The following is a 72,089-nucleotide window of genomic DNA, read 5'->3' as shown; positions in this document are numbered from 1 at the left end:
GGGGTGTTGAAAACAAAGCTTTTCCTCAAATATGGAAAAAATTCAAATTCATGGTGTATACATATTCTTTCCTCGAATTCACTGTACTCTTGAAACTGCGCGCCCTATCATGCATTTCGTAGTTTTCATCATGTAGGTATGTACCAGGATAAAGAACGTTCGAATTGCTACATAATAGTATCTGTAATCGATATTTGAATTCAAGGCTCTTTCTACCTTTACGCATGTTCAGACGGAAATAGACTGTGTACTATTTGTCACATACCGGTGCCAGTTCAATGAGTCGACAGAGGATGTAATTACGTTTCGCTTGATGTGTAACAAGTGGAGATTTTGGAAAAAAGCTTTCCTCAAATATGGAAAAATCGCTAAGCTCAGGGTGTATTCACATTCTTTTCCTCGAACTCTCTCTACTCTTAAAAATACGTTTCCTAGCATGCATTTTGTATTTTTCATTTTGTAGATAGGTACCAGGATAAAGAACGTTCGATTTGCTGAATAATAGCACCTGTAATCGATATTTGAATTCAGGGCTCTTTCTACCTCTGCCCATGTTAAGTCGGAAATAGTCTGTGTACTACTTATCACATTGAGGTGCCAGTTCCATGAATTGACAAAGGATGTAATGGCGTTTCGCTTGATATGTAACAAGAGGAGTTTTTGGAAACAGCTATTCCTAAAATATGGAAAAATCGCAAAGCCCTGAGTATATTCAAATTTTCTCCTCGCATTCAATGTTCTCTTAAAACTGCGTTTCCTAGTATGCATATTGTAGTTTTCATCATGTAGATATGTACCAGGATAATGAACGTTCGACTTGTTGAATAATAGTACCTGTAATCAAAATTTTGAATGCAGGTCTCTTCCTACCATTGCGCATGTTCAGATGGAAATAGACTGTGTACTATTTGTCACATAGAGGTGCCAGTTCAATGACTCGACACAGGATGTAATGACGTTTCGCTTGATGTGTAACAAGTGGGGTTTTTGGAAAAAAGCTTTTCCTCAAATATCGAAACATCGCAAAGCCCAGCATCTTTTCCTCGAATTCACTGTACGCTTAAAACGGCGTTTCCTAGCATGCATTTTGAGGTTTTCATCATGTAGATAGGTACCAGGATACAGAACATTGGATTTGCTGAACAATAGTACCTGCAATCGATATGTGAATGCAAGTCTCTTTGTACCTTTGCGCATGTTCAGACAGAAGTAGACTGCGTACTATTTGTCAAATGGAGGTGCCAGTTCCATGAATCGACATGATGTGTAATGAAGTTTCGCTTGATGTGAAAATGTGGGGTGCTTGGAAACAAAGCTTTTTTTCAAATATGGGAAAATTTAAAATTCCTGGTGTATTTACATTCTTTCCTCAAATTCATTGTACTCTTAAAACTGCATGCTCTATCATGCATTTCTTAGTTATCATCATGAAGATATGTACCAGGATAAAGAACGTTCGGTTTGCTATATAATAGTATCGATATTTTAATTCAGGGCTCTTTCTACCTTTGCGCATGTTCAGACGGAAATACACTGTGTACTATTTGCACACAGAGGTGCTAGTTCCATGAATCGACAGAGGATGTAATGATGTTTCGCTAGATGTGTAACAAGTGGGGTTTTTGGAAACAAAACTTTTCCAAAAATATGGAAAAATCGCAAAGCCGCGGGTGTATTCACATTTTTTCAGCAAATTCACTGTACTCTTAGAACTGCGTTTCCTAGCATACATTTTGTAGTTTTCATCATGTATATATGTACCAGAATAAGAACTTTCCATTTGCTGAATAATAATACCTCTAATCGATATTTGAATTCAGGACTATTTGTACCTCTGCGCATGTTCAGATGGAAGTAGACTGTGTACTATTTGTCTCATTGATGTGCCTGTTCCATGAATCGACAGAGGATGCAATAAGGTTTCGCTTGATGTGTAACAAGTGGGGTTTTTGGAACAATGCTTTTCCAAAAATATGGAAAAATCGCAATGCTCTGGTTGTATTCACATTTTTTCCTCGAATTCACTATTCTCTTAAAACTGCGTTTCGTAGCATGCATTTTGTAGTTTTCATTATGTAGATATGAATCGGGATAAAGAATGTTCGATTTCCTGAATAATAGTACCTGTAATCGATATTTGAATTCAGAAATCTTTGTAGCTTTGCGCATGTTCAGACGGAAGTAGACCGCGCACTATTTGTCAAATAGAGGTGCCAGTTCCATGAATCGACAAAAGATGCAATGACGTTTGGCTTGATGTGCAACAAGTGGGTTTTTTGGAAACAACGCTTTTCCAAAAATATGGAAAAATTGCAATGCTCTGGGTGTATTCACATTTTTTCCTCGAATTTACTATACTCTAAAAACTGCGATTCCTAGCATTCGTTTTGTAGTTGTAGATATGTACCAGGATGAAGAACGTTCGATTTGCTGAATAATACACTCCTGGAAATGGAAAAAAGCACACATTGACACCGGTCTGTCAGACCCACCATACTTGCTCCGGACACTGCGAGAGGGCTGTACAAGCAATGATAACACACACGGCACAGCGGACACACCAGGAAACGCGGTGTTGGCCGTCGAATGGCGCTAGCTGCGCAGCATTTGTGCACCGCCGCTGTCAGTGTCAATCACTTTGCCGTGGCATACGGAGCTCCATCGCAGTCTTTGGTAGCATGCCGCGACAGCGTGGAGGTGAACCGTATGTGCAGTTGACGGACTTTGAGCGAGGGCGTATAGTGGGCATGCGGGAGGCCGGGTGGACGTACCGCCGAATTGCTCAACACGTGGGGCGTGAGGTCTCCACAGTACATCGATGTTGTCGCCAGTAGTTGGCGAAAGGTGCACGTGCCCGTCGACCTGGGACTGGACCGCAGCGACGCACGGATGCACGCCAAGACCGTAGGATCCTAAGCAGTGCCGTAGGGGACCGCACCGCCACTTCCCAGCAAGTTACGGACACTGTTGCTCCTGGAGTATCGGCGAGGACCATTCGCAACCGTCTCCATGAAGTTGGGCTACGGTCCCGCACACCGTTAGGCCGTCTTCGGCTCACGCCCCAACATCGTGCAGCCCGCCTCCAGTGGTGTCGCGACAGGCGTGAATGGAGGGACGAATGGAGACGTGTCGTCTTCAGCGATGAGAGTCGCTTCTGCCTTGGTGCCAATGATGGTCGTATGCGTGTTTGGCGCCGTGCAGGTGAGCGCCACAATCAGGACTGCATACGACCGAGGCACACAGGACCAACACCCGGCATCATGGTGTGGGGAGCGATCTCCTACACTGGCCGTACACCTCTGGTGATCGTCGAGGGGACACTGAATAGTGCACGGTACATCCAAACCGTCATCGAACCCATCGTTCTACCATTCCTAGACCGGCAAGGGAACTTGCTGTTCCAACAGGACAATGCACGTCCGCATGTATCCCGTGCCACCCAACGTGCTCTAGAAGGTGTAAGTCAACTACCCTGGCCAGCAAGATCTCCGGATCTGTCTCCCATTGAGCATGTTTGGGACTGGATGAAGCGTCGTCTCACGCGGTCTGCACGTCCAGCACGAACGCTGGTCCAACTGAGGCGCCAGGTGGAAATGGCATGGCAAGCCGTTCCTCAGGACTACATCCAGCATCTCTACGATCGTCTCCATGGGAGAATAGCAGCCTGCATTGCTGCGAAAGGTGGATATACACTGTACTAGTGCCGACATTGTGCATGCTCTGTTGCCTGTGTCTATGTGCCTGTGGTTCTGTCAGTGTGATCATGTGATGTATCTGACGCCGGGAATGTGTCAATAATGTTTCCCCTTCCTAGGACTATGAATTCACGGTGTTCTTATTTCAATTTCCAGGAGTGTAGTTCTGTGATCGGTATTTGAATTCAGGACTCTTTCGACCTTGCGCTTGTTCAGACATCTGTTTGCGGGGCTACAAGTAGATGAAGACATGTTATGTAGAGACGGTCAGTAAATCAGCCGCTCTCTATATTTATTGTGTACCATGGATGAACTGTCGCTAAGTTATTAAGTTATTACTGTTACCATAACTTCCTTCCTATTTAACAGTTTCATGGAAGTGGCAGACAAATCATTGATCTTTTAAAGAAAATGAAGCATTGTACTTCATCGGTACGTTACCTCGTACAAATATTTCGAGACTAGCGTCGGCGCCATTCGGCACCACAATGGATGTCCGCGGACGGCAGCGAGGAACTGCCGTGCAGACCGCGTGTGGCTGAAGTCCTGCTCACTGCACGCACACCGCTTGCCTGAGGCCGCGACACAGGGCAACAGGCGCAGCACCGTCTCAGCGCCGCCGTACCGCTTGTCATGCCATGCGTTTGCTGCTCCTTTCTGTCGGCATTGTTAATAAAATAGTACTGATTGTTTTCTCGGTTTTCTGCAATAGCGCAATATTTCCTACCAGTTCCAGTTTCCCAATTAATTTTTTTTTTAAAGGTTTGTTTAAAACCGAAACAACTGTTTCACTGCTGCTAAGGGTAATTGATAATTCATTTATTTTGTTCGGCCATTAACAAAAAATAAAAAAACTCCTGTGATTACCGAGACCAAACATATACCAAAAAATACTGGCTATTCAGGTCTCAAATAACGGCATCGGCTTAAACTGATCGGTTTTTCCCATCCCTAAAAGTAAGCCTCAAAACAGGATGGTTAAAATCATGACGGCCTTGTCTCAGAAAAGGATTAAAAATCAGGAATTAAAATACTCAGGCGCTGCTACATAGAATATACCCTCATGGAATAATAAAGGGGAGGAAATTGTTGTGGAAATGGAACAACATAAAATAAGCGTGTGCGCACTGACCCAGATGAAAAGAAAAGGGAAAGGCTCAACCGTAAGAGGAAGTCACCCACACTAGTCTACTCTGGTGCTGATAAACATCTAGCAGCACATGCGGGAGTGGGAATTCTAATTCAGAAGAAATTTAATGATAACTTTACTGCCGTCAGCCGTGTCAATAAAAGGATAACAAAGATGACAATAAAGGAAAATAAATCTGTATGTGCAGTTGATGTGAGAAGACTTAAACAAGAGACAATGAGCTATGATAATCTTCAAGATGTAATTGACAGCCGGCCGGTGTGGCTGAGCGGTTCTAGGCGCTTCAGTCTGGAACCGCGACCGCTACGGTCGCAGGTTCGAATCTTTCCTCGGGCATGGATGTGTGTGATGTCTTCATGTTAGTTAGGTTTAAGTAGTTCTAAGTTCTAGGGGACTGATGACCTCACAAGTTGCTCCATAGTGCTCAGAGCCATTTGAACTTTTCTCGCCGAATGTATCAGGATGATCAAAATGGTGATTCGATTACCCAAGCCTCAAGTAAAGATTTAACAAAGCAGAAATAAATAAAAGTGGGAGGAGAGCTGATTAAATTTTGATCATCGAACTAACTGTGTATTAATATAGTAGAATGTAAATGATGTAGTAGAAAGCTTCGTGTGCCGTTTACGTCGCTTCCCTGCCAACATTTACGAATTACATTTTTGTTGCTACGTTTTATTGCAAGGTATAGGAGGATTTTGGTACGGGAGGCTAGCGAGTTGGTAGGATCACCAGACAACGCGTCAGATGGTCAGTTTCAATATACAGCTCCAGCTGATGACGTTACTTGTACTGAACACTTGTTAATAATAATTCCAATATCACTCTGTTCATCAGAAAATGATAATTATAAATTTCAGGAAGAAGCAGACTGTTAAGACGTCTCTCGACTGGTCGACGATCGGTTTCGAAAGCAGCAACACGCGGACTGGTGTGTCAAGTGCAAGTTCGCACAAATATAGAGTAGACTGTTGCAGCTGTCTCGGAAAATATATAGTTCTGCGATTTCACGTTGATTCTAATATCGTCTGGAGCATTTTTGAGTCTTTGTCGGTGTTTGCGAACTAATGAATAATGACCAGGAAGCTAGTGTTAATTATTAACGGTAGACTGGCTCTAGAAATCGTCTTACTAATTTTGCGATTGGTGAAACAAAACATAATTAGTTGGCATCCTAATATTTTACTGTTCTTGTTATGATTAGTATTTCGACCTACTCACTCGTCACATTATTATGCACTGTTTATGATAGAAACGTTACAGATCGCGACCGAAGGAGAAGAAACCTACTGGGGCAACGTCTATGAGACGCCAGGTAAGCAAGCCGACTACAAACCAGTTGCGAAAAGTGTGGGGTGGGCGTAAATCACACGTAGCGTCACAGTGCATTTCCGGGTACGTATTGTGGCGGAAGACATTTCTAATACTCACTCCCCTGTCTGCTGTGCGTGGATGTGTGACCAAAGTGGCAGACTACATTTTGAACAAGCGCTTCTGGAGCCCTCATGTGATAGTGTTACAGCTGGAAGCTCTTTAACACTGTTTGTGGACGATGCGATTGTGTATAAGGAAGTAGCGACGCCAGAAGACAGTGTCGATTTGCTGAAGGATCTGCAGAGGAATGATGAATGGTGCAGGCTGTGCCAGTTGAGCTTGATCGTAAGTAAACGTAACATACTACGAGTACATAGGAAAAGAAATCTACTACTGTACAACTACACTATTGATGACAAATTGCTGGAAACAGTCTGGACCATAAAATATCCAGGACTAACTATCCACAGCGACCTTATGTGGAACTACCATATAATCCAATTAGTAGGAGAACTGGACACGAGACAGATTAATAGGGAGAATGTTAAGGAAATGTAACTCACCCACGCAAGGCGTGGCTTACAAGACGCTCGTGTGACGGATTCTTGAGTATCGTTCATCAGTCTGGGGGACATACCACGTAGGACTGACGAAAGAGACGGAGAAGATTCCACAGAGAGGGGGTTCGTTTATTCCACGCGAGAGCGTTACACAGACGCTCAACAAATGCCAATGGCAGCCGCTGCAAGAGAGGGGTTGTGCATCACTGTGAGGTTTTCTATAGGATTTTAGAGAGAGCACTTTCCATAAGAATCTGACGACATGACAAGGGGAGATCAGTTAGTGGTGCAGTAGCTACCGTCCGCCACACACTCTTACGTGGCTTGCGGAGTGTGATGTAACTCAGTCCGAACAGGCATTGGAAGGCCCAGCGGTACCTACCGGCCGTCGTGTCGTCCTCAACCCGCAGGCGTCACTGTATGCGGACATGGAGGGGCGTGTGGTCAGCACACCGCTCTCCCGGCTGTATGTCAGTTTACGAGACCCGAGCCGCTACTTCTCAGTCGAGTAGCTCCTCAGTTTGCCTCACAAGGGCTGGGTGCACCCCGCTTGCCAACGGCGCCCGGCAGACTGCATGGTCACCCATCGAAATGCTAGCCCAGCCCGACAGCGCTTAACTTCGGTGATCTGACGGGAACCGGTGATACCACTGCAGCAAGGCCGTTGGCGGAGTATGACGTAGATGCAGATTAATTTTATGTGCTCGTTCCAGTTCCTATCGCTCTGTAAGCATACTCCGAGATATTCTACGGTGGCAACTGCCTCCACTGATTGTTCTTTATCTTTGGAATCACTCACTAAAGGTTCTCCCTCTGTCTGTATTCGCAATACGTCACGTTTGTTTGTGTTCAGAGTTAACTGCCACTTACTGCACCTAACGTCGATCTTTTGTTGGCCTTTCTGCATTTCGCTACAATTTTCTAGCGTTTTGACGTCTCTGTCTATATCATCACCTGCAAAAAGCCTCATTGAACTTCCGACTTAATGTGCTAGGGCACGTATACCTGTATTGTGAAAAGTGACGGTCCTGCAACTTTCCCCTGGGTAACACCCGAAGTTTGTTTTACGTGTGAAGATCTCTCCCAGTTCAAACTGATACGTTGTGTTCTTTTTCGTAACAACTCTTCAGTCCAGTCACACAGCTGGACTGATATTCCGTGCTCTCGTTATTTTATTGATTAGGCGGCCATACGAAACAGTATAGAATGATTTTCAGAAGTCAAGGAAAATTTTTTAGTTAAAAGCAGATGCTTTTCTCTCATACTAGGCAATGATTTTGAAAGAAGTAGTACATGTACGAATCGCACCTATATGCCTTAATTTACTGCAAAACTGACATATGCATTGTGATTTGCATTTTTCATACACAATCCTGCTCTTATTTTATAATTTGTATTTCTTATCATGATAATAGTAGAACTATTTTGTTATTTGAATTGTAACTATGCATGTTTATGTGCCAAATATCGATTATTCTGGCAATATTTGATTGGCGCCAACCAGCACACACAGTTTTGATGTCTTCAAATGCTGACAGGCAAGCTTGAGCGTCTTTCAATATTTTTGTATTTTACATTTATAGTATGAAAAGTTACATTTATAGTCAGGATGTAAGGACTTAGGATCACTTCTTAACGAACATAATATGTATCCTTATCTTCTGCACTCACTTATTTATTTATTTATTGTATGATGGAAACAAACATGTGTATACAACATCTGTAAACAAATGTGCACAATCACTGGCTAGCACCATCCTACATCTCCAGGTCTAGTTGTCTCATCTATCAGATTGCTTCATGAGATGCATGGTGAATGTCCATTATGGTCCCTTTGTTGGCTCAGATATAATGGTCAGCAGCAATACGGTGGACTGACTGTATGGAGCTACCACATTCGTAATGTGCACAACTAGCTCATCCCCAACTGTCAGTTAGATAATAGAGCAGAAGTGTTCTTTTAAAGACAATTCAAGGTTCATTTCTAGTTACGCCAGTTGCAGTACTCTCAGTATTGTCATAGCAACAACAATGGCACACGTTGCAACACCTCCTGAGTTGGCTGACCTTCCCCCCCTCCCCCCCTCTGCCGGTGTGTCGCACAATGGCACAACTCTGCTAAGTGGTGAGACCTCTGGATCCTCAGATGTTTTGGTTCGATTACCTGCATGTTTAATTATCAAATTATGTTGTTACCCTCCTACTATGCATGGATCTGGATATATATGCCATCATTTGATCAGGTAATTATGTAAGACATTACACACACCAACGAAAAAAAGTTTTTTGAAAAACTTTTTTTTACTTTGATAGCAGATCTTAATAGATTTTTAAGAATTGAATCCAAATCTAGCCTTAGTTTTTTCGAGCAATATGCTTCTTATTATATAGTACAAAAATCCTATGCTATATGGTAAACAGAGAAAGTAGTGAAATGCTTTGTTACGACATAAGCATGGTTTGTATTTACAGTAAGCTACATAAAACAATGTTATGAGTTAATAGAGGTTTCACTTGTCAGCTGGTATTGGTTTTTATTTTCTTTCTCTTTTTCCTGTGAAGCTTCTTGTGTAGCTTTTTCTACGATGAGTGACTTGCAGAACTTCTCAGTAAAGTGGCCAACAGTAGTCCTCCATCATCTTGGTGTTCCAGCTGCCTTGGTAGCATTCTTCCATCACTTTAAGGTGCTGGTGAAAACTATACTCATTCATGAGACTGGGAATGTCTCAGCAGTACACTAAATCACCATCGTGTTTAAAAAATTTGGAAAGTTGCTGCCCTCTCTTTCTATAGATGTATATCCTGGTTCCAACTGCCAATAAGTTCTTTTCTTTTAATCTGGAGCCAAGCGATTCAGCTTTTCCTTTTGTTACCCCCAGATCCCTAACCAAATCGTTAAGCTGGGTCTGAGTAAATAATTTGGGCTCAAGACTTTCTGTATTAAAATGGAATTCATCATCGTTTGGTTCATCTAAATCAGATTGTACATCAGAAAATACTTCTGTTGGAATAGAGTTTAATTCACCTGGTGGTTCAGGAACTGCTAATTGTACACCATGCCCTGCTGGTCGGATGGCAGACGGAAGGCTAGGGTAGCTTATTACCTTCATTTTTTCGAATTATGACCTGTAATATCAACAGCGCTAAGGTAGCAATTATTGGATTGATTTCTTGACTCCCTCCATATCATAGGAACAGCAAAACTAAATGATTTTCTTTTTCCTTTTTGGACAATTTTCTCAGATCTTCAACACACACATAACTTACCTTATACGGCGCCTAACATTTTTTTGATCACCAAATTTAGATCCAAAGTATGATGGACAAACCTTTTTCACTAAGTCTGTAATGTTTCTTTGTTGTTTTTTAATCACAAATTCACCACAAATATAACAAAAATTGTCAGCAGAGCTTTTACAACCACGATTAGACATTGTACTTAGCACATGTACAGGAAAGGGGAAAGTGAGATTAGGTTGACAGTAAACAAGACACCATCTGTTAACAAAAAACAGAATCGGCCTCTTTTTGAAAGCAAATGTTTTTCGGCAGTTCTATCAACGCCATCTACATTCATTACACCTCCTTTTTAAATTATTTTAGCTATATAAAAGCTATTAAATTACTTAAGAATCGCTCAATTTGATAAATTTTGCTATAAAACGTGAAGAAATGGTGGGTAATACAGTTTTTTAAGTATCATAATTGGATTTCCCTCCCTAAAACATAAGAATGAGGTATTTTCAGCATAAGAGTTATTCCATCGTTGGCCTGTGAATTATCAAACAATCATGTTGCTCCTTGGGTGCTGGGATTGCATCCTGAGACGTATGTCATAAGTTTGTCAGATAATTATGCTGTCCATAATGTGATATTTACAGTTATACTCTTTGAAAATGAAATGCATTTTTCAGATTCTTGGCTATAACATTAACCGAATAATCAGGCAAACGTAATTCACTCAAGTGTTCAGTGAGGAAATGAACATGTTATCTGCTCAAATTGTATGTGCCAGGGAAGTTTATAACTCAAATTACGCAAATTGTGTGTTGCACCACACAATTTAATAATTAAATAACAGTGATCTCTAATAACTTTTCCAGTTGTTTTATCTTACAGTTGACTGCAAACGCATTCTCATATAATGAATGACTTTCAGGTGTCTCGAGTATATGAACAAAGGTATTATAAAGCTCATCAGTCTCACTGCCAGTTCTTCCAGCTCAGAGAGCAACCGTCTTGCAGGACCTGTACCAGTGTACAATTCGATATGGTGAAAGGATGGATCGTATGAACATATGGCTTTCTATGCCACTGCAAAGAGTACATGTTGTTCTATGATAGCGGTTTGTAAAATATTGGGATCTTCTTCAGATTGCACTACTGATGTGAGTACAAATTCCAAGTCTGAGAAGACAGTGAATGGTAGTCGCTGTTTGAGGATAAAATTTTTTAATTCTGTGTATTTATCATCACCTGTCTACACAATGGGGAGCTTTTATAGAACTGTTTTGCTACTGCTCAGAAACATTATCACTCTTGTCAAATGTACTGAAATATCTACTGTAGATGGTCTGTACACCATGACGTTTATTCACCTGTGATGAAATAAGATGTGATGACAGGTTTGTCATGAAACAGTAAAGCTGCTTTGTATTTTTTCATCAAAAAGGATCAGCAAATCTGTATGTTTTTCACGCTGCGTGGCAAATTCTGAAAAATGCAGGCAGCCAACAACTTTATGAGCAATCTTACGATCACTATCCTTGCATGCATCCAAGGTGTATACATGAATAGGCATATGCATATTCTGCTCTTCAAATTTATCGATGCCCTGAATTTTCATTGGATAACCAATGCTTTCATCTTTATAATGACTGGGAACATCTTACATGCCATATTTATCAGAACACTCCAGATGGTCTCCAAATTATTCTCACAGCCCACACTATGCAAAACAGAATCATCTTTATTTATTACTTTAATAGCCATATGTTTTGACACAGTACCTCCTGGAAGTTTTATGTATGAAGAACTCTCATGACGTTGATGATGGATGTATGCAAAAACGTCCAAGAACAGCCTCTTTCTTCGAATTCTGATAACCTTGTTCGTAATCTGTCACAGACATACTTCTCTTACCAATCAGTGAGCGAGGTGCTTTGCAATACTACATTTATGCTGCTCTACAAATGTATGATTGCAATCTCAGTCACAATGTGATGTGTAGGAACTGCAAACTCATAGCATAGCATAGCATTGCTTAAACTTAATTGAAGAATACTGAGAGTTCTTTAAATTTTAGACAGCCTTGGCCTCCCAATAGGTTTACATGCACCAGAAATATAAGGGAAGGGGGGGGGGGGGTTCCTGATATCCAACAGCACTCTTAATATGAGCTTGTGCAATTCTGTTTCTAAATGAATACCAAATCACTGAATAACTTAGTTTTGCGGTCTGGATGATTGCAAGCAGCTGGTCTTTGTTACTGGAACTGCTGCTGGTACTTCTGTACTCCCCACTGATGGAACTCTACTGCAGTCGCATCGTTTGCACCGATTGTGCACCTCCAGGATGGGTGAGAGGTGGGTGTGTTTCCCAGAGTGAACATTCATGTTGAGGTGATGTAACGCTGCTTCTGCCACTGCTATGTGACGTAGGTGTAGGAGTGAGAATAGCAGCGGACTTCAAACTGACATAATGCTGCTGCCCCCACCATGGCCACCTCCTTGCCTATGTTGATGTGACGAGTTTACACGCAGAAGTGTTGCTCTCCAATGTGCATGTACCACATTTTTAGCATATCCCCATCACCTTTTTTCAATTGTAGTTGTAAGATTATTTCTTCTCCACAGAAGTTGCAAGTTGACTCTCTTGATCAACAACATTCACCTCAAGCATATGCAATGTTTGAACAGTTACAGGGAGATACATTAGATGGAGTCTCTAGCATTTTGTTGACTCTCTGGCATACTCTAACTATTCACTCACTCTGAGTATATTTATGTATATATGTTTGAGTTTTTGCAGAGTAGTATGACCTGTTTATCATATCTGCAAGTATCTTGCATAATATTTGTTTCTCACTGCTTTTGCTGCAATAAAAAACAAGTATATATTGTAAGTAATTATGTTTATTAACGTTTCTACATACGTTCTACCTTACATCTCTATAGTATTATTGAAATAGCATGTTTATACCCTATAAATGCTGCTTGCATTGTGTTCAAACCAACAGGATGAAGGATATATTTCGGTTCTACATCTGTAAACCATGTACTACAGATTTAATATTTATCGGAGTTATGGTAGGCGACTTTGGTACTGCAAGCATACATACACTTATGCATTGGCCTAAATGAATTTGTAGGGTACATTTCATGTACATAACTTATAACATCGTTAATTAACGCTTTCACATATCGTTACCACCGACTTTGCTGTTGCAATCGATACTGCACTTTATTGCCAATACAATTTCATAAAAACTTCAAAGTTTTAAATAAATACATTGTGAAATCCTGTGATGATGATGGGAACTTCAATATGAGATTATCATACAGGTTGATGATGGTTGCCTTATTTCTACAGATGTTCATGTCAGGAGGAATTTGTGATGGAACATAGTCTGTTATCATCGACTTCTCAGTGTGCTTCATCGGTTACATTGTTCTCCCTACTCCAACTCTGTAAATTATGTTTTATCATTATGACGAACATTCTCAGTTTCTACTATAATTTCACATTCACAAAGATATACTAATCTTACATTTGCATGTTTGCAACAATATGCTGCTAACATACATATCCTGATGATTAAACACAATTGGATCATCATGTGATGTCATGACAGGGGGCAGGGCATGCACCCACCTCAGAGGGTGTAGTAACATGTGACCTTTTTGTTGTTATGATAATATTGAGTCTAAGGCAAATGGAATATTTAGAAAGTGGTATTGAATTGTCTGTAAAAGAACACTGACTCCTTACGTTTTTAGATAAACATCAGCCTTGTCCTGTGCTAATCCATTTCATGATCCTCTACTGACGTCTCGGAAGATCGAATCCGTCTATCTGCATGAAAGGGTCCTTGACTAGATGTTTGTTGACTACTGATGATTGCTCTTACTGAATTTTCCATGCATGATTGACAACGAAAGAAGACACAACAAGGTTTTTTTGCTGTGCACCATGAGATTTTCCTAGATTTCAAGCGTTGGTACTCTGCTTGTGCAATATCTCGATGAATGGGTAGCTGAGAATTCCTGAGAATGTTCTTCTAAACCTTTAGGAGAGATGATCTTCTTACAGCTGGAGGTGGGGTGATGCTGAGAACAGGACGTCTTGGAGTGTTTGTACTATGAATACATCTCGTAATGCCTGATTGAGTTGCACATCTATCTTCTTAGTGTGAGCACTGTTGATCCTGGTCGAACAATAATCTTCAGTAACAGAACACCTACATATAATAAGGTTAAAGCTGTGGATCTTAAAACACGAGCATTAGGTCACCATAAGGTACCACCAAATTTTTGAAGACTTGCTTCTCGTTTTGTCTTTAGCTGCTACAACCGAAAGATGCTACTTTTAAATTAATAGTTCTGCCTAGAGCTATTGGCCTCTGAATCTGACATCTGGTATGTAATCTGACTGTCTTGTGCATACATTTAATGCAGATAGAACTGTTTTCTGTGGATTTAGGTGGAGCCACCATTTCCTAAGGTATACATCAAAGACTTCCAAATCAGTGGATAAAGAGGTTTCATCATCAGAAACGTTGTGGCTCTGGGCAGCCAAGCTAATGTCATCAGCACAAATCAATATTCTTCAAGACGTTCTGTTAAGCTATGAATGTACAGACCAGAAAGGTGTGACCCCAGCGCAGACACTTGAAGTAAACAATAATTCAGTTTAAGTACCATGTATCAGTCTTTGTGAGAGTAAATATGAAATATATGCATTGCTTAACATGTTATAAAGTAAGTTCTTAAATTTACGATATGAGATAACAATAGTGAATTCCTAAAGATGTCCTTCTCAACAAGCAGTGATGTAAGCAGCTGATAGGCCCGAAAAGGCAGCTACTCTTCCTAATTTCTGCTTATAACCATTTTTATATAAGTGACGAAAGAGAGTCTCTCTTCATTAAATTAATTTCGGTTTTCAAGCTGGTCTACTATGTTTATTTTTATCGAAAGAGTGTGTTTTGATTGTCCCTATCCGTTCAGACAAGATATGCTGTTAGGTGGTATCGGTCAAGCCTGCGGAATTCTAATGTAGTTATATCAGTTATTTCACATATTACACAAAGGGAAGTGGACATAAATGTAGATGAGATAGGAGATGTAATACTGCGAGAAGAATTTTTACAGTGGTCTGAAACAACAAAACTCTTCCATGTATGTATTAGACGTTTGAGAAAGGAGCAATGCCCTTAGTCTTTGACAAGAATGTAATAATATCTATTCCAAAGAAGGCAGTTGCTGACAGGTGTGAAAATTACTGAACTGTAAGATTAATAAGTCATGGTTGCAAGGGATTAACAGAAATTCTTTACAGAAGAATGATAAAACTGGTAGAGGCCGACGTCAGGAAAGTTCAATTTGGATTCCAGAGAAATGTGGGAACACGCAAGGGAGTAATAACCATACAATTTATCTTAGAAGATGCGTTAAAACTTACATTTATAGCATTTGTAGATTTAGATAAAGTTTTCCAGAATGATGAATGGAACACCCTTTGTGAAATTCTGACGGTAGTAGGGATAAAATAAAGGCAACCAAAGGCGATTTACAACTTGTACAGAAACCAGCGAACAGTTATAAGTGTCGAGGCGCATGAAAGATAATTTGAAGTAATAGTTAAATTTCAGGAAGAAGAAATGAAAGCCTTGACGTTTACTGAAGAATTGTAATTCTGTGAGATATAGTAAAGGCTTTGTAAGAACAGTTGAACGGAATGGACAGTGTTTTTAAAGGAGGATATAAGATGAAAATCAACAAAAGCAAAATGTGGATGATGGAATGTAATCGAAGTAAATCAGATGATGTCAAGGGAATTAAATTAGGCAACGGAGCACTGAGAGTAGTAGATGAGTTTTGCTGTTTGGGCAGCGAACTGGCTGGTTGTGGCCAAAGTAGAGAGGATATAAAAAGTAGACTGGCAACAGCAAGAAAAGTATTTCTGAGAAAGAAGAAATTGTTAACTACAAATATAGGATTAAGTCTTTGGAACTATTTTCTGAAGCTATTTTTATGGACTGTAGCCATGTATGGAAGTGAAACATGGATGATAATCAGTTTAGAGAAAAGGCAATAGCAATTTTCGGAATAAGGTGCTACAGAAGATTGCTGAAGATTACATGAGTGGATCACGTAACTAATGAGGATATGCTGAGTAGAATTCAAGGGACAAGAAATCTGTGGCACAACTTGACTAAATGGAGGGATCGGTTGGTAGGACACGTTCTGAAACGTCAAGAGATAACCAATTTAGTGTGGGTGAGGTTACAAATAGTAGAGGAGGACAAAGTGGTGCATACAGCATGCAGATTCAGAAGGACGTAGGGTGCAGTATTTATTTGGAGATGAAGGGGCTTGCAAACGATATAGTTGAATGGAGAGCTGTGTTTAAAACCAGCCTTCAGACTGAAGGCCACAACAACATATTCCTGTGTTATAACACGTTATTTCCCAGTTCGTGTATTTCTTCATTGTTTATAACTGGCAGAATATGTGTGATGTAATTTCAAGGATGGTGTGTGGGAAATACAAATGTGTTTAAAATATGGGTGGTTGAAGGTCCCAGGTTGGTGCTGAAGGATAGATTCCGTTCATCCAGTGTATTGTGATCTATTGACTTTATATTAGCGAATTTTCCTTTTTTGTCTTGAGTGTGTCGTTAGAGAGGCACTGGGAAAATCATATGCTAGATTTTCAGTTACTCATAGGATCACCTTGTTGTTAGATATGATTTTCTTAGGTTGATTGCATGTCATTAGCCATGCCTACATTGCATATTCAAGTTCTGGGCGAACAAGAGTCTGATTTGTAAACAATGACACTGGTTGAACACCCCATTTAATAGTTCGTCTAAGTGAATTCCAAGGGTTTTAAATGGGTTTGTAGAGTGATCTTGGACAGAGAGTACGATATTTAGCTTGTTTGGTTTCTGTACTTGCAAATTAATATGGTGTCGGTGATAGAACAATGTTAACTGACTTTTTGTGGGGGTTGTCTCTTAAAATTGACTTGCTTAGCAAAGATTCTTGCTTGTTTGTGAAGGGGCTGACTTACTCGTTAATTCTGCCACATGTTGGGCCGTGACACCAGTATGCAGTGTCGTCCGTGTACAGCGCTGTTCTTTCATCCCTCGACCGAGATTTAGCGATGTCAGCTGTGTTGTTTGTGTGTAGCAGTGGAGACGTCGCTGCAGCTGGCGTAATACTTATAGAATGATGATCGCCAAGCACCGCTTATACTTACATCTTTCCAACAACATTTTTATTAAACTGCACAGTTTGGCATGGTAAGTTCAAAACTAACGCTTCAAAGAGCAGCCCAGCATGCCACAGCCTGTGGAACGCACGTTCGCTGTCCACCAGGAAGCGTGCTGCCGTTGCATCTGCCGTGCTGCGTTGAGCCTGCGTCGCTTTGCTGCTCAGTCCAAGGACCAGGTAACCTATGCTGTGGTTGCCGTTGAATCCGAACTGCTCTTGTGGGATTATGTTGCTTCATTCCTTGAATTTTTTTAGTCTGTCTCCAAAGTTTTCCCTAAGAGCACGGTAACCTATGAGCTGAGGTTGTTTTTTGGTCTATCAGATTTGGAATCACCTTCATTTTGGGTTCCTTCTATTTTAGAGATACTGTTTTCAATTTCTTGGCTCGGATGAAGAAACTTTTTACTGTGTTTGAGGTAGGTGTCTTGTGAAAGGTGCGATTTACGTAGTTATCTTTCAGTGACTCTAGTCCCTTGGCTGCTTTTCTTCCACTTTAGATTCCTTAATCTTACGAAGTAGCGGATGTTGAGCGGTTGCACTCGGTTTTGGAGTGTCGTTTCTTCGTGAGTTTTGTCAAAATTTGAATACTATGGATGATTGTGACTCTTTTTCTCTAGCTCATTGAGGAACTTTCTTGTGGTTCTCGGTAATGCTATGCTATGGCTTGTTTGAATTTTTTTCCAGGAACGACTGACATTATGGGGCCTACATCTTGTGATTTCCTCGTCCCTCACTTTGTGGGTTTCTCTTCTTATTACGTCATAGAGATTACTCAAGCCGATCTTAGCATGTCTGTTTGGTTAGCGCTGTATTCTCTGCAAAATTTTCTTTTTATTTAATTTTGTTTATTATGCATGTAAGGTGTGTTTCTCTGTGTTATTTCTCCTTAGGGCCGTTTTCAGCTATTCCATATTATATTGCTTGCACAATTTTTTTGTTGTTGTAATTGTTATAATACACTCCTGGAAATGGAAAAAAGAGCACATTGACACCGGTGTGTCAGACCCACCATACTTGCTCCGGATACTGCGAGAGGGCTGTACAAGCAATGATCACGCGCACGGCACAGAGGACACACCAGGAACCGCGGTGTTGGCCGTCGAATGGCGCTAGCTGCGCAGCATTTGTGCACCGCCGCCGTCAGTGTCAGCCAGTTTTCCGTGGCATACGGAGCTCCATCGCAGTCTTTAACACTGGTAGCATGCCGCAACAGCGTGGACGTGAACCGTATGTGCAGTTGACAGATTTTGAGCGAGGGTGTATAGTGGGCATGCAGGAGGCCGGATGGACGTACCGCCGAATTGCTCAACACGTGGGGCGTGAGGTCTCCACAGTACATCGATGTTGTCGCCAGTGGTCGGCGGAAGGTGCACGTGCCTGTCGACCTGGGACCGGACCGCAGTGACGCACGGATACACGCCAAGACCGTAGGATCCTACGCAGTGCCGTAGGGGACCGCACCGCCACTTCCCAGCAAATTAGGGACACTGTTGCTCTTGAGGTATCGGCGAGGACGATTCGCAACCATCTCCATGAAGCTGGGCTACGGTCCCGCACACCGTTAGGCCGTCTTCGGCTCACGCCCCAACATCGTGCAGCCCACCTCCAGTGGTGTCGCGACAGGCGTGAATGGAGGGACGAATGGAGACATGTCGTCTTCAGCAATGAGAGTCGCTTCTGCCTTGGTGCCAATGATGGTCGTATGCGTGTTTGGCGCCGTGCAGGTGAGCGCCACAATGAGGACTGCATATGACCGAGGCACACAGGGCCAACACCCGGCATCACGGTATGGGGAGCGATCTCCTACACTGGCCGTACACCTCTGGTGATCGTCGAGGGGACACTGAATAGTGCACGGTACATCCAAACCGTCATCTAACCCATCGTTCTACCATTCCTAGACCGGCAAGGGAACTTGCTGTTCCAACAGGACAATGCACGTCCGCATGTATCCCATGCCACCCAACGTGCTCTAGAAGGTGTAAGTCAACTACCCTGGCCAGCAAGATCTCCGGATCTGTCCCCCATTGAGCATGTTTGGGACTGGATGAAGCGTCATCTGATGCGGTCTGCACGTCCAGCACGAACGCTGGTCCAACTGAGACGCCAGGTGGAAATGGCATGGCAAGCCATTCCTCAGGACTACATCCAGCATCTCTACTATCGTCTCCATGGCAGAATAGCAGCCTGCATTGCTGCGATAGGTGGATATACACTGTACTAGTGGCGTCATTGTGCATGCTCCGTTGCCTGTGTCTATGTGTCTGTGGTTCTGTCAGTGTGATCATGTGATATATCTGACCCCAGGAATGTGTCAATAAAGTTTCCCCTTCCTGGGACAATGAATTCACGGTGTTCTTATTTCAATTTCCAGGAGTGTAGGTGGTTTCAATAGTTGATACGTTAGGTTTTGTGCTGAACCCTCTCAATCTGAATTTTTCAATGATCAGATTTCGTGAGCCTATGATTCTTTAATTTTTTCCTCTTTTTTGTGGTTAATAGCTGAAGTTCATATGACAAAAGGCAGGTACTCATTAGCTATGCTGTCACCAAATTCAGTCTCGCTTCAGCATCTTGGTACTTATGGTCTACATATTATGTGATCTAAGATAGAAGTGCCATAGTCATTAATAGTAGCTGGGGGCGAGTCATTTCTTAGTTGGGTGAGATTCAAACTGGCTACAAGAAGTTTACAATTTTTATTGTTCGATTCTGTCAGCAAATATCATGGATTTAGCACTGAGTCTCCTGTGACTTTAGCTGGGGCGAGTGAAGCTATATAAATAATGAGGCCAATTGCAGTTCCTCGATACGAGATACATATATACTGCGCTCTAATTTTTAACTCGATCGCGTGGTGAATGTTTAGATTTTACTGTAGGTTGAATTGTATTGCAGCTAGGTGTTTAATATGAAACACTGGAACGCATCTATCTCAACTTCTACCATGGCCTGGTTTGGTTTCGTCAAGTCGGGGACAGAAGTAGCTATGTGGATTGATTTCTTTGCCTGGGCATCAGATATGTGCTAAGACTATGATGCTATCTTCTTCTTCTCTTACTAAGTGTTGTTTTCCACACAGAAACCAAATGCATTCACAAAGCAGACAATGACAATGTCTTTCCTAGGCTTGAATGTGAGAGTTGAATCGTGTTTCCTGGTGTCTCATGTAAGGATATGTCCGTCGGCTTGGCGATATAGATGTGGATCCGTGTTCGCCAAAGAACGTCGTAGGAACTTTTTAGAAACTGTTGTTATTCTTTGCCTTCTTTCAGATATAACGTTGAGGAGGGCTCTAGTGAAGGCTCAGAGATTTTGATTGCTTCCTCATGCTCTGGGTCAAAGATTATAGTGGTTTCGTCAATCCACTTAACATTCTTAGTTTCGTTATTGATTAAGGCTTTTGGTCCTTCTTTGCAACTCTCATCGTTATTATCAGTGCAGCTGCTGTTGCATTTTGGTGCTCCTTTTTTCGGGTATAACTTGAAATTAAAAATTCGATGTGGTCGACTTCATTTTCCACATTTCGGTTTATTACGGCTGTTTTTTGTGACGTATTGGAAAGTGTTGGAACTTGGACCTTGCTGTTATTGAGGAGGTAGTGTTTTGGATGGTTTAACCTTGTGAGGTGTACAGTGCATTCTGAAATGGTGAGCAAGTTGGCTGTTCTGACTGTACGTGACTCGAATTTCTTAATAGATCATGGACTGATGTCTGAAATGATAGCACGGAGTTTGGATTTAGTCTCCCGGTACTTCCAGGTTCTCTTCAGTTTTTTCGTTTGTTATATCAGAGTAAACCTCGGTTATCACAATGGTGAGCGTGACTCCGTGTGGTTTCTCTTTTTCTTGTTGTTTGGCGTGCTGTGTGATTGTTGTTATGGTGGCCTCAAATTAGTAAGTAGGTCAGACTCTTTTCTTGGGTTTCGAAATGGGTGGGCTGTGATGGTGGCAAAGTTTTTTCGGAATTTTTGGTGAACGACTTGGTGGACGGCAACTGTTTTAGTGTAGGTTACAGCGATTTTGCGGTTACTTTGCTTATTTTAACGTCTGTTAAATTGGCATAAGGTGTGATAGATGTCCTGGAATTCCAGCTGCATCTAACCAGTTGTAAACCCTGTTCTTTGTGAACGTAGGAGGTGGTTGTGGTGGAACGTCGTTTGTTTAAAAGTTGTTGACAGGTTGTAGATGAATGAGTGTGAACTTTTTGTAATTCGAGTGCCATGTTTGTGGCTGCTTTGGCTGTTTACTTCGGATTTGTTGTCGGAGTTCTCGACTAGTTTGCGCAGTTTTGCGTTTTTGCACATCTGGTGCAGACGGAGTTCTTTGCTTCTGTTTGGTTTGTGGAAAGTTTTTGTTGCATATCGGAAACAGGACGAGCCATACTCCCTACGGCCTACTTGCAAACCCTCGCACTCAGCCTTGAGTTCTGCGTCGTTAGCCTCGCCAGATGCGAGTTGGTCGTCCATCCCTACCTGTCGCCGAGTATGGCGGCTGTGCAGACTGCTGACCCCAAATCTGAAGGGCTCTAGCAATTCACGCGACGGTGCCGCATTTTACGGCAATGGAACAAGTTACATACGATGCAGTTGGCAGCAGTTTTGTCTGAGTGACACGAGTGATGTCGAGCAATTACGTACATGTAATAACAGTTCATGTATTCTTGGCTCCGAGATTGCTTCTCTCCAGATACATCAGAGGAAAGCCCTTAACAGGTATATTGGTTCCAGAAGTTAATGTTTGATACGCCACGAGTGAACGCGTTGTAACAGGTGATTTCCTGAGCACCCGTGTCTGCTAGCTGGTTCGCCTTTTTGAAGAACAGCGCGTGACAGAGGCGGCTGTCAGCAGCAGCAGGGAGTGGCCAGGGGTGCGGCTTCCAGACCTCTCCTGGTCCAGACTGGCTGAGAGGCCCAAGTGTAGAATGATTTATTGGAGAGGCTGGGAGCTCGGGAAGTCGACAAGTTGGCCGTCGGCGCCGGTGTGGCTGATGTGACGGGTCGCGGCTTCTCTAGAGCGGAGTTTTGTGTCGTCACGCGGTTACCACACCAGAGTTCTCGTTTGCGCGCATCGATTACCGCTCAAGGACTTTCCTGTCGTTCTCTGCGAACATTGCAGAGCAATGACTGCGGGTGTTTTTGGCGAGTTGTAACTTGATGATATTATCTAAGTGACAGTGGTGGTTCAGTTCAAAGTAATTGACTTGCCTGGGGTAATCGTCTCAGAAACGCAATAACTCTAATCTCGTATAATTCTGTCATTCGACACTTTGCGTTCACTTCAAGCCACATTTCAAACAAGAAGTTATTTATTATTTTTTTACCATACCTGTTTGAACCACTCTATGGAATCGAACCACTAATAAGCGCAACAAACCCATTTACACGTTCATCCACATACTGCTTCCATTGGATTCTCTTTTGATTTTGTAAGGAACTCACTGTCTCTTCTCATGGTACTTAAATTTCAAATCACATAAAAGTACAACTTTCACACACATATACACTCCTAGAAATTGAAATAAGAACACCATGAATTCATTGTCCCAGGAAGGGGAAACTTTATTGACACATTCCTGGGGTCAGATACATCACATAATCACACTGACAGAACCACAGGCACATAGACACAGGCAACAGAGCATGCACAATGTCGGCACTAGTACAGTGTATATCCACCTTTCGCAGCAATGCAGGCTGCTATTCTCCCTTGGAGACGATCGTAGAGATGCTGGATGTAGTCCTGTGGAATGGCTTGCCATGCCATTTCCACCTGGCGCCTCAGTTGGACCAGCGTTCGTGCTGGACGTGTAGACCACGTGAGACGACGCTTCATCCAGTCCCAAACATGCTCAATGCTGGACAGATCCAGAGATCTTGCTGGCCAGGGTAGTTGACTTACACCTTCTAGAGCACGTTGGGTGGCACGGGATACATGCGGACGTGCATTGTCCTGTTGGAACAGCAAGTTCCCTTGCCGGTCTAGGAATGGTAGAACGATGGGTTAGATGACGGTTTGGATGTACCATGCACTATTCAGTGTCCCCTCGACGATCACCAGAGGTGTATGGCCAGTGTAGGAGATCGCTCCCCACACCATGATGCTGGGTGTTGGCCCTGTGTGCCTCGGTCGTATGCAGTCCAGATTGTGGCGCTCACCTGCACGGCGCCAAACACGCATACGACCATCATTGGCACCAAGGCAGAAGCGACTCTCATCGCTGAAGATGACACGTCTCCATTCGTCCCTCCATTCACGCCTGTCGCGACACCACTGGAGGCGGGCTGCACGATGTTGGGGCGTGAGCCGAAGACGGCCTAACGGTGTGCGGGACCGTAGCCCAACTTCATGGAGACGGTTGCGAATGGTCCTCGCCGATACTCCAAGAGCAACAGTGTCCCTAACTTGCTGGGAAGTGGTGGTGCGGTCCCCTACAGCACTGCTTAGGATCCTACGGTCTTGGCGTGCATCCGTGCGTCGCTGCGGTCCAGTCCCAGGTCGACGGGCACGTGCACCTTCCGCCAACTACTGGCGACAACATCGATGTACTGTGGAGACCTCACGCCCCACGTGTTGAGCAATTCGGCGGTACGTCCACCCGGCCTCCTGCATGCCCACTATATGCCCTCGCTCAAAGTCCGTGAACTGCACATACGGTTCACATGCACTCTGTCGCGGCATGCTACCAGTGTTAAAGACTGCGATGGAGCTCCGTATGCAATGGCAAACTGGCTGACACTGACGGCGGTGGTGCAGAAATTCTGCGCAGCTAGCGCCATTCGACGGCCAACACCGCGGTTCCTGGTGTGTCCGCTGTGCCATGCGTGTGATCATTGCTTGTACAGCCCTCTCGCAGTGTCCGGAGGAAGTATGGTGGGTCTGACACACCGGTGTCAATGTGTTCTTTTTCCCATTTCCAGGAGTATATAAAATTTCTTTGTTTGAAACAACATATGTTACATACATGTATTATACATTGTATGTTAATAAAACCGGCAACTGCAAATACAGAGCCCTGGCGGAAAACAGAGAGAAAAATCATCCTATGAACATGTGCCACAGTCAACTTTCGAGTAGGGGAGGAAACGCCCAGGACAGTGCCGTCGATAGATGCTCAAAAACAGAGTGAAAGCCAACATGGTCGGAGATATGTCGACTGCCTTAGTCAACTGTTGTTTGAAAGTGCGGACAAGCCTCTCCGCTGCGCCATTGGACGAAAGGTGGAAAGGAGGCTACAGATATGTTTCATATCATTGGCCCAACAGAAGTCATGGGAGGAGGATGCCGTTAATTTGGGGACCATTATCAGAGAGCAATGTGCGTGGCAGAAACTTGGGCCAGGGCCCAAGTGTAGCCTCTGTAGTGTTGGATGCCATTCGGACAACATATGGGTATTTGGAGTAGGCATCAATGATGAGTAACCACATGGACCCCAAAAATGGGCCTCAAAATCGATATGGATGCGATCCCAAGGCTGGCGAGGCACAGACCGGAGTGAAAATGACTGTGGAGGACTCGCCTGGTGATGTGCACAGACTGTGCACCCATGGACCAGGTGTTCCATATCGCCATCGATGCCAGACCAGTTCACATGCCAGGGAGCCAAGACTTTCATAGAGGACCCCAGTGCCCACAGTGTAACAAACCAAGCACCCGAAGCCATAATTCTGGAAATATGACCACCCGATGGGCATCCGACTCCATTGCCAAGAGAAGGATATCATCGACCACAGAGAGCCTTTGGGACAGGTCGCGCCAGAGGCTGAAATCAGACTGCATCCAACGAGTAATGGAGGATGGCCACCGGTCGACCATGTAGTTGAGAACCCATCACAAGACAGGGTCGCCAGCAGGTAGCAGCAGCAATGTGAGCAGCCCTAAGAGGCAGACTGTCCAGCGTATCCTGGCAGGTGGAATCAATGGGACAGCAGAGGACCTCCTGTTGGTCAAAAGTAGGATCAGGGCCCGCTGGGAGGCGTGACAAAGCGTCAGCGTTAGCATGGTGGGTGGTGGGCTTATACTGGGTGGTGTAAGCGTAATTATGTAAAAAAATTCCCAGCACTGGAGACATTGAGCCGTCTACTCTGGAAGGTGAGAATGGGGTCCAAAAAGTCTAACCAAGGGTTTATGGTCCATCAGGAGGGTGAACTTTGCCCCAAAGAGATAGGTGTGAAATTTTTGGACAGCGAACACTATCGCCGGAGCCTCCTTTTCAACCTGGGAGTAGTTCCGTTGTGCTGAGGTCAACGTCTTAGAGGCATAAGCTATGGCGTGTTTGGAGCCATGAGCATCCCAGTGCACAAGGATGGCCCTTGCCGTATGCTGACACATCAGCTGCCACAACCTAGTGGCAGTCTGGAGAAAAGGGAGTAAGGCAAGGGGTGGACTTTTGCATTACCATTAAATGGAGGAAAGCCTGGTCACAGGCAGGAGTCCAATCAAAAGGCACATGCAAGTGATTGTGGGGTTGAGCAATGGAGGCAACCTGGGGCAAGAACTTCGAGTAATAAGTAATGTTGCCCAAAAACACCTGGAGTTCAGGTAAGTCTTTGGGATGAGGAAGGGCCTCAATGGCCACGACATTATGACCTGAAGGGTGAATGCCATCTTAGCTAAGCCAGTGGCCTAAGTATTTCACCTCCGGTTGAAAAAAAACAACACTTGTCCAGCCCGCAGCATAAACCAGGAGACTGCAGAGCATGAAGTAAGGTGCTGAGGTTTTGCAAATATTATAGAGAGAATAATTCTTGATTTTTGAGACTTTATCTTAATAGATCATGAGTTTTCAGTATATGATATGCGGGATGCCCGGTGACCAAGATGTCATCCAAATAATTCACACAGGCAGGGATAGGTTGTGTAAGTTATTCCAGGAACCGCTGGAAAATGGTCGGCGCCAAAGAGACACCAATGGGAAGGCGCTTATACAATCAGAAAGGCGTGTTGATAACCATGATGTTCTGAGATTCGGCATACAAGGGCAACTGGTGGTATGCCTCAGCCAAGTCGATCTTGGAAAAATACTCTCCCCTGGCAAGCTTGGGAAGAAGGTTTTCCTGTCAGGGAATGGGGTAAGTGTCAATGAGGGAGTGAGCATTGACTGTAGCGCCGAAGTCCCCACACAGCCAAGTGGACAAATTGGGTTTCCATATGACCACCAGTGGTGTCGCCCATGCACTGTAAGTTTCAGGCTCCAGCACACCAGTGGCCTGGAGCCAATCAAGCTCCTGCTTGACTGCAGGCTGGAAGGGGCTGGGCCTGGAAAAAGCGAGGCTGCACATACAGCCGTAGGGTGATGTGTGCCTGAAAGCTGGAAGCACATCTGAGATCCGGTGCAAACAATGACGCAAAAGCGGAGCGCAGATCGTCCAAGTCCTTAAAGGGAACAGCTGTGGAAACGACCTTAATTTCGTCGGAAATTGGAAAGCCAAACAGTTGAAACGCATCCAGGCCAAGCATATTCGTAGCCAATGGATGGTCGACGACAAAGAGTGTAAGGAGCCGGGGAACACACTTGTACGTCGCCTGGACGACGAACTGCCTCGAAGGGGAATGAAACCATCTCTGTAGGCGACCAAACGGCGAGGGCGAGAGGGAGGAGACAACACAGTATAGCCCAACTGGGTATGTGTCGCCACAGTAATCAGGGGATGGTGGCCCCAGTGTTGAGCTGTAAACTAGCATCCTCCGCGAAAATGCGGAGCGTGTGGTAAAGCTTCCACACTGATGAGTCATCCTGTGGGACCACTGATTGCAGAGCATCGACTGTATCTTGAGGCCCTGGTAGGGCAGGATTGGAGCTAGTCGAGCGACTACGACAAACGATCAGATGTGGCCCTCCTTGTTACACAGCGCACACGTTTTCCATTGGTGGGGACAATCAGCCCGTGAATGTGCAGTAAAGCACTGTGGGCAAGATGGAAGTGGGCCATTCGATTGGCGACGATGAGCAACCGAAGGCGCCGATGCTATAGAGACGTCGGACAACGAGGAGTTACGACGGCCCCAGCCTCTGTCGGCTGGGCCACGTCGACGTCGCAGGGTCGAAACCCGTCGTGAGGCTACGATCGCCGTCACCTGCGGTCGCGCCATAAGACGCTCGTTAGCCGCTTGAGCAATTTCAAAGGAGTGGGCAATGCGGAGAATCACTTCCAAGGAGGGGTTGTCTAATTTCAACACTACAGTACAGACCTCAGGATCGGGAGCCAGCTGAACCACCACATCCTTGATCAGGGAGACTGCATACGAAGCATTACACTGCTGATTGGTGTACATAAAATAGCATCGATGGCGGAGACCCTGCAAGTCCATCACCCAGGAACGATACGATTGACCAGGCTGTTTCTGGTAGTTGTGAAACTCCAGCCAAGAGGCAACATGGTAGCATTGGGAATAACAGTTTGTCAGCAAAAGGCAGCTCTCCTGGAAAGAGAGAGCCACAGGATCGAACAACGGTGCCAACTTGCGGAGAAGAATGATCTGGGGAGGCCCAAGACAAAAACCACGTCCGCTGCAAGGAGCCTTCCATGACTTGAAAAGCAGCGACATGTTTCAGCCGACGTAAGTAGGTTTTCCAATTAGCGTCATTAAAGGGTGGAAACGACGGCGGACGTGGGAAAGCATCGGACACCCAAAGACTCTGAAGCTGTTGTGGTAATGCATCCCAGGCATCGACTTTGTCCGTTAGCAACTGCAGCGGCTTTTGTAAGATGTCTAACTGGAGCTGCTGCTGTTGCTCCAGCAGACAGACCAGCTTCGCCTCCATACCAACAACGACCACCTTTTACCTCGTCGCCAAAATGTTGTTACGGCGAGCGGAACAGTCGTGGGGTTGAAGTGACGGAAAATGGGGCGGGACCCGCGGAGCGGCCCGCGAACGACAACACAGCTGGAGAGAACGAACACGATCAACGAAGAACCCTACGACAACAAGAAGAACGAGAAGACAGAGTCAAGGAAACCTAACTAGACAACCACGATCACTCGTAAACAAAACAGGAAAGTAAATAGGCTGTCTAAGACGTGGCGATATGTCCAGAGATGTACGCAATGTTAGACTGGATGGCTGAGCGAGAGGCAGGCGCTTAAGTACTCTATCGAGGATGCCGCTATTGGCTGGTGCCACCACGTGTTCCACTGTGGTACCCTCACGTTAAATGCGGGCCAGGGGGACAGCGCCACCACAGCTTATGGCGCGATGGTGCAGAGACCTCTAGGGTCTTCGACGTCCATGACGTCTGACGGGGATTCAAATTCCGCGGTGCACGGTACCAGATATGTTTGGGTACACAAAGCGCTTCCCAACAAGTTTAGTAAGTAATCTCAGTGCGTTAGAATGTGTAGACAGAGGTTACCACTTGTAAGCAAGCATACAGTTATCATGAAGAAGACATAAGGAAAGAGAAGTACTGGTTGTACTATATCGCATTTAATGACGTTTAATATTGTCATATCAGGTAGATTCAATTTTTATTGCTGGCTTTAATGCAAGACAGTTACTTGAATAAAATACTGAAGGAGGCTACAGAGAGGATTCGGCAACCAGAGACTGTTCATTGTTTCTCCTGACTAGATTCCTCTCAGCTGCTGAACACAGCTCTAGCCCAGCAGGGATGCTATTTGTGTTCCACCACGCTAGTATCCTGTTCTTCAGTATGGGGAGCGTCGTTCCATTACAAAAGAAACAGACGAAGAGCACTGGTCCTTGCACCATTGTAACTAGGTGTATGTAATAGACGAACTGCGCAGTTCCTTGAGCCTGGTGGAACCCAATTCTAATTGTAATACCTATTCCAGTTACGATAACAGCCTTAAATGACATAAAAGACATTCCTTCTTTGAGGCAAATTTAGTGTTATCGACAATTTTGAGTTGCCTCAATGAATACCGAGTACGTAGGTACATGTATCCAGCCAGGCCGAGAAAAACCAAATTTAAAGCCACTGACAGTGAAATCCCCACAAGGACTAACACATGACTGTGGATCAGGTAAGATTTACTCGTCTTTTCCAAAGCAACAGGTGCCACACATACTACACTCCACGGTATTAACACGTACAACACCTGACGACGGAATAACTTGCTTACTTCAGCAGGTAGCAGGTCATTAGGAATCCTGAGATGACGAACACAAGCACACATGTGGTAGCAGAATGATTCTAGCCAGCTGAGAAGTGTGAGGGCGCTATCTATCAACACTGCTGTAGATATGACAGAGAAACCTGTCATACGATACACGACCTCAGAACACAGGATCTGGATTATACACGTGATCTGAAAGGACAACAGTATCTTTCCAGGCAAGTTACATAACTGGGGAAGGTACATGCATACTCCGGCAGTCGAAAAACGGAAAATAATACACTCCTGGAAATGGAAAAAAGAACACATTGACACCGGTGTGTCAGACCCACCATACATGCTCCGGACACTGCGAGAGGGCTGTACAAGCAATGATCACACGCACGGCACAGCGGACACACCAGGAACCGCGGTGGTGGCCGTCGAATGGCGCTAGTTGCGCAGCATTTGTGCACCGCCGACGTCAGTGTCAGCCAGTTTGCCGTGGCATACGGAGCTCCATCGCAGTCTTTAACACTGGTAGCATGCCGCGACAGCGTGGAGGTGAACCGTATGTGCAGTTGACGGACTTTGAGCGAGGGCGTATAGTGGGCATGCGGGAGGCAGGGTGGACGTACCGCCGAATTGCTCAACACGTGGGGCGTGAGGTCTCCACAGTACATCGATGTTGTCGCCAGTGGTCGGCGGAAGGTGCACGTGCCCGTCGACCTGGGACCGGACCGCAGCAACGCACGGATGCACGACAAGACCGTAGGATCCTACGCAGTGCCGTAGGGGACCGCACCGCCACTTCCCAGCTAATTAGGGACACTGTTGCTCCTGGGGTATCGGCGAGGACCATTCGCAACCGTCTCCATGAAGCTGGGCTACGGTCCCGCACACCATTAGGCCGTCTTCCGCTCACGCCCCAACATCGTGCAGCCCGCCTCCAGTGGTGTCGCGACAGGCGTGAATGGAGGGACGAATGAAGACGTGTCGTCTTCAGCGATGAGAGTCGCTTCTGCCTTGGTGCCAATTATGGTCGAATGCGTGTTTGGCGCCGTGCAGGTGAGCGCCACAATCCGGACTGCATACGACCGAGGCACACAGGGCCAACACCCGCCATCATGGTGTGGGGAGCGATCTCCTACACTGGCCGTACACCTCTGGTGATCGTCGAGGGGACACTGAATAGTGCACAGTACATCCAAACCGTCATCGAACCCATCGTTCTACCATTCCTAGACCGGCAAGGGAAATTGCTGTTCCAACAGGACAATGCACGTCCGCATGTATCCCGTGCCACCCAACGTGCTCTAGAAGGTGTAAGTCAACTACCCTGGCCAGCAAGATCTCCGGATCTGTCCCCCATTGAGCATGTTTGGGACTGGATGAAGCGTCGTCTCACGCGGTCTGCACGTCCAGCACGAACGCTGGTCCAACTGAGGCGCCAGGTGGAAATGGCATGGCAAGCCATTCCACAGGACTACATCCAGCATCTCTACGATCGTCTCCATGGGAGAATAGCAGCCTGCATTGCTGCGAAAGATGGATTTACACTGTACTAATGCCGACATTGTGCATGCTCTGTTGCCTGTGTCTATGTGCCTGTGGTTCTGTCAGTGTGATCATGTGATGTATCTGACCCCAGGAATGTGTCAATAAAGTTTCCCCTTCCTGGGACAATGAATTCACGGTGTTCTTATTTCAATTTCCAGGAGTGTATTTACCATTATAAATGAGATTTCTAAAGGCTTCAAGCTGTCGATTTTGAAATCCTTGTATTTTAAGGTAGCGTTATTTAAACTGTTTTTGTAGTTCAGTGTTTCTTCTGTTGGCTTTTGATGCAGTATGCTGCTAGTACGATCGCTCGATAGAAATTGGAAATAAATGAGTGTACAATTATGGCAATGCTTAAAGGAGGATAAATCGCGACACTTCAGCAACAGAATAGCTCTGAAAACAGAGCAGATGGCATCGGTAGCGTTCGAGTGCAGACACGTTTGGCCGTCAGGACTATCGAAGTAGCAGCGAGCATCACTCACGGTCTGTATCATACTAAACGGGACGCCCTGACAAATGCTGTACGAGTTGACTGTCTTCCAGGCCAGCAGACAGAGGTTGACGTTCGCCCTCTGCGTGTAGGCCAGGTAGCTGGTCACAGGTATGTGGGGCGACCTCTGCACCACGTCGTCCCACAGCTGCACGCGGACTGCTCGCGCTGCTTAACGGCCTCCAGAGGCAGGTCTTCCAGCGGACACGTGGGGTGGTCCACGGCGTTCGTCAACAGCTGCACGCAGTCAATGTCCACAGAGAGTGTAGCGCTGCTTCTGTCCTCCAGCTGCAGCTGCCACTCTTCACCTGCAAAAAAAAAAAAAAAAAAAAAAAAAAACAGCAAGTAAGTGGTGCCCATACACTGCAGGTAGGAAATTGGGCGTTGTCTTCCTACATTATCCTGGAGCATTTACCCAGAATTATGTAACGTGACTAGCCAACACAAGTTAAGAGTATTGACAAACACAGACATCATTGTTAAGTATGCACGTCTACAAGGGGTCCAAAAAGTCCTTGTAAGGCTCTCAATAAAAGTGAGGAAGATAATAGGTTTTATTGATATTCCTGCTTTGAAGATGGCCAAAAAAAAACAATGTTATCAGAATTATATTTTTGTTTCACCACTGCAGCCTTTGAGTTCCGAATCCATGGAGCAAAAGTTATATTGTAAAGGAGAGATTAGTGGCGGAGTTGTGGGTGCATGAACACCTGCATTAGTAAAAATTATGAAAGGCATGATGAGACCGTTTGCCACGGTCCACCTCGTAAAGCAGCCCCTCCTGATTGACATAAATGTCCTGTATTTTCAGGCTGTCTCAAAGACAAGCCACGTATTTGAAGCAATAAAAAGTGAGAGGAAACATGTGTCACGTCTCTTAATCAGATGAGCAGTCTCCAATGAAATACATTTGCAAAAGAGTAGTTCGACTTAACGGCATCTTGCTGAACAATGCACAACCACACTGAAAAAATTTGAATACGAAAGGATTTAGGGCAGTGTTTGTTACGGAATTGTCTGACAAAGATATGGAGTAACAATTTGTAGCCTGCGGTACTTCGTTGTGAGAACTTCTGCCATGCATCGCTCGAGAGTGTTGCTTACTGATAAATGTACCATATATAACAGTTTGCTCAGGAAAAAATTGTTTTCTTGTCTAAGGTTCAAATGGCTCTGAGCAATATGGGACTCAACTGCTGTGGTCATCAGTCCCCTAGAACTTAGAACTACTTAAACCTAACTAACCTAAGGACATCACACACATCCATGCCCGAGGCAGGATTCGGACCTGCGACCGTAGCAGTCGCACGGTTCCAGACTGCGCGCCTAGAACCGCGAGACCACCGCGGCCGGCTTCTTGTCTAAGGGAAATACTCATTATCAGCAAGAGTTGGTAAGGAACCCATCTGTTAGGACCACATTCTTTTTAAGCTTACATGAATGGGAACTTTCATTTCTCTGTACAACAGAAAAGCCCGATACCTCAGGTCCATGACAATGCAGCCACGGATCGTGTGTGGTTGTAACAAGAAGGAGCCTGAGTCACGTTTGGTTACTGAGGTGTGTCGGTCCCTTAATCAACAATTTGGCCTCGGACTGTGTGCTGTTCTGCAACACTTGAAGCACATTAAACAGGTGACCACGATATCTCAATATTACCATCTCAACAACCCTTGGAAATGGGTATGACAGATTTCAGATCTTACCACGCCAGTGACTCCATATGATGATTAATAAAGTCCCATGTTGCTCAACGTTAAGAGATCAATGGAAAATTGACGCAAGTGTTGAAGAAGTCTTTGTAAACAGAATTACAAGGACGATCCACAATAAAGCAAAGGGGACAGCAAGACACATAGACCTCTGTGTAAGGTGTGACCGTCCACATACCAATCTGCTGGATACATATTTTTTATATCTAAGTACGTCAATATAGAACATACTCTTTTGACATAACTCTATGGGCATGCTGTACAAAGAAAGAAGATGCAGGCTGAATTCTCGTCTTTCTGATATTTCGCTTTCCTCCGTGAACTTAGTGACCCAATCAGGCAGCGTAAAGAAAAGTGATGGAGCAGATTTGTCACCAGTTTGTTTCACTAACGCGAGAATGTCGAGGAAAAGCCCAAAAAAATAAATAAAATTTAGGGAGTACCTTTACCACAATGAACGGTTACTCTTAGTATTCTGTTAGCATAAATTCAAAGACACCCAGAAAAATGTAATTACATCGTCTTACTCGTCTCTTGTGTGATGATAATAATGCAGCAATAAAAGCAATTGAGACATATATGCCTCGTCTGCTGAGTGGATGAATGTGGGATAACAACTCCAGAGACTTGGGATTCAGGCATTGCTCCCGAGATTCCTTCTGTCACTTATCACTTCTTTCACCTCTGACACTGCTTTATCGAAATCGAAAATGTGGGAACTGCAGAATTGTTCGGAGACCCAATAATCAACTGTGTCCCACAATTATTAACTGGGATAGTTAGTTCAAAAGTAGGAATACGGCGAGTGACCACAACATGCAGTAGAACAATGGCTCGCAAAGCTCTGTCGTGACCAAACCAGGCCTCAGCTTGAGGACAGCTTTATCGACTGCAATCTGAGAAGTCCTAATAGTTGTTTTCCTCGAGCACTGTTCATGTTCAGAGTACAAATCAAAGAAGAATGATACTGATACGCTATACGTCATCCAATGTATATAGTTCATTGGCAAATGTAGACCCAGTAAGACGAATAAGTTCCGAAAGATTGTTATACACGGGCATATTCTGTGAAAGGCCGAATATACGACTTTGATGTAGACACTTAACTTTTCTTTTTACTTACTTCACTCCCACCACATGATTGGGTGGTGGGCAAGCTGCAGACACGTTGCTGCTCTTCAGCCTATCCAGGTTAGAAATGCCTGTATAGTTTTTACGGTTAGAATGAATAAAATGATAGGTTTTAAATAAAGGCATAGCGTCTCTAAAAAAACACGTACATTGAAGTTGATGATGGTGCTGTGGTGAGGATAAAGCTAGCGTGTCTGGCAAGTCATTGGGAGTCAGTTCCCAATAACTACTATGATGGCAATACAGTATGAAGCTGGTGCAGGTCAGAAAGGGTGTATATATTTCAAGGTGTTGGAGTGGGCTGGGAAGTATGGTTGAGAAGTTGATGTGGGTAGAGTGAGGTGTGAGGCACAGATAACGGTGGTCAGAAGGCTGGAAGCGGGAAAATCTACATACTGAAGAGACATAGACGCTAGAATTATAGCTGGTTGGATGAGTAATTGTCTACATACTGTTCTTGTACAGGAAGAAACAGCCAGCTGACGTTTCGCTGGAATAGGATACAGAAGGGAGGCAAATGGAGGGTAGGTATGACCCGTTGGTACAGGCGCAGGAGAAGCCTAGGTATGCAGAGGATAGGCGAGTACAATTTCGTTTTGATCCCCAGGTTAATGGAACGTATACAATATGCGACAAAGTTTGAGGAACTTGAGAAGAGTGGACAATCTAATCAGCTGGTAGAGGTTGCGTGTGAGACGCAAAAGACGATACAGAATGGAAAGGTGTTCTAAGACTTTAAGGAATGGTAAAATTTTGAGAGTGCTGAGATCGAAGTTCTATTGGTGGAAGTAACACTGGGTCAGTTAAGGCTTTTGGAAAGACGAAGCAAGAAACAAGATTAGGGGTTAACATCCTGTTGATGAAACAGGTATTAGAGACAGAGCATAACGCAGAATTGGGAAGAATGGGGAAGCAGGACAGCTGTGTCCATCCAAAGGAACCATCGTATCATTCAGCCTAAGCTGTGGAGGGACATCACAGAGAAACTAAATTTGGTCGAAAATCAAGTTTGGAGACACCAGCTTACCACAGCATTGCCTCAACCAGTGGGTTTTTCCAAGTACAGAAGATGGTTGAATGATGGAATCCCCACATTGTCGAATTTGCTGTTTTCTTGATTTGAGTTTGTTGTAGGCTGGGGATGCGTGTTTATTCCAAGACATGCGAAAGAAAGTGAGAGTCCTCTGCCCATGTCAGCAAAGAGAACTGCAGCAGCAGGTCCGCCTCCTTACTGTAAACGCATATCTTCCTCCACGTAATTGGGCACTGTTCTTGTATTGTGAGGGAACTGTGGCTCTAATGTATCTGTTGAGTGTGGGTGACTGTAATGGATGTGTTAACAGCTTAACATCCACATCTGACACGCATTTTGTTGTGTATGCTTTCAATAAATTTACAAGTAGATAAATGAAACAGTCAATGAACAGAACGCCTTATTGTTTGGAATGCAATACACATCTTTATCTACTTTTGGCTGTGGCTGTATGAGCATGTGTGGTATTAATTGGGGTTCAAATACTCAGGAGCTGCTGAAAACACTGAGTGGCATTACAGCGCAAGTCTGCAGATGATGAACACTGAACGTTTACTGCAGTTGGGACAAGTATGTGTCTATTGTTGGCTCTCGACTCTCTGTGCATGCATGCCTGGTCTAGGCTTGACTGAGTGACGTTACACCAACACTGCACTTTGAAGGCAGAAGTGGAACTTGGTCACTTCTCTGCTGTCATCATGGAACTGTTGATACCCTTATAGGCAGAACTCAGGCTGGTCTCTGACAGAACTCGTACCAGAAGCAGGCAGAGCTGGAAAAACTTGTCGTGTGTGGCGCCTCAAAAGTACAGGAGGAGTGGCTTACTGTTTCTTTCTCACTGGTGCCTGGTGATGCTGCTTAGGCGTACAGCATCTCAGTGATTATCGATTGACGGTTAGCTACAGGCGATTATCCTGGATACCACAGGTGTCACCTTCAACAGTGTCTCAGGCCCACATGCCATGATACACTGAGGAGAGGTAATTTAATGTAGAACACTGACGCAAGGCCTGGTGATGAGAAACTTTATGCTTGCATCCCCCCTCCCATTACTGGTGTTAGACCGTCAGCGAGAGAGCACCCTTAGTTCCTGATACTACTAAGGCAAGTGCACCATCCGCTTGTTACATATTTTTTGCAAGCTTCAAACAGGAGTGACTCATTTTCAGTTACTGTGTAGTTACTAGTTTATTTTTTGTAATTTCTAGTGTGTTCGAGTGCTTACAAGGCACAGAATTTTATTTCAATAACAGTGTAGTATACAGTACCGCCGTTGCTATTGACCCTCGTATCGTACAGGCTTTTGTTTGTTTGGTTAGAACGACTGAGTGTCAGTTAGACGGTCAGTGAGAGAGCACTTCGATTTCCTGCTGCTAATAAGGCGAGCACACCATTTATCTGTTGTATATTTTTACAAGCTTCAAACAGGAGTGACTGCAGTAATGGATAGGAACTGTGATTGTTGTGTACAGATGTGAGTTCCAGGCTGTGTTGGCTTCCGTCACACAGCTTGAGGCTGCTGCCAAGGGGCGCCACTGTGGGGGACCGAACACGGGGATGAGAGGGACGTTGAGCACGTCCCACGTGTCCTCCGATCGGTCCACTGCTGTGACCACCCTGGGTACTGCCTGCATTGAGGTTGACCCCTCCCCATGGTCGAGTGGAAGATCATTCCAAGGTCTGGCAGGCAGCGAAAAACATTCTGAGGGACCACTCGTAGGACTCCCCGGTTCGTTTGAAAAGCGGGTTTTGGGTGTTATGTGTGGCTGACGATGTCTGGGCAGGGTGGGTTTGCTGGTAGATGGGAGCTCCAACGTTAGGCGCGTAATGGGGCCCCTTAGGAACATGGCTGCCAAGGAGGAGAAGGAAGCCAGTGTGCACTTCGTGTGCATACCGGGGGGATTCATTTCGGATGTGGAAAGGGTGCTTCCGGATGCCATGAAGAGTACAGTGTGCTGCCAACTGCAGGTGATGGCTCATGTTGGTAGCAATGACGTGTGTCGCTTTGGATTGGAGCAGATTCTGTCTGGTTTCGGGTAGCTAGCTGAAATGGTAAAGACTGCCAGTCTTTGCTTCCGAGATTAAGGCAGAGCTCACCATTTGCAGCATCTTCGATAGAACCGACTGTGGTCCTTTGGTACAGAGCCGAGTGGAGCATCTGAATCAGAGGCTCAAGCGGTTCTGTGACTCTGTAGGCTGCAGATTCCTTGACTTGCGCCATCGGGTGGTGGGTTTCTGGGTTCTGCTTAATAGGTCAGGAGTTCACTACACGCAGGAGGTGGCTACACGGGTAGCAGGGGCTGTGTGGAAGAGACTGGGCGGTTTCTTAGGTTAGAATGTCTCAGGGAACCACAGGAGGGGCGCCCGTCTAAAAGTGAGCACGTAAAACACAGTAAGGTACGTGTAGAAACGATTGGTATTGTAGTTGTAAATTGTCGTAGCTTTGTTGGAGAAAGAACCAAAGCTCCAAGCCCTAATAGAAGCACTAAAGCTCAAATAGTTGTAGGTACAGAGAGCTGGGAATAAGTTCAGCCGAATTTTTTTCAAATGATCTAACAGTGTTTAGCAAAGATAGATTAAATACAGTTGGTGGTGGATTATTTATTGCTGCCAGAGGTAGTTGGCCTTGTAACGCAATTGAAGTAGGTAGCTCATGTGAAATAGTATGGGTAGAGGTTATACTTGACAGTCAGATTAAATTATTAATTGGGTCGTTTTATCGACCCCCCGACTCAGAAGATATAGAAGATATAGTTGCTGAACAGTTCAAAGAAAACGTGAGTCTCATCTCAAATAAGTGCTCCGCTCATACAGTTATGGTCTGTGGTGACATCAATCTACCCTCGATATGTTGGAAAAATTATACGATTAAAGCCGGCGGCAGGCATAAAACGTCATCCGAAATTGTACTGAATGCATTCTCAGAAAATTATTTTGAACAATTAGTTCATGAGCCCACTCGAAGCGTAAATGGTTGCGAAAGCATACTTGACCTTTTAGCAACACCTACAACCATCAAAAAGGAACGCAAAGTATATCTGTTTTAAAAAGCTGATAAAAATGCTCTTAACTCATTTTTAAGAGACAGTCTTCACTCCTTCACATCTGATCATGTAAGTGTAGAAAAGTTATGGAATGTTTTCAGAGTGATAGCAGCGACAGGAATTGAGAGATATAAACCACATATTTAATAAGTGATGATACTTATCCTCCATGGTACACAATACGGGTTTGATCGTTGTTGCAGAACTAACGAAAAAAGCATGTCAAATTTAAAAGAACGCAAAATCTTCGAGATTGGCAAAGTTTTACCGAAGTTTGAAATATAGAGCGTGCTTCAGTGCGAGATGCATTTAATAATTTCCACAACGAAATTCTGTCTCGAAATCTGACAGAAAACCCATAGAGATTTTGATATTCTGGTCATACATGAAGCACATCACTGGTAAGACGCAATCAGTACCTTCACTGCGCAATAACAACGGTGAAGTCACTGATGACAGTGCTACTAAAGCAGAGTTATTAAACACGGTTTTCCGAAACTCTTTCACCAAGTCCGGAATTCCAATCAATAACAACTGCCAAGATGAGAAACATAGAAGCAGCTTAAATCACTTAATAAAGGCAAGGCCTCCTGTCCAGATTGTATACCAGTCAAGTTCCTCTCAGAGTATGCTGATCAAATAGCTCCATATTTAACATTTATATACAACCACTCACTCACAGAGACATCCGTACCTAAAGACTGGAAAATTGCTCAAGTCACACCAATATCCAAAAAGGGAAGTAGGAGTAATCCGCTGAGTTACAGGCCTATACCACTAACGTCGATTTGCAGTAGGATTTTGGAACATATACTGTATTCGAACATTATGAAGTACGTCGAAGAAAACTATTTACTGACACCTAGCACGGATACAGAAAATGTCGTTCTTGTGAAACACAACTAGCTCTATATACTCATGAAATAATGAGTGATATCGACAGGGGATGTCAAATTAATTCCCCACTTTTAGATTTCCAGAAGGCTTTCGACACCATTCCTCACAAGAGTCTTCTAACGGAACTGCATGCCTACGGAATATCGCCTCAGTTGTGCGACTGGACTCGTGATTTCCTGTCAGAAAGGTTACAGTTCGTGGAAAAAGCCGAAAAGTCATCGAGGAAAATAGAATTAATATCCGGCGTTCCTCAAGGAAGGGTTATACGCTCTCTATTGTTCCTGATGTATATTAACGACATGGGAGACAATCTGAGTAGCCGTCTTAGATTGTTTGCAGATGACGCTGTCATTTCCCATCTTGTAAAGTTATCAGATGATCAAAACAACTTGCAAAACGAATTAGATAAGATATCTGTATAGTGCGAAAAGTGGCAATTGGCCCAGAATAAAGAAAAGTGTGAAGTTATTCACACGAGTACTAAAATAAATCAGCTAAACTTCGATTACGCTATAACTCACACAAATCTGAAGGCTGTAAATTCAGCTAAATACTTAGGGATTACAATTACAAACAACCTTAATTGGAACGATCACATAGATAATATTGTGGGTAGAGCCAACCAAAGACAGCGATTCATTGGCATAACACGTAGAGGGTGCCACAGGTCTACTAAAGAGACTGCTTACACCATGTTTCTCCGCCCTATTCTGGAGTATTGCTGTGCAGTGGGAGATCCGCATCAGGTGGGACTGAGGGATTACATGGAAAAAGTTCAAAGAAGGGCAGCTCGTATTCTATTATCGTGAAATAGGGGAGATAGTGTCACAGACATGATACGTGATTTGGAGTGGCAACCATTAAAACAAAGGCGTTTTTCGTTGCGACGGGATTTCCTCATGAAATTTCAATCATCAATTTACTTCTCTGATTGCGAAAACACTTTGATGGCACCCACCTGTATAGGGAGAAATGATCATCACGATAAAATAAGAGAAATCAGCGTTCGCACAGAAAAATTTAAGTGCTCATTTTCCCTGCGTGGCGTGAGAGTGGAACAGTAGAGAGACAGCTTGAAGGTGGTTTATTGAACTCTCTGACCGGCACTTTATTCTGAACAGCAGCGTAATCACGTAGATGTGGATGTAGATGAAATACTAGGGACGGAAATTTCTTCCATACCTGGATTGGAACCATCTTACCTCCGATGCGAGTGCCACCACACAACCATGTTTATGTGTGCCATGGTGGAAGTTAAGGAGATAGAATTATTGATGGTATTTATTGTAATAATTTCTTGGGTTTTTACATAATTGATTTTGATGTACCAGAGGCTACACCATGAAGTAAAGTTATTAGAGCAGATGAAGATCTGCTGTTGACTAAGATTTACAGTAAAAAAGAAGCGTGATGTGTAGGACAAGGAGCTATACAGCAAACATAATTCATTGGGACACCTGTCTCTTGGCAATTTTCTCCCACAGTTCCGAATGGGGGGCTAGTCTGGAATATTTCGCCAATGGAGGGGTCATCATAACACTTTTCAATTACAGGCCACATGTCCTGTGGATACAGATCAGTGGTTCCCATTACCTTCTGCCTTTGAACACTGCTGGCTCTTCAGGCTTCTAGGAGCGGTTACCCATGCCAAGGGCAAAAGAGCGTCCTGGAGCTCTGTCCGCCCCTGGACCACTACTGACTTACTGATAATTATTTTCTAAATTTAAGCAGTAGCAATGTTCGAATCTGGGTCCCAGGACGTTTTGATTAGTATTCAGAGACGCTACCCTTAAGTTATAGGGATAGAAACTTGCATACAGTATGACATCACACCACTTTACTAGAGCTAGTAGGAAATAAGAGTTTTTTTAAGATGTTTGAAAGTAATGGAGTTATGAGCAGCGTCTCATCAGCATTTTCTGGAATGTGTCGTTTTAGTCTTGTGTTGTAAATGCTACATTTAATTCGCTTTGTGGCGTTATGGACAGGTACTTTAAACTGCGAGCAAAAGATGTGGTGGTCGTATTTGTGTGACCCTGTATGTACCGAATTGTCAAAGAGTCATTAGGAACAATGAGGATCAATGAAGATATCTTTAAGGTATGAGGCACTGAGTCTGGCTTGTTGAGGTTGTTTCGCAACATGTAGTTGTTCTGGATGAGAGGATAATGAACAGAATGAATCCTTTTCAATGCGTTGTTCATATTATGCAAAATGTGGTAGTGGTTTTCTTCATGTGTGTCACCAATCCAGGGATTTTTTGGTCTGTAGAATGAGAGGCTGCTATCAAGATATCTCACAAGCACCCATTCGCAACAACATTTGATGGTATGTTGTAGCAATTACCTGTGCTTTGTAGAGTGTAGAGTGACGATGGGATTTTGTTATTTGATTGTAACAATTTTCATTAAGGTACAGTTGTAGCATTGAGATATCATGTGAGTGATGATTATCTCGCTGGAGCTGATGGAACAGACGTATGAATGGAATGCTACGCAACTGCTTTGTCTTGGTGTGATATGTGGCGAAAAAGTTTAGGTATAGGTTTTAAGCTGATGTTTTGGGGTGGCTGAAGATAAAGTAGGATTCGTTTTTGGTGTAGGTGACTTATATGTTAAAATGAAAGGTGAATAAGGATGTTATCATTATCTGTTGGACTATATGTGGACGTTCACGGAGACTGAATGTTGTTGAGAACAGTGGTTCTAAACTGAATATCTTTCATGTTAGGGATACTACACAAGAAACTGTTGGGATGATGACAGTGAGTTCGACTGATGGTGTGGAAAACTGGTTCTGAAATCGATATTTTTGATGGTGGGGATGCAATGCATGGAGTTGTTGGGACTAGGATGGTAAGTTTAGTGTAGTGAATAATGATTGCATTTGGTGGGTTAATGTATGTTGCGGCATTATGAGAGGAAGGACAATTGGCCCCAATTTCATCAGTGGCAATCTAAATGGTGCAATGTATGCACATTTCCTACTTAATGTTCTTCCGATGTTACTAAGAGATGTTTCACTGCATGACAGAATGGCGATGTACTTCCAACATGATGGATGTCCGGCACATAGCTCACGTGTGGTTCAAGCGGTATGGAATAGCATATTTCATGACAGGTTGATTGGCCATTGAAGCACCATAACACGGCCCGCACTTTCACCCAATCTGACGTCCCTGGATTTCTTTCTGTGTGGAAAGTTGAAGGATATTTGCTATCGTGATCCACCGAATATGCCTGACAAAAGGCGTCAGCGCATTGTCAATGCATGTGCGAACATTACGGAAGGTGAACTACTTGCTGTTGAGAGAAATGTCGTTGCATGTATTGCCAAATGCATTGAGGTTGACGGACATCATGTTGACCATTTATTGCATGAATGTGGTATTTACAGGTAATCACATTGTTGTTGTTGTTGTTGTTGTGGTCTTCGGTCCTGAGACTGGTTTGATGCAGCTCTCCATGCTACTCTATCCTGTGCAAGCTTCTTCATCTCCCAGTACCTACTGCAACCTACATCCTTCTGAATCTGCTTAGTGTATTCATCTCTTGGTCTCCATCTACGATTTTTACCCTCCACGCTGCCTTCCAATGCTAAATTTGTGATTCCTTGATGCCTCAGAGCATGTCCTACCAACCAATCCCTTCTTCTCGTCACGTTGTGCCACAAACTTCTCTTCTCCCCAATCCTATTCAATACTTCCTCATTAGTTATGTGATCTACCCATCTAATCTTCAGCATTCTTCTGTAGCACCACATTTCGAAAGCTTCTATCCTCTTCTTGTCCAAACTATTTATCATCCATGTTTCACTTCCATACATCGCCACAGTCCATACAAATATTTTCAGAAACGACTTCCTGACACTTAAATCTATACTCGATGTTAACAAATTTCTCTTCTTCAGAAACGCTTTCCTTGCCATTGCCAGTCTACATTTTATATCCTCTCTACTTCGACCATCATCAGTTATTTTGCTCCCCAAATAGCAAAACTCCTTTACTACTTTAAGTGTCTCATTTCCTAATCTAATTCCCTCAGCATCATCCGACTTAATTCGACTACATTCCATTACCCTCGTTTTGCTTTTGTTAGTGTTCATCTTATATCCTCCTTTCAAGACACTGACCATTCCATTCAACTGCTCTTCCAAGTCCTTTGCTGTCTCTGACAGAATTACAGTGTCATCGGCGAACCTCAAAGTTTTTATTTCTTCTCCATAGATTTTAATACCTACTCCGAATTTTTCTTTTGTTTCCTTTACTGCTTGCTCAATATACAGATTGAATAACATCGGGGAGAGGCTACAACCCTGTCCTACTCCATACCCAACCACTGCTTCCCTTTCATGTCCCTCGACTCTTATAACTGCCATCTGGTTTTTGTACAAATTGTAAATAACCTTTCGCTCCCTGTATTTTACCCCTGCCACCTTTACAATGCGTTCTTGTAAATGATAAGTTCCCATGTATCACATTGGAAAAACCGAAATAAAATGTTCAAACAAACCAACGTTTTGTATTTTAATTTAAAAAACCTACCTGTTACGAACTGTTCGTCTAAAATTGTGAGCCATATGTTTGTGACTATTACAATGGCATCTATCACAAAGCGAAAAAAGTCGTCCAACTAAAACATTCATATTTTTTGACGTACTACACGAATATGTTATAAAAAATGGGGGTTCCAATTTTAAAAAACCCATTTGATATCCGTTTGACCTATGGCAGCGCCATCTAGTGGGCGAAACATAGCGCCATCTGGTTTCCCCCTTCAAGCTAGACATGTTTCGTTTTTTGTAGTTTTTTCGTTTGACGCTTATTCCATGAGGTATTTGGCCTGGTCACGATCAATGGACCAGCCTGTGTATATGTTTTGGCCTATGTGAACGAGATGAAATTTGTTAACATCGAGTATAGATGTAAATGTCAGGAAGTCGTTTCTGAAAGTATTTGTATGGAGTGTAGCCATGTATGGAAGTGAAACATGGACGATAACTAGTTTGGACAAGAAAAGAATAGAAGCTTTCGAAATGTGATGCTACAGAAGAATGCTGAAGATTAGATGGGTAGATCACATAACTAATGAGGAGGTACTGAATAGAATTGGGGAGAAGTTTGTGGCACAACTTGACAAAAAGAAGGGACCGGTTGGTAGGACATGTTTTGAGGCATCAAGGGATCACAAATTTAGCATTGGAGGGCAGCGTGGCGGGTAAAAATCGTACAGGAAGACCAAGAGATGAATACACTAAGCAGATTCAGAAGGATATAGGTTGCAGTAAGTACTGGGAGATGAAGAAGCTTGCACAGGATAGAGTAGCATGGAGAGCTGCATCAAACCAGTCTGAGGACTGAAGACCACAACAGCAACAACAATCTCGTCCAATTAACTGTTCAATTACAAGTCGAAATATTATTCATCAAAGAAAATTAGTAAATACGAACAGTATCATACCATTATCATACATGAGAAATTTAGAATAATACACCAGTTACAGTATTGACAAAAAATTAGTTTGTCTGTAGCCATTATGTTACAGATTCCAATCGCCATTTTTAAAACAAGCCTCAGAATGGGTCTGAAAAAAACTACATGTACAGAATTTTAGAGTGTTTATAGAAGACAAAAAGGAACACTTTTGTATATGAAGCAAATGTCGCAGATGTATGAAGGTCTTACCTCCACTGATGTTCTATGACATTGTTCAAAGTGCTGTTGGATGGGCATTCTTTTAGAGATGTTGCCGGGCTCCTACAGGACGGAGACGAGTTGTTTGGTGTACCAGACACTGGCAGACACCCCAGGTGAGCCGGTTGCCTGTTAGGCTGAGGCTGCAACCATTATTTGTGGAACACCCACTTGTTTAGAGTGTGTTATGCAATCATTAGCACCCATCTGGCACTTGAGTAATGTCTCTAAAACATCACACAGTCTCTGTACATCACTAGTGTAGGAACCTTCACGGACCACTAGCAGGTAGAGGGTGCACCTGTGAAATTTGTGTCACATATAAATTGTTTTTTTTTTATCTTCTCTAAACACTTTAAAATTTTGTGTAGGTAGTTTTTTTACTCCCTGTATAATAAAATAGTCAACAATACATCTAAATAGAGTAGTTAGGCTTTAACAGGTCCAGATGGAGAGTTGCTAAGCAGTCGAAAAAGTGACTTTTGAAAAAGCACCAGTGATTATGTTGGGTAGCATGCATAATAACGTAAGATCTAAAACTAGATATTCAGAAGGGTATTTGAACCTCATTCCTCAAATAATTGGACAGTCTTCAGCGCATAACTGTGAAGTGGACGGGTCCCGGTATTAAACTTACCTACAGTCTTGAATTCATCTTCGTATAATAAATCGATGTACTCAGCTGCAGCGTCCCAGTAGACACGATAGGCGGCGTACAGTGAGGCAGCGAGGCTGAACATCTGCGACGCCTCTGGCTGCCGCTCCTCGCACAGCGCACTGAAGTCGTTGGGAAAGGAGAGGTTCCATGGCTGATAGCGCAGTAGGCGATCACTCAACAGCGGCCGCCTGTAACACACAATCCGCGAGGTTAAAAGTTAAAAACCAAGCATGTATGGTTTATGCAAGAATGTAAAAGTACCCAGACTGGATTTCCACTCAGCAGTGGACTAGAAACGTCCTGGCAGGTTGAAACTGTGTGCCCGACTTGCACTCAAATGGTTCAAATGGCTCTGAGCACTGTACCCTAGAACTTAAAACTATTTAAACCTAATTAACCTAAGGACATCACACACATCCAAGACCGAGGCAGGATTCGAACCTGCGACAGTAGAGGCCGCGCGATTCCAGGCTGTAACGCCTAGAACCGCTCGGCCACGGGTGGCTAGTAGAAACAATCAACAATTAACTTGGTTTCACCTATAGATGTAATAAGCGACTAGATGACTTCACTGACACACTCAACTTCGACCTTAATATGGACAATGTTTTTGTCTACTGAAATGAACACTCCCCCTCCTGTAGCGTCTAATCTGTGACTCCAGTACACGTTGACCACGACTCGCTAAATATCTCAGAGCTTTCCACTTCAGATTTCAGCCAGCTCTCTAGTCCTAGAATAATTTGATCGTGAGAGATTTCCAGGATGGCAATAAATTCTGGAACTTTTCTACGAAGTTCCAACTTAATGATACCATTTTTGTAGTAGATCTGTCTTTACTCTGAAAGCGGTCTGATTTCCCTATATCTGTACCAACTGACAAGTGTTCATGAGAGTAACTCAAACTACTGCCTAGTCTAAAAAATCCCAACGAACTCCACAAGTACTGTGCAACCCGAATTGCAGCTTTCTTTGTGTAGTACAACCCTGTCTTACAATATACTCATCTACACTTTTCAGTCCACCTCCCCAACCACTCATACCTTCATGCCCACAGCCTGACATAATATGTGCACTTTTATCACATCCCTCTATCTGCAGGTCTCCATATACAGTGAATCAGTAACCCACTCACAATGCCGATGACAGACGTGGAGTAGCGAACGAAAAATCCCCACACCATAACCAATGTGGAGTAACAATAGGGTTCCTCAGAAACAGCCCCAGTTGGCTGCAAATCATGTTCAACCATCCTGCATAACACCTTATCCGGAATATGTATTTTACCACCCTAACAGACACCTCAGCTACTGCCTTTCTCTGTTCAAGCCACCCTACACCACACAAGTTCCCTGCTCACACTGACTACTGCCTCTCCACACCCGTATACCACATCAGTTACCATGATGAACTTAAGGGGAACCGGAGACGCCTATGCTGCCCATGTTAAAATCACTAAGTTTGAGGAACATTTATGAATAAACTACCAAATAGAAAAATTTGAATTTTTTTCATATAGAGTGGTTTAGTATTGCAGTTATGACAGAGGGATTTTGGAGTATCTTTTCTACTTTCCTTCCAATTATTTTTTTATTAATGACTCAATTTTTTACAAATAATTGCTTTATAATTAAACTGAAATGAAACTACCAAACATATTGCCAAATGGCTATGTAACAATGTAAGTTTGATCACTAGGAGTGCTGTATAAAAATTTCATCTCTCTGGCTTGAGTGGATTTTGAGAAAATGTTCCTTATATTCGAAAAATTCTAATTTAAGGGAAATGACTATCAATGTTTCTCAATAATTTCCTGCTCTATAGAATGGATTATCAGGGTCTTCTTCTTCATCCTCCAAAAGCTTCCTCTTCTGTCTTCTTTTCTGGCCTGTTGTTCCATCATGCTTCATATGCCTTTCTCTTCTTTCTGCTGCTTTTATCCTTTCTCTGTCAATATTTCTTAGTGCTCGTACAGTGTTCACCCCAGCTGCAAATCCTAATGCCTTCAGAACTTCACACTTCACAGTGTTCCCTTGGTTGTAGGTTGCTATTGCATCATAAATGCCAAAGTGCAGTGTTTTTATGCTTACAAACACCCTTTTAGGAATCGCTTTCCAAATCAAATTGTTTACACTCTCATTAGGATTCTGCGTCTTTCTGTGTACACATTTGTGTAACAATTCTGGCTGTGCTATGACATGAAAAATTGGTTTTATTGTATTTATCACAGCTGCTGGCAAACCATGTTTGTGATCATAGTCCTTTTTTGCATTATATTTGCACCAGGAATCTTTTGGGCACATGCTGTGTTGAGGGTATTCATTGGAAGAGGCAGTATGAAGGAACATTGCCCACACTGTTTCACGCATGTCACTAACATTACTAGTATTTTACCTTATAGCATACCCATAGTATCTCTGTAGACGTTCAATCACCTCATCAGTGAGCCTGCCTCTCCCTCCTATTGTCTTTCCATCACTGAGCTTACTTGAACCGAAAGTTTGTGTGAGCATTCGAAGCCGTGCACCCATACACTTTTGCACATGACAAATGCATTCCAACTTTTCAACTACAAATTCATTTCCATATGGTTTCAGTTCCTCTATAGTCTTGAAACCTTTGGAGTCACCATCCCAATGGTAGTATTTGTACCTAACGTTGTATCTGGGAACTGAACGTTCAAAAATTTGTTTCACTCCGTCCACTTCCATTGCTCCACTTGATCCACTAAAATTTGCCTCACAGATTCCATTGTGCTCTACTTTGATTTTATTTTTGCACCTACAATGTTTTGATAATATTGCAACATCTATCACTTTTCACTATCACCACAAGTAGCAGTTACTACCCCATTCAGGGATTTATGACCCCTCTTTTGCCAGGAACCATCTAATGCCACTACCAAATGCCTAGAACCATCGTTCATTTCTACAGATTCCTCCACTGCTTCCTTCATGGTTTTCCAAGCCACATCTTCAACAGAGGATCCTACCAGTTCACAGTAGTACCCAAATTTGCTTGGAGCCGATGACAAGTTCATAATACCACATAACAGTTTACCAGCAGCAGACCCTTTTCCAATGGATCAAAGACCATACACAAGTCGAACATTCACGTCAAACACTCTAGATCGTCCATTTTCACCAAAGAGACTGGCATGTCAATTGTAGAAAGTCTCTTGATACTTGTAACATGCACAGATTATCTTTATCTCACAAGCTGAACCAAAGTGCTTTGTTATCTCTAGTCCCACTCCTACACTTGAAAACATTTTGCACAGAACACTTTCTTTTGGCACGTAAGATAATAACCCAATATTCAGTACTTCGATAATATCATCACTGTCACTAACATATTCACGAAATCTGACACTTCCACCAGTCGGCTTCTTGCTAGAAGATGTCACAGGGCTATGGCCGGCCATGTGTTGCTTAGCAGAAGAAAGCACTGTTTCAGTAATTGTAGTATCGCAACTTGGTATTAGTGTTAATTTTCTTTTCGCTATGTTCTTCCTCTTCTTATATACACTGTTACTAAAACGTGGCATCGTAACCAGAACAACGCTTTACACAAGAAGTATAATACTACCAACAACAGGCGCAACACTGAACTAATTCGAAAAGGTAAACAGCAAAGAGACGATGTTCCGCACTCTTAGCGCTTCATTTGTCACAGATAACAATGTAGCCAACCCTTGCGCACTTGCTGTATGCGCAACATAAGGCGCTGTATGCGTAACAGGCCGAGAAAATCCCAAGCAGTTCGCCAGGAAGTCACGAGAGGGTGTTAGATGCATTCAGCGGCCGCCCATTTCCTCTGCATGCGTGGGGGAATATGGTAATAACTCCACTTCTAGGGAGAGTAGAACAATAATTCAAACTTTACATTAAAGGAGAATGTACCAATTAATTTTCGGTAGCAAAAAAAAATCGTAATTTTTTTTTGGATTTGACCACCTCCGGCTCCCCTGGGGATGTCAGTTGATCATCTTCATTTCAAAATACCTAGTCCACTTCAAAGACACATAATTCTCCAAAGTAATTCTAGTACCAACCTCTTCGGGTGTAACGGTAATTATGTACAATAGGTCTGTTTGGTGGTCAGGAGTGTACACTGATTATCAGGTGCCACTGTTCGACTGCACAATGGACACTCGACAATTGATAGTAATCACGACAGATTCTAATTGTCCATCCTATTCCGCGTTTTCCACCTCCATAACTACGCCACAATAAACCACCTAAAGGAATCGGAGAACACCATCACAAGATCTACTGGGAGCTCACCCATTCCCACATAGGGATCCATCTTGTCACCCTCCATACTGCCAGCATATTTCCTACACCACTCCCTTCCACAGCCCCACATGTCAACCACTCGAGAGACAACTCCTCTTCCCTCTCGCTCTCAACTTCCAGTATTTACTCTCTGTGCTACGAACTGATTTAAAGACACCGGCCACAGGACAAAATATATGCGCTTTCTCCCCTCTTCTGGCGTTTTCCCGTCTTCCCTCATCATTCCTCAGATTTTTCCTTCGTATATTGAGATGAACATGAATTGTAGCCTTGCCGACTGGATGCCAATATATGGGCTAGAGCCGCTACTAGTGTAATTTGTCCTGGAGATGACTTATTTTTCGTCCCACATAATGTGGGGACACCCTCAGTTTTCGTGTCAGGTTCCACATCACTATTTCCACAAATTATGAAAACTTTGGATGCATTTGCAACCGTCAATACTTTCTCTAGTCAAATCAGTAACCTCGTTCATTGTGTTGGTTTTCTCCGCTCGTCTGCTGCTTAATACTTGGCACATTTTTAGACAAAATACGAATAAAAAATGGAAGGATAAACAATCAAAAAACTGTAAATGACGAGTTTCCGTCACCATCTCCTTCCATTCTGAATTAAATGATCCCACTATTTTCTATATCAGTAATGAATACTTACATGGATAAAAGTGAAATATACTCTAATAAATCTTAGTGAGTACAACAAAGATTTGAGTGTACACTGGTTCATACATGAATATCAAGCGTCCCGGCCTGTCCTTGTCTTCTTCCATCTCGTAGTGCGCTACCTGTTTGCTGACGGTTTGCTCGTCGTATACCAATCCGGTTAATTTCGTGTGCAGCATGTCTTTCACACGTTCCACGTCCTTGATCCAACTGTGGAGTTGCTGATCACTCCTGTGGTTACCCTGAGACACACAGAAAATAGCTCAAATTACTTGCATGACATTCACGAGTCTTAATTTACAGTTTCATGTACCACTAGTACATAACACTGAAATTACTGCCAGTGCAAGAGTGTAGTACATTTAATTTTGTACAGGTACTAAAACATTAATGCACAGCAGATACCTAGTAGTGTTTTATTAAATACACAAATTTGTGAAACTAAGAGAGCTGGAGATATTTCTTAGTAGTTGACATTACAAACGTCTGAATGTATGAAAGCATACTCTTGTGACGGCAAGTCTGACTGAAACGTTCTGAGGCTGCCAGCAGCGTCGAGTTCCCACATGTAGAGCCACATGGCGTGGCTGGGACTCTGATGAGATTCAACTCAAACATTAGAACGCTTTTCGGAAATAGAATGGTCAGATTGTTGACAAATTAGTAAAAATCTTACTCGTTACCAACGCTGCGAGAAACCTGAACACATGTTGCGACCTTTTACAAACGCAGTGATAGGAATCAGCCGCTCCATATCAGAAAAATTGTCTGAATTAATGGTGCACACATGAAATGTCAGTTTCACCCAAAATTTTGTATTTCTTTTTCATGTTCTTATCAGTCTGTCTATTTGCCAGTTGGAGTGTCAAGATCATTTTTCCTGGACCAGTTTCGGGTACGAAATTCAAATTTATGTCACATATTAAGGTCTATGCTCCCTTGGCGTTGTACAAATTGTAAGCTTCTAAGTCAATGCAATCAAAATATATGGCCAGTTATGTTACATATTTTAATACTCGAAAACTCACTCATCGAGACCTATAGGGTGCTCCTCGTTGACTTAGGAAAATGTTCAAATGTGTGTGAAATCTTATGGGACTTAACTGCTAAGGTCATCAGTCCCTAAGCTTACACACTATGTAACCTAAATTATCCTAAGGACAAATACACACACCAATGCCTGAGGGAGGACTCGAACCACCGCTGTGACCAGCCGCACAGTCCATTGACTTAGAATCTTGAGATTCGGCAACAACTAAGTTTCCTGCTACAAGTAAAAGAAAAAATGAAAAAAAATCTGAAACTTGTTAAGTTGTAATTATACCACATAAAAATGTCTTTTCCTATTTGGAGATACATTGCATTCATCATCTGATAAAAGAATAACATACGAACATTACAGCACGCAAACATAAAATGTGTGTTGTAGTCATTTTCTAGTGGGTAAACAGGAATGTCTTATTAAATTTTCTCTCCCTACATACATAAACTGATGTCGCCTGCTCGCTTATTATTGTTTGTTTTTGTAGGCTGAGGAGCTAATGTGGATCTTCTGAACCGAACTTGATATTCCTGGGACCAATATATCCCCAGTATCGATACAGATTCTCGATAACAGTAAAAACTTGTTGGTATTCTCGATTCCCAGGATGGGGGATTTGTACAGAACCCTTAGTGCGTGAGTCCCTCTCGCACTTGCCCATTCTGTTTTCCTTTTTTTTTTTTTTTATCTACCTTAGCATCACCCAGTATATTGTCCTGGAAAGCGAGTGTTTATCGCAGACAAGGGTGCCATCAGTAGTGGTCGAAGGAAGTGTGACTGAACTGCTCGTGTTCTCTGTACATGGTGTCCCAATCGTTTTGGGACGTACTGAAACAGGTGACAGGGGTTCCACAACAGATTATATTGAGCTAGGGAACCAATGCTCGAAAATGCAAATTTATTGTGTTAAGGACATACAGAGCAGTAAACTCCTAACAACAATGGAGCTCATAGTAACTGTTCCAAGCAAACGACTGTCGGACTCAATGCATGTGTAGCAATGATGCCAGCAGTTCCTTGTACTCTTGCAAAGATCTCGGGTGTCCGTTGTGCAGTTGAACAGTAGCAGTTGATAAACAGTGTACACCCCTGACCACCAAACAGACCTGCTGAACACAATTAGGCTCATAGCACTCAAGCATCTCACTGGCGCATTAACCTGTGCCGGAAGCACACCGCTATCCCTGCTGTCAGTGGTCCATTGCATCAGATAGTTTGTGACGTGTTCATGGTTATGTGTGTTGCTGTGTTCAGTGCACAGTGAATAAGCAAAGGTGGAATATGCAAGCACTGGGACAAAAGGAGTTTGAATTCTACATCTGCTTGTGTCAATCTACACTCCTGGAAATTGAAATAAGAACACCGTGAATTCATTGTCCCAGGAAGGGGAAACTTTATTGACACATTCCTGGGGTCAGATACATCACATGATCACACTGACAGAACCACAGGCACATAGACACAGGCAACAGAGCATGCACAATGTCGGCACTAGTACAGTATATATCCACCTTTCGCAGCAATGCAGGCTGCTATTCTCCCATGGAGACGATCGTAGAGATGCTGGATGTAGTCCTGTGGAACGGCTTGCCATGCCATTTCCACCTGGCGCCTCAGTTGGACCAGCGTTCGTGCTGGACGTGCAGACCGCGTGAGACGACGCTTCATCCAGTCCCAACATGCTCAATGGGGGACAGATCCGGAAATCTTGCTGGCCAGGGTAGTTGACTTACACCTTCTAGAGCACGTTGGGTGGCACGGGATACATGCGGAAGTGCGTTGTCCTGTTGGAACAGCAAGTTCCCTTGCCGGTATAGGAGTGGTAGAACGATGGGTTCGATGATGGTTTGGATGTACCGTGCACTATTCAGTGTCTCCTCGACGACCACCAGAGGTGTACGGCCAGTGTAGGAGATCGCTCTCCACACCATGATGCCAGGTGTTGGCCCTGTGTGCCTCGGTCGTATGCAGTCCTCATTGTGGCGCTCACCTGCACGGCGCCAAACACGCATACGACCATCATTGGCACCAAGGCAGAAGCGACTCTCATCGCTGAAGACGACACGTCTCCATTCGTCCCTCCATTCACGCCTGTCGCGACACCACTGGTGCCGGGCTGCACGATGTTGGGGCGTGAGCGGAAGACGGCCTAACGGTGTGCGGGACCGTAGCCCAGCTTCATGGAGACGGTTGCGAAAGGTCCTCGCCGATACCCCAGGAGCAACAGTGTCCCTAATTTGCTGGGAAGTGGTGGTGCTGTCCCCTACGGCACTGCGTAGGATCCTACGGTCTTGGCGTGCATCCGTGCGTCGCTGCGGTCCGGTCCCAGGTCGACGGGCACGTGCATCTTCCGCCGACCACTGGCGACAACATCGATGTACTGTGGAGACCTCACGCCCCACGTGTTGAGCAATTCGGCGGTACGTCCACCTGGCCTCCCGCATGCCCACTATATGCCCTCGCTCAAAGTCCATCAACTGCATATACGGTTCACGTCCACGCTGTCGCGGCATGCTACCAGTGTTAAAGACTGCGATGTAGCTCCGTATGCCACGGCAAACTGGCTGACACTGACGGCGGCGGTGCACAAATGCTGCGCAGCTAGCGCCATTCGACGGCCAACACCGCGGTTCCTGGTGTGTCCGCTGTGCCGTGCGTGTGATCATTGCTTGTACAGCCCTCTCGCAGTGTCCGGAACAAGTATGGTGGGTCTGACACACCGGTGTCAAAGTGTTCTTTTTTTCCATTTCCAGGAGTGTATTTTCGTCCACAGCGTTGTACGGTCAAACTTCATACAATTTGTATTGTTTGCGGATGAGGCCTCATTCATCCGCGATGGTGTTTTCAACAGCCAAACAACCAGATCTGGAATGAGGACAATCCCCACGCCACACATATCGTTGGCCAACAACAAAGATTATCTGTCAAGATATTTTAGGGCATTATCCAGGATCACTCAGTAGGACCTAATTTACTACCTCTCCATCTGATTTGTCCACGTAACCTGGTGTTCCTGTGAGATATGCTACCACACTGCTTGCAGAATGTACCGTTTCTTGTCCACAGAATTGTGTGGTTTCACCACGTCGGTACACCAGCCTATTTTGATGTTAATGTTTGCAAGCACCTGAACAACATCCGCCCTCATTATTCAACTGGAAAGCGTAGGTCCCGTCCGATGGCCAGCGTGATCGCTCGATCTTACAACCCTGGACTTCATTCTCTGGGGTTATGTCAATATGTTGGTGTATGAAACACCCTAGATACGCGTACATCAAGACTCCTATCTGAAAACTTATGTTTCATTTAGAAAGAGAAGTGTGTTTTTTAATCGAAACTATCTGTAAAACGTTTTACGGAATGACTTTTCATAACTGAAGACCTGCTTTCCAAGGCCCAAGCTGCCTGCCTCCTGATACAACATTGATCGCTCACGTGCAAGGCCTCCGCGACGAATGTGGCCGCTTCATGTTTAGCGATGTTTAAAGATGTAGCTTTTCTCACACATACCGACTCAGTTTGTGTTTTGAAAAGTTTCTACACAGTCGTTACTTCGCCACAGCTGTTCAGAACAATGAAATATGGCACGTCTTGGAAGACACTAACGTGGTTGACTCGATTCCATTATCGCAAAAGCTGCGATGCAACAGGAATGACCTATGAGGATATGCTGACATCACTCTGAAACTGTGATCACAGAGAGAGAGCGTTGTGCACATCAAAGGTTGTGAGAAGGTGGTGTGAATGTGGGAAATTTTCAAGAACACTGTCATTCTGAATCTGGAATCATTCAACTGTCTGTCAATCCGACATCTCGTGGAAGTGTACTGTGGTGGGGAGAAAAACGGGTTTACTTGTGTTGCAGATATGTGCAAATACTATTACCATGGCTGCACAATAAATAGATGTATTTTTAATAAAATTGTTACACCACGAAGACGACGTGCTACAGACGCGAAATTTAACCAACAGGAAGAAGATGCTGTGATATGTAAATGACTAGCTTTTCAGAGCATTCACATAAGATTGGCACCGGTGGCGACACCTACATCGTGCTGACATGAGGAAAATTTCCAACCGATTTCTGATACACAAACAGCAGTTGACCGGCGTTGCCTGGTGAAACGTTGTTGTGATGCCTCGTGTAAGGAGGAGAAATGCGTACCATCACCTTTCCGACTTTGATAAAGGTCGGATTGTAGCCTATCGCGATTGCCGTTTATCGTATGGCGACATTGCTGCTCGCGATGGTCGAGATCCAATGACTGTTAGGAGAATATGGAATCGGTGGGTTCAGGAGGGTAATACGAAACGCCTTGCTGGATCCCAACGGCCTCGTATCACTAGAAGTCGAGATGACAGGCATCTTATCCACATGGCTGTAACGTATCGTGCAACCACGTCTCGATCCCTAAGTCAACAGATGGGGGCGTTTGCAAGACAACAACCATCTGGACGAACAGTTCGACGACATTTTCAGCAGCATGGACTATCGTCTCGGAGACCATGGCTGCGGTTACCCTTGACGCTGCATCAAAGACAGGAGTGCCTGAGATGGTGTACTCAACGACGACCTGGGTGGACGGATGAATTCAGGTTCTGTTTACCGCATCATCATGGTCGCATCCGTGTTTGGCGGCATCGTGGTGATCGCGCATTGGAAGCGTGTATTCGTCATCGCTATACTGGTGTATCACACGGCGTGATGGTATGGGGTGCCATTGGTTACATGTCTCGGTCACCTCTTTTTCGCATTGACGGCACTTTGAACAGTGGACCTTACATTTCAGATGTTTTACGACCCGTGGCTCTACCCTTCATTCGATCCCTGCGAAACCCTACATGTCAGCAGGATAATGCACGACCGCATGTTGAAGGTCCTGTATGGGCCTTTCTGGATACAGAAAATGTTCGACTGCTGCCCTGGCCAGCACATTCTCCAGATCTCTCACAAATTGAAAACGTCTGGTCAATGATGGCCAAGCAACTCGCTCGTCACAATACGCCAGTCACTTCTCTTGATGAACTGTGGTATTATGTTGAAGCTGCATGGGCGGCTGTACCTGTACACGCCATCCAAGCTCTGTTCGACTCAATGCTCAGGCGTATCAAGACCGTTATTACAGCCAGAATGGTTGTTCTGGATACTTATTCTCAGAATCTATGCACCCAAATTGCGTGAAAATGTAATCACATGTCAGCTCTAGTATAATATATTCGTCCAATGAATACCCATTTATCATCTGCATTTCTTCTTGGTGTAGCAATTTTAATGGCCAGTAGTGTATTTAGATACTTCCGACCTCATTTTTTGCAGTTCTTTTGTCAGCTTTGTTTATTTACCGCGTGTCATCTATACTCTTTTTCGAGAATTGTCGAGATGATTTCCCAGTGCCTGCAATGTGTCACTCAAAACGTAGCCGATCAGCAGCTGCTTGTAGCCAGCATATTCAATTTCGAGGATCTCTGTCATAGCTTAATCATACTCGTTTAATATGAGAAATTCTTCTTCCTCCGAGAAATAAACCCGTTTGTGCTGCTTTCCGTCCACGCTTGGTAAGTAATAAGAGTAGTAGCAACTTGAGAGAAGCATGTTCAAATGTGTACCAACACGTTGGAACCTGTCGCAATGCGCTATGTGTAAGTAATGTTAGTGGTGAGAGAAGAGGCGTGATGAACTGCGACTTGAACTCTTCATCAGCGCACGCTATGTGGCTGAAGGGGTCTGTAAACAGCTCTGCGGAGGGCCACACGAGTCTTTCTCTGTCTCCGACTGCCAGTCAGCACTGGGGTCGGAGTGAAGCGCTCTTGCGGTAACCGTGCCGATTATGGTGACTGCGGAAAGCGCACACGCACATTGGATAACAATGATGACGCCACACTGTTGTCACTATTTACCGACGATGGTGTGACGTCATTCACCATGATCCGCTTGGCAGAGGATGAAAGTAAATGTACATGTTTTCTATGGTGTTTTTGTTTATAGGTGATTATTATGGCTGCTACTTCTTCTATTCCAGACGCAATCAGCCATGACTCGCTGTGGGAGCTGAAACCAGCAGCTGATAATGATGATGACGATGATGATGATCCCTAGGGAACGATTTCGATCTTTCAGAGGCAGATACATGAGTATTCTACAGTGTTAAATTGTTTTTCGTTATTTTTGAGATGCTCTTGTTTGTAGATGTGCTCTATGAGAATATCAGTGTTCTGATACAACCACCAGCTGCTGGTGCATCTGCAGTTGTGCTGTCGTTTGAGTTTGTCAGTCTTCTCTCAGCACATTCCTATGACGACGTCATACACCTCCACTAGTGCTCATGCTGGATATGCCCTTAATGACAAACGTGCCAGTTGATGTTGAGTTTCTGGAAGTGTATTCCAGTAACAAACACAACAGATTTAAGTACATTTATTATAGGGTTTTTCATTTCTCCTTCATTACATACTTATCAAGTGCGTCTCTTTCGTCTTCTTCTGTGCACAGTTATTAGGAGTTCGACGTCGTGTTGAGGAGAAGAGCATTGTCCAAAATTGAGTGAGAAGTGTTGCGACATCATGGGGTAAGTCGATACCAGAGTGGCCATACTGAGTCACTTTTCTGAGATGCAGGAAAAGGGGGGTGGGGCTGTAAGACATTCAGCTGTATACTCTACCTTGATTTATATTCATAAGATTTTTTTACCTTATTGTAGGGTGAAAATCGTAGTTTGCATCCTTATCTGGGCCACAACACGCCCTACCATACCTCTCTGCACGGCTTTAGTGAATAACTACGAGTGGAAGTATCTGGAATACGCGTACCTCAAGACTGCTACAGCTACCTGAAAACTTAAGTTTCATTTAGAAAGCAAAGTGTGTTTTTAAATCGAAACTATCTGTAAAACATTGGTTTTATGGAACGACTTTTCATAGTTACATCTTTCCTAAGCAGGTGCAGTGTATGAGCAACGAAGCGTAAGCTGCACCACAAAGATAATGAAGAAGTCGCCCTTTAAACATACTCGCAAGCTTTTTTTTTTTTTTTTGGTCATCAATTTACTGACTGGTTTGATGTGGCCCGCCACGAATTCCTTTCATGTGCTAACCTCTTCATCTCAGAGTAGCACTTGCAACCTACGTCCTCAATTATTGGTTTGGCGTATTCCAATCTCTGTCTTCCTCTACAGTTTTTGCCCTCTACAGTTCCCTCTAGTACCATGGACGTCATTCCCTCATGTCTTAGCAGATGTCCTATCATCCTGTCCCTTCTCCTTATCAGTGTTTTCCACATATTCCTTTCCTCTCCGATTCTGCGTAGAACCTCCTCATTCCTTACCTTATCAGTCCATCTAATTTTCAACATTCGTCTATAGCACCACATCGCAAATGCTTCGATTCTCTTCTGTTCCGGGTTTCCCACAGTCCATGTTTCACTACCATACAATGCTGTACTCGTAAGTTATGATGTACTAAATCTACACAATATTGGATATGTATAGGGTAAATAGCCTTTGCAGAAATTGAATGCATGGGTGATGGTAACGAAAACAAGATGCAATGTCAGGACATAAAACGATGTCAGCAGAAACTAGTCTTAAATACGAGACCCACAAGTATCAGTCTTTGACGTTACTATCCAGCAAACACCCGTAATATTTATAGAGAAAAGATTCAATCTACCCACAGTATTAGTAATTCACTAAAACATGAGTCCCTAATTCTCTTCTCAAAGTACCCATGATGAGCATCACACAAGACTTTAGGGATTGGTACATTGCTACATGTGACACAAAAAGTTAGACTAAGACACAGATCATACTACGTCATTTTGCTTTCCTTGTATACTGCTGTCAGAATCAAACGGTCATAATGGTCCGTGGACATTCTATGTGTTAAGACCACATAGCTTTTATTCTTGTTAGTGGGAAAAATCACTGGTGGTAGTGTTCATAAATCATAGACAGAGACTTCACACTAGATAAAGATTTGAGTTAGGCCACGAGACACGTGCAGAAAGACTAACAACTAAGATAAATGCTCTCAAAAAGCAGCATCCGGTTTCAGGTTAGTCTGGCACAGATTTTCATTGGCCTTGACATATTCATTAAATATTCTTCTTGTGACTGTAATGGCACAGTTCCTTTAACAAAGCCACTCGCTGGCGTAACACGCGCTAACTGGTGGACCTCAAATGCAGGTTTTTGTCATTGTTGCCCGTCCTCTGTGGCTGTGGCGACTGGGGCATTGTTGTGTCACACGGGCAGTGCTGGCAGTGGTGAGCACATGGGACCACCACTGGTGTCGAGTCACAAGTGTCAGCTGCATTATCGTCCGGTCATGGAGTCACGGGAAATGGAAAAATGAATGTTAGGGTGAGAAGAGTTTGCACAGTCATATGAAACGTATAAATTATGTGGTATGTATACAGGTTAATTAGGAGGCGTGAATTCGACGATCCTCGATGTTGAGCACAAGTAATTTTATAGGAACAGATGTCAACTTTCTCATTTCTTAAGAATCCCAATTGTTACTGTGCAATAAACTATAGCTAACCCTAGGGTACTTACAGACTAGTACTGAACCAACATAATCGAATTTTGGCTTCTGTGAAATAAATGCTCTTTGAATTATGAGTTGTATCACTGTGGATGAGAAAGATATAGCTATGTTCCAGCGTTTGTAGACTAATAAACTAATGTTCTTGCTATTTCTGCTCATCCCCCCCCCCCCCCCCCATGAACCATGGACCTTGCCGTTGGTGGGGAGGCTTGCGTGCCTCAGCGATACAGATAGCCGTACCGTAGGTGCAACCACAATGGAGGGGTATCTGTTGAGAGGCCAGACAAACGTGTGGTTCCTGAAGAGGGGCAGCAGCCTTTTCAGTAGTTGCAAGGGCAACAGTCTGGATGATTGACTGATCTGGTCTTGTAACAATAACCAAAACGGCTTTGCTGTGCTGGTACTCCGAACGGCTGAAAGCAAGGGGAAACTACGGCCGTAATTTTTCCCGAGGGCATGCAGCTTTACTGTATGATTAAATGATGATGGTGTCCTCTTGGGTAAAATATTCCGGAGGTAAAATAGTCCCCCATTCGGATCTCCAGGCGAGGACTATTCAAGAGGATGTCGTTATCAGGAGAAAGAAAACTGGCGTTCTACGGATCGGAGCGTGGAATGTCAGATCTCTTAATCGGGCAGTTAGGTTAGAAAATTTAAAAAGGGAAATGGATAGGTTAAAGTTAGATATAATGGGAATTAGTGAAGTTCGGTGGCAGGAGGAACAAGACTTCTGGTCAGGTGACTACAGGGTTATAAACACAAAATCAAATAGGGGTAATGCAGGAGTCGGTTTAATAATTAATAGGAAAATAGGAATGCGGGTAAGCTACTACAAACAACATAGTGAACGCATTATTATGGCCAAGATAGATACGAAGCCGACACCTACTACAGTAGTACAAGTTTATATACCAACTAGCACTGCAGATGACGAAAAAATTGAAGAAATGTATGATGAAACAAAATAAATTATTCAGATAGTGAAGGGAGACGAAAATTTAATAGTCATGGGTGACTGGAATTCGTCAGTAGGAAAAGGGAGAGAAGGCAACGTAGTAGGTGGATATGGATTGGGGCTAAGAAATGAAAGAGGAATCCGTCTGGTAGAATTTTGCACAGAACACAACTTAATCATAGCTAACACTTGGTTTAAGAATCATGGAAGAAGGTTGTATACATGGAACAACCCTGGAGATAGTAAAAGGTATCAGATAGATTATATAATGGTAAAACAGAGATTTAGGAACCAGGTTTTAAATTGTAAGACATTTCCAGGGACAGATGGGGACTCTGACCACAATCTATTGGTTATGACCTGCAGGTTAAAACTGAAGAAACTACAAAAATGTGGGAATTTAAGGAGATGGGACCTGGATAAACTGAAAGAACCAGAGGTTGTACAGAGTTTCAGGGAGAGCATATGGGAACAATTGTCAGGAATGGGGGAAAGAAATACAGTAGAAGAAGATTATGTAGCTTTAAGGGATGAAGTAGTGAAGGCAGCAGAGTATCAAGTAGGTAAAAAGATGATGGCTAGTAGAAATTCTTGCGTAACAGGAGAAATATTGAATTTAATTGATGAAAGTTGAAAATACAAAAATGCAATAAATGAAGCAGGCAAAAAGGAATACAAACGTCTCAAAAATGAGATCGACAGGAAGTGCAAAATGGCTAAGCAGGGATGGCTAGATGACAAATGTAAGGATGTAGAGGCTTATCTCACTAGGGGTAAGATAGATACTGCTTACAGGAAAATTAAAGAGACCTTTGGAGATAAGAGAACCACTTGTTTGAACATCAGATGGAAACCCAGTTCTAAGCAAAGAAGGGAAAGCAAAAAGGTGGAAGGAGTATATAGAGGGTCTATACAAGGGCAATGTTCTTGAGGCCAATATTATGGAAATGGAAGAAGAGGTAGATGAAGATGAAATGGGAGATTCGATACTGCGTGAAGAGTATGGCAGAGCATTGAAAGACCTGAGTCGAAACAAGGCCCCCGGAGTAGACAACATTCCATTGGAACTACTGACGGCATTGGGAGAGCCAGTCCTGACAAAACTCTACCATCTGGTGAGCAAGATGTTTGAAACAGGCGAAATACCCAAATACCCTCAGACTTCAAGAAGAATATAATAATTCCAATCCCAAAGAAAGCAGGTGTTGACAGATGTGAAAATTACCAAACAATCAGTTTACTAAGCCACAGCTGCAAAATACTAACACGAATTATTTACAGACGATTGGAAAAACTAGTAGAAGCCGACCTCGGGGAAGATCAGTTTGGATTCCGTAGAAACACTGGAACATGTGAGGCAATACTAACCCTACGACTTATCTTAGAAGAAAGATTAAGGAAAGGCAAACCTACGTTTCTAGCATTTGTAGACTTACAGAAAGCTTTTGACAATGTTGACTGGAATACTCTTTTTCAAATTCTAAAGGTGGCAGGGGTAAAATACAGGGAGCGAAAGGCTATTTACAATTTGTACAGAAACCAGATGGCAGTTATAACAGTTGAGGGACATGAAAGGGAAGCAGTGGTCGGGAAGAGAGTAAGACAAGGTTGTAGCCTCTCCCCGATGTTATTCAATCAGTATATTGAGCAAGCAGTAAAGGAAACAAAAGAAAAATTCGGAGTAGGTATTAAAATCCACAGAGAAGAAATAAGAACTTGGAGATTCGCCGATGACATTGTAATTCTGTCAGAGACAGCAAAGGACTTGGAAGAGCAGTTGAATGGAATTGACAGTGTCTTGAAACGAGGATATAAGATGAACATCAACAAAAGCAAAACGAGGATAATGGAATGTAGTCGAATTTAGTCGGGTGATGCTGAAGGAATTAGATTAGGAAATGAGACACTTAAAGTAGTAAAGGAGTTTTGCTATTTAGGAAGTAAAATAACTGATGATGGTTGAAGTAGAGAGGATATAAAATGTAGACTGGCAATGGCAAGGAAAGCGTTTCTGAAGAAGAGAAATTTGTTAACATCAAGTATAGATTTAAGTGTCAGGAAGTCATTTCTGAAAGTATTTGTATGGAGTGTAGCCATGTATGGAAGTGAAACATGGACAATAAATAGTTGGACAAGAACAGAATAGAAGCCTTTGAAATGTGGTGCTACAGAAGAATGCTGAAGATTAGATCGGTAGATAACATAACTAATGAGGAAGTATTGAATAGGATTGGGGAGAAGAGAAATTTGTGGCACAACTTGACCAGAAGAAGGGATCGGTTGGTAGGACATGTTCTGAGGCATCAAGGGATTACCAATTTAGCATTGGAGGGCAGCGTGGAGGGTAAAAATCGTAGAGGGAGACCAAGAGATGAATACACTAAGCAGATTCAGAAGGATGTAGGTTGCAGTAGGTACTGGGAGATGAAGAAGCTTGCACAGGATAGAGTAGCATGGAGAGCTGCATCAAACCAGTCTCAGGACTGAAGACCACAACAACAACAACAACAACAACAACAACAACATTTCTGCTCATGCTCTTTCTATAAAATCACCTCGTCTACTTATGGTATGATTTTCGTGTCACCTGCTGTTGACCTTTGGCAAAGTATCCTTGTGATATTCTCCATGACAGCAACCATATCAGTGTGTAAACTTTATTTATTTGCTATTTTCTAAACTTTGCAATTAGCAGGCTATGTAATCTCAGACCCCTACCTTCCTCCTTCCATTAGGAGTAGTGCTTCTGAAGAAGCGAAGATGCTGCTGGTGACATGAAATGCCAGGCAAAGACTCTAGGCCAGTCTCCACTAAATATGAAGCTCATAGGCTTCAGCTTGTAAAGAAGGATCTGATGCAAAGTTACCTCAATCTGTTAAGGAAGTGGAGAACAAATACGAAAAAAGATACAGACTATTTTCCATTCCGATCTTGGCCTCCCTGTATCATAGCCCCAAAACGCTCACAGAAGTAGAGGTTGGTTCACAATTCTTCCAGATGGTAAGTATTAGGACAGGAGAACCAAAGATAACTAGTGTGTGAACCAGAAAACCTGGGAAACACACTCCAAAAAAAAAATGGTTCAAATGGCTCTGAGCACTATGGGACTCAACTGCTGTGGTCATTAGTCCCCTAGAACTTAGAACTACTTAAACCTAACTAACCTAAGGACATCACACACATCCATGCCCGAGGCAGGATTCGAACCTGCGACCGTAGCAGTTGCACGGTTCCGGAATGCGCGCCTAGAACCGCGAGACCACCGCGGCCGGCTGAAACACACTCCAAGAACTGACCACTCAGTGGGTGTCACATTCTCACCCCCTATACATATAAGGCAGTTTATAAGAGGAGGAAAAAGTCCACTTACTATATCTTCAAATGCGAGGGGAACCAACAGCCGTGAGTAGTGTGTCACACCAAGTGAAAGCAGCTGCACAACGTCTCACCAGTAGCTGAACAGGCGTTCCTGGAAAACTGGTGAGCAAGCCAGTGGATCAGATTTCTGTATAAGCAGAGCTTTCACTTGGTGCCCTCACCAAGAGTATGATAGTAGCATATACATTTTGAAACTAGATCAATGTACACTGCCGGTAATCATAAGAGTTACAGCATGGACACCTTGACCAGATGTTACAAGGCTCACATTCCAGAGACAAATTTAAAGAGCACAACAACCAGAGTGAGAGGAGTACCACCACCTGACGTAGATTGAGTCATAAGAATTCTTCATCCACTGCCTACAGCAGAGGTATCAACATACCTGAAGAAATGCAAATATACAACTACTTCAAAAATCAACCACATGACTTGTTCAGCAATAAGAGATCTTGAGATAATTTACAATCAAATGGTTCAAATGGCTCTGAGTACTAAGGGACTTAACATCTGACATCATCAGTCCCATAGAACTTAGAACTACTTAAGCCTAACTAACCTAAGGACATCACACACATCCATTCCTGAAGCAGGATTGGAACCTGTGACTGTAGCATTTACAGTCAGTTTTATGTGCTAGTAAGAGAAGGTAATGTAAATGAGGATGTGTAGTTTGCCTATTTGACTTTGACTAACTGAAAAGCATATGATGTGATGATTTCCACAGGATCGTGTCTATACTGGTTTTGTAATATGAGTAGTCCTTATGACGTTTCCAATTAGTTGTATGATTTGTATGAAAACGAGGAAAAATCATGTCCACTCATATGTGTTTTTATATTTATGATGCCTATGTTTTAACGTAAGTAATATATTTTAGTAGTTCAGCAAAAAACTGTATGGAGTATGTTGCAAGTGAAGTTGAAAGAGCCCTTCTCCCTCTAAACGTTCTAAGGACCATGAAAATCTATGACTACATTTGTACTGGTATGGTATATAACATATTAATTGTCCATTTTACAGTTAGGTGGTGGTACACATAATGTTCAGTAATTTGTGGAAAGTATCCCATCATACATGATAATTATTTAATAGATGAACAAGGATTATTATTTAATGAATAATTAACAAATAAGAGAATCACTTTAACAATAAATTAGTTTTTAAAGAATTAGCTTAAAAATCAGTTTATTATTTAGTTTCTAAGCAATTAGTTTTTAAAAAATTATTTTACTATTTAGTTTACTACTTAATTTAGCAATCAATTAGTTTTTAAACAATTAGTTATCTCTTCTATATATTACAAAAAATTCATTAGATTCCTAAAAACTAATTTTATTAATAAAATGATAATTATTAAATAGATGGCTAGATAGTTATTCACAAAGGATTATTATTCAAAGATAAAACTTTGTTATCCTTAATATATTCTAAGGTACATTTCTTACATTTAATATTATGTTTATCTTTATGTGATGGACTTATGTAAAAACAATTTAAATCTTTAATTTATCAACAAATTTTACATTCTTTTTTCTTCACTTATAACTTCTCCATTATTCATTGTTTATTCATTTTTCATTTTCGTATGTTCTTCACTTGGATATTAGAATTATAAAAAAGTAATTTTTTTAACTTCAAATTATTCATATAAATAATCATTACCAATAATCATCATCACAATCATCATCAGATTCATAGTCGATGTTTCGAAATTGTCAATCAAATAAAGGATGAAAGGAGCTTGTACTTATTGGTAAGAAAGCAAGTGCAGATATTTTTCCTTAACCATTGGTCAATACATTCTTTATGAAAAATATGATTGCTACTTGTTTTAACAAATTGATTATTATTTTCATTACTTAAACAAATTGGACAATCAATATCATTTTCACATACCTCAATTAGTACATAAACTTCTTTTACTTTATTTTGCATTTCGTTTTAGTTCCCCATTTATATGAAATAATTTTTATTAAATTTATAAAAATTTTAATTTTCTAAGTTTTGTACTGTATCTTTCAATATATTTATTACTTTAGGAATTAATTCATATGTTTTATGAGAATCAATACCAAATAATGATAAATTTGGTCTACCAGCTCTAACTACTTTTTTGTAAATTCGTTGTATTCATATAAAATATCATCTTTGGAAAAATACAACAAGCCATTTGTGTATCTAAGTGGAGAATTCATTTTTGGTGGTAATCCTGGAAATTTTCTAGTTATAGTTCCCCATGATTTATATGTAAAAGTACATTGATCAAAGTCCACATATTCGTTAAAGAATAAAAATGTTCTTCCTGAATGTTTACTATGTTATTTAATAAAAACTTTGTACGTTATCCTGTTGTAGTTACTGATTTTGGATATCCCCAAATTAATTGTAAAGTGTGTAAATTTACTATATAAAACCTATAGTCAGCAAATATTAAAATTTCGCCACTTTGTCTTTGATATATTCCATCTACATTTTGTAAACTTAGTGGTAAAAATGTTAACCAATTAGTAACTAATTGTGGTTTATTCTCTATTATTGAAACGCACTTATTATTAAAAATATACAAAATTCTATTTGCATATAGTAGGTGATCATTTTTTTTAACTTCACATAATGATTCAATAAGTTTAATTGGTATAGGCGACATAGTAGTAGTAGTAGCAGTTGTTGTTGTTGTTGTTGTTGTTGTTGTTGTTGTGGTTGTTTTTGTTGTTGGTGTATTTGTTTCTGTTCCATATAAGTTTTTAATATTATCAAAATCATCTTGAGAGAATTCTAAATGTGAACCATTATAGTAAGTATACATTATTGATTCAAATACATCTGAATGTTCTAAACCTAATGACGAATTTCATGTACTAAAACTTCAAATAGATTTGATTGATATTTCGGTGTATATTTATCAATTTCCAAGTACCAGTTTTCATCTTTATCCATATGTATTTCTAATGGATCATTATTCCTATATGGAAAAAACGGTGACCTAACACTTTTCCTTCACCATCTAACTCGTTTGGGCAACATTGACCATTAAATTCTTATAAATGTATTCGCCTTTTACCTGTAATTAAAACATCCGGATCATTGGCACCATGAATAAACTGAATACCAATATGTTTCTGCCAGAACTAAAAGCCACATTTGTCAATTCTAATACATTTTTATTTGCTCCTTCATAATTATATTTTATATTCTTTTTATTCCATTTATACATACTAGTTCTATAACTATCAAATGAATCTTTTACACCACATCTAGGTTTGTTCATAAAATGTAATGTTTCTTCACTTAATTCACCTGTAACCTCAATATTGTGTGTTAGTTGAAATAACATTAATGATTCTCTTAATAATTCATCACTAACTTGGGTTGTTTCAGTTTTTGGTGAAATATCTAAGTAACCAAAATCAGTTAAATATTTAGCTGCCTTATTCTTTTGCAATTCTAAGCCCAGTGCAGCTACTATATTTTGACAAACAGCAATAACACAGACATCTTCATTTAAATAGGATTAAATATAATATAATACATACAGTTTTTTTCGTTTACAATGTAATTTAATCACAAATAGAAACTACAGATTTCAGGTACTACTTATTTTTTGCGAAACTAATAAAAAATATATCTCTTAATTGAAATCAATTGTAGATCTGTTCAACAACAAGCTTAAATACAAAAATAAACACATTTTTATGATCATTGATAAAGAAAACAATCCATGGTTTAAACCAAAAGATTTTGCACAGATATTAAAGCATAAAGATACTGATGATGTAATTAGAAAACATGTTGATATTGATGATAAAATAAAATATGAACATTTATCTCTACCCATTTCGTATTTGGTTCTTCTATTAATATGCTCTAGCATACATTCTGCAATACAGAAGTCAACACAAAATCTTATAAACTGTCTGATGACAATCTTTGGTGTCTTCCAGTTGTTTTCATTGATTTCTGATGTTGGTAATTGACCAAGTCGAAGAGTGGCGATACCTACCGGCATTTAAAGATGAAAACTATTCATAGATTGGAATTTTGCTTCACGGCAATTACAGTGATTTCTATTACACATTTTGGCAATCAATAACTCACTTAACTCACATATTGGTCATTGTAGGCCTTTCCCACTTGACTTTGGAGTGTACTATTTGGCAGAAGACGAGGATTAACCGCAATATGTACGACAAAATGCAAAAAGTTTTCATTTGCAAGAAAATGATATGATAAAGTTACTCCATTGTCATTTGTATATGGACTATCATAATGTTCGACCAGTACATAGCACATATTCTCTGAGGACTGGGTGGAGCTATTGTGTGGAAATTTGTCACATACTAAGGTGTCTGGTCCCTTTGTTGTGTTCAAAATACAAGCATCTAAGTCATTGCAATTTACAATTCCAGCGATTTTTATTACACCATTTGGCAACCGATCACTCACTTAACTCATTTATTGGCCATTATAGGCGCTTCTCACTTGATATAGGAACGTAATTTTTGGTAAGAGACGAGGATTACAAGAAATATTTGCAAGAAAATGCTATAAGTGCTAATTTGTAGTAAAATGTTATGATAAAGTTACTTCTTTGCCATTTTTAAATCGACTATTGTAATGTTTGACTATTACATAGGGTGAATTCTCTGAAAACTGGGTGGAGCTATCAACTGGAAACTTATGTCACATAGTAAGGTGTGTGGTCCCTTCATTGTGTACAAAATAGAAGCTACTAAATCACTGCAATTGGCAATTACAGTGATTTCTATTAGATATTTGGTATTCGATTACTCACTTAATGAACATTGGTCAGTGTCATTGTGTCCTCTTTACTACAGGTGGTTGGAATGCAAAAATGTGCCACATGAAACAATTGAGTATCATGTACATCGAATGGAGCAGCACATTTAAGATGTAATAGAGGTTGAATCTTGGAGGCTTTTTGTGGCACTACAAATATAGAAAGATGTTTTATAATCTTGGATGAAATAAAAGTTTTCTTTTTCTTTTTTAGAGAGGGATGTGGAAATCTACTCTCTTCAAAGTTAATTAGAACAGTTTGCACTGACAGATTTATATAAGAAGTGAAAAACCGAAAGACAACGGCAATTTCACTGTCACCACAGATGTTAGTTTTTTTCACTGATAAGGGAATTAGAGAACTGTTGTTTTTCAAAGAAAGAACATTAGCACAATACAATTCATTCATGATGCAAAATTGATATCTGTAGCTGAAATTGAATAGGAACAGAGTTTTGCACTAAAAGTAGTGGAACATGTGTTAACTGTAGGTGAAGATATGTGTATCATAGGGAGCATGCTACACGACTAAATGTTGCAATCAGCAAAAAGAATCTTAATTGACACACACAACGCACAGAAGCAAAGACAAGACTAAAAGGTCTTATGCAAGAATCACTAGCAGCTAATGCCCACGATATTTGATGACAGTGTAATACCCCTTTTTGTGCCACATCAAAGACTTTTGTCACAGATATATGACAAATATTCGATCAACTTTCTTTGTCAAAGAAATTTGCTAATATAATATTGGCCTTAATGTGAACAATTATGTTGTACCAACTGTCTTACTGTTATGTTAAAGAAATGCATTTCCTCCAACTTGGCTAATAACATTAGATTTGCACCCAGGCTTCAGATCCATTCAGAAACTTCTTCCATTTTTTGTGCCATGTTTGCATCTTTTTACAATTTCTTAGGAATTCCTGTTCACTAGTGATCTTCTAATAACATTATCTACTGTTATTTACCATGTGCTGTCACAAGCTGTCTTCAATTCACTTTTGAGCTATTAGGAGTTTGAGAGTTTAATGCTTCCTCGTCTAGAGGCAGATGTGCTGTAAGTTCCTGGGCTTCCTTTCCTCTTTGCCACTATCCAAAATTCTGCTCCTATCTGTTTTCTATTGTCCTCCTTATTACTGTCCTCCTCGTTATCAACCTTATCTCTACATTCAGCCTTATTTTCTGTTTGTGTGGCTGTAGTGGTTGTTGTTCTACCCTTCACATTGGTTGGTCTTTTGGCCTTTCTGCAACTAATTTTCCTTTTTATGGACTTTTCAATTCTTACAAAGATAATGAGTAGTTGTACTATCTGTCTGATCAAGGAGATTATGATTTACAATTACATTCCCATGTGGTGTTTCATCTTCAACTGTTGATCCAGTATCCATTCCAGTTATCATTATTCTCTGGTTCTATATGAAATTTGGTAACTGATTACTCAGTGGTTTAGAGTCCATGTTTTGTTCTTCGAATTTCCTCCTCCAAGATTATCCGATGTACCTTTCAGTCTTTACACTGTCATCTGCACAGTTTCTTTCTGTTTACACACAGTATGTAGTTTAACTCACTTGCTGTTTTTGCAGTACTCCTTCAGAAGGCCTGTTTCTCTACAGAGGGGCAAACAGCAAACTAGAACGTGTGTCTCATAAAATTTTGCATTCCACACACAGTTCTGACATTCTGTAACTACAAATCACAGTGACTGATTGAAAACTAACATGCACCCTCTTTTTTGTAACTAACTGTTCTCTGAATTTATCATTTACACCAGCAGGTGATGGACTGCCTGTTTTCTTCTTGGACTTGTTTTAAATCTAGTTTTTCTATCATCCGACCATTTATAATACATTGACTAATTCATTCCACTTTCTGACATATTTACTGTAAAGTCTTCTATTATCCCTACAGGCCCCCATTTTCCTGTGTTCTCATTTATTTTTGTTCCCTCCCATATGTTGTGATAGCTTGTTACTTTCGTCTATTAATTCTGTTTCAATTAAGAACACATTGTTGGAAATCTTCACTTCCTTAGTACTAGTGAATAGTTGTGCCATCTCCTTTCTGTTATCCTCCCTAACTCTTGCAAGCAATATTACCCAGTGGATATATATGCATTTTAAGTCTAATGTTTTTGTCCTTGTAATCCTTGTGGTAACCTGCAGTTTGTCATCAAAGATTTGAATTAATGATTTAAGTTTTCTAGATGCATGATTAATTCCAAGAACTCAGAAATTTCTTTTTATTTTTACTGAGAGGTTGCTCTCTCTCTCTCTCTCTCTCTCTCTCTCTCTCTCTCTCTCTGTCTCTCTCTCTCTCTCTGTCTCTGTCTCTGTCTCTATCTGGATAACTTTCTTTGTTAGTCATATTTCATATTCTGTGAATAAAACAGGAAAGATATTGACTGGTTTTGTTTACCTGGTTGTGGAGTTACACTCAGTTTCCATACTTGCATGTATGCATATGTACCTTCACCACAACATGCTTGCTCAGAGAGGAGTTTGGTAGTTTGGTGTTTCTCTGAGTCATGGAGTTGTCTGTAATTAAGAGAATATGGAAGGAGAAGATTAGAACAGAAAAAAAAGAAGGAAATGCTGTGTGGCATAAGTAATGAGGGAGGGGCAGAGTTTCTCTGACTTGGCTACACAGGAAAACTACTGTTCATATTGAAATGACAAATAAAAATTAAAATAGCAAATGAGACCTATTATATCTTATAGAACTGTAGCCTGCCTTTGAATGGTTGCCTTTCTCATTCACATCATTCAGTGCCACTGTAAAATAAATAAATAATCTGTGATATAAAGTTAATAGACGGTACAGTGGATAAATAAAACAAAGGAGTAATTAGGACTTCAAATCTGTCAACATTCTGGGATGGGAATCATGGATCAATAAGACACCTACAGTTCA

General features: G+C 42.4%; 1 protein-coding gene and 1 pseudogene across 1 annotated transcript; both read right to left on the bottom strand.

Moving 5' to 3' along the window:
• Positions 1-7,270: 7,270 nt before the first annotated feature.
• On the bottom strand, positions 7,271-7,388 carry LOC126302911 (5S ribosomal RNA; annotated as a pseudogene).
• A 24,046-nt stretch (positions 7,389-31,434) lies between these two features.
• LOC126302898 (uncharacterized) lies at positions 31,435-71,695 on the bottom strand. Its single transcript, XM_049991753.1, has 4 exons — positions 71,595-71,695; positions 50,524-50,699; positions 45,477-45,685; positions 31,435-31,637 (listed from the first exon to the last, which is right to left on the bottom strand). Exons 2-4 carry the CDS (start codon positions 50,634-50,636, stop codon positions 31,435-31,437), a joined length of 525 nt encoding a protein of 174 aa, XP_049847710.1. The 5' UTR covers positions 50,637-50,699; positions 71,595-71,695.
• Positions 71,696-72,089: the final 394 nt, after the last annotated feature.

Source organism: Schistocerca gregaria, unplaced genomic scaffold, assembly GCF_023897955.1.
Source record: "Schistocerca gregaria isolate iqSchGreg1 unplaced genomic scaffold, iqSchGreg1.2 ptg000180l, whole genome shotgun sequence".
Taxonomy (NCBI): Eukaryota; Metazoa; Arthropoda; class Insecta; order Orthoptera; family Acrididae; genus Schistocerca; species Schistocerca gregaria.
The sequence above is the reverse complement of the archived record's forward strand: the minus strand, read 5'-3'. Positions and strand labels throughout refer to the sequence as shown.

Excerpts from the sequence above, each read along its gene's own strand:
- LOC126302898 (XM_049991753.1), bottom strand. The coding sequence starts at position 50,636 with ATGCTGCACACGAAATTAACCGGATTGGTATACGACGAGCAAACCGTC. Across the intron at positions 45,686-50,523 it reads CCGGGACGCTTGATATTCAT|GCGGCCGCTGTTGAGTGATC; the intron begins GTATGAACCAGT and ends TGTGTGTTACAG. Across the intron at positions 31,638-45,476 it reads AGATGAATTCAAGACTGTAG|GTGAAGAGTGGCAGCTGCAG; the intron begins GTAAGTTTAATA and ends TTTTTTTTGCAG.